The sequence below is a fragment of the Phasianus colchicus genome, chromosome 1, assembly GCF_987193195.1.
Source record: "Phasianus colchicus chromosome 1, bPhaCol1.hap1.1, whole genome shotgun sequence".
Lineage (NCBI taxonomy): Eukaryota > Metazoa > Chordata > Aves > Galliformes > Phasianidae > Phasianus > Phasianus colchicus.
In genome coordinates, this window is record NC_143436.1 from 136,471,416 (window position 1) to 136,538,238 (window position 66,823).

General features: G+C 42.0%; 1 long non-coding RNA gene across 2 annotated transcripts; it reads right to left on the bottom strand.

Moving 5' to 3' along the window:
* Nucleotides 1-10,297: 10,297 nt before the first annotated feature.
* Nucleotides 10,298-60,484, bottom strand: LOC149920057 (uncharacterized). Of its 2 annotated transcripts, none has more exons than XR_016464379.1 (3): nucleotides 60,396-60,484; nucleotides 41,601-41,714; nucleotides 10,298-10,888 (listed from the first exon to the last, which is right to left on the bottom strand). It is a non-coding gene; the product is annotated as an uncharacterized LOC149920057 (long non-coding RNA). The 2 variants fall into 2 exon arrangements; XR_016464369.1 differs by lacking the exon at nucleotides 10,298-10,888 and adding an exon at nucleotides 27,043-27,309.
* Nucleotides 60,485-66,823: the final 6,339 nt, after the last annotated feature.

Consider the following 66,823-nt stretch of genomic DNA (forward strand, 5'->3'; position numbering starts at 1 on the left):
AGAGGGAGGTAGATAGCTCACAGCAGGCAGCTAACTTCTGATGACTATAGCTCTGGGAAATGCTTTGCATGCAGTGTGAGATGTCCTTCTTGTAGTGTGACAAAAATGCCTATGCTGGGTCCAGACAATTTTCTTGCTTCCACCCAAATAGTTCTTTCTTGAGAACAGATATTTCCCAGAATTCACTACTGGTGAATTCCCCAGGTTTTGACCTGGGGACTACCTGAGACTGAAGCAAACTGTGTGTTCAATGACCTTGACAATTTGTTTTTTATGCTGAAAGAATTTCTGAGCTGATTTTGAACCCAAATGCTTGGGGAGTTTAAAACTTACCATGCCCAGACAGAGCAGCTCATACCCCACCAAAGTCAATGATGCAGATGAGCCTCAACTTGAAAATTCAGACACCCAACACCTCTAAATCCAAACTTTTCTTGGAAAAACCTCGTAACCTTCCTCTTTGTCCCTCCTCCATCCCCTTTCCCACTCACACCAAGATGGACTGATCCATCCTCAGTCTACACTGCTGCCTTCCTGCCCCTCTGGAATGGCCCTGTTTGAGGCTACACTTTGCACATCCAGTGACAACTGCCTCGAGTAAGGGGAGGACAGGACTGTGCCTCTTTAGACAGAGGGAGCTGTAGATGTACTTTCAGAGGGCAAACAAGGTTGAAAAAGAAGACCTCATTTCTTCATTACTCCTCCATTTATGTACCGAGCAAACGTTACAGCTTTCAAAAGGCCACTGCTCTTTGCAGCTGTTTCATGGCCCCCACGTCTGCCCTTTCCCATTTTGGCTGAAATAGTTCTTCACTCTGTGCTAGCTGCTGTTTTTGGATCACGCTAAGACTTCTTCAGTCCAAACTAAATCTACCCTCATAAGCCATCAACCTAAGTCCTAATAAATCTCAGCAGGTTTCACTTAACTACAGGCAGAGATATGACTATGTGTGGGTGGCAGGGACAAAATGATCCAAGGGATTACCTGAGTTCAGAGTGGATGGGGGAAGCAGGCCCAGTAACAGTGAATTTCCATGCCCTATTCGCAAACTCACCTGCCCGTCTGAATTAACATCTTTATCACCCTGCACCTCACTCTGCTAGTGAGTACAAGTACACAAGCAATAGAAACTTTCAGGACTCCTTTCAGGAGAGAGGCATTTTCCCATGAGATAACTGTTATCTGAGAGAAGTACAGCTTTGTGAAGCTAGCACTGAAAGTTGAGAATTGCCACAAGCAAATGAAGCAAGCGAGAGCCCTGTTTTACCTACTCTTGGTGCACGCTTGCATGTATGGATAAGGAATTTCAAGCTAAGCAGTTTTATTTTCGCATACAGAAGAGACTAAAGCAGACTTTTGTAATAGAAGATATGGATTGCCTTAAGCGTAGGTATAATCACCAGTGTGCTCCTAATAAGTAATAACAATCTCAGTTCTGTTATTAACTCACTGTGTGACCTTGGCCATGACACATCCATGTTATCAAAACTGGCAAGTGCACGCAGGTCCCACTGAAGGGCAGGGGAGCTGCAAGTGCTGAGCACTTTGAAAAATCATATTAAGTTCCCAGAGTCTCAGATTTCCCACTTCTAGGGGAAGCTATGAGTGATCGTTGCTGAGAACATGATCTGAAGAATACACTAAGATCTCAAGAAAGAAAGAAAGAAAAAAGCCCACCTTAGTGGGACCAAGAATTTTCCAGACCTTGAGGGCCATTAGAAGAAGAATCATAGAATATCCTGAGTTGGAGGGAACCCACAAGGATCACTGAGTCCGTCTCCTGGCCCCACACAGGACCACCCAACGTTCAAACTCTACATCTGGGAGAGGTACCCAAATGCTCCTTGAACTCAGGCAGGTTGGGGCCATGCCCACTGCCCTGGGCATTCCATTCCATGCCCACCGCCCTGTGGTGCAGCCCCTTTCCCTGACCCCCAGCTGCCCTCCCCTGACAGCTCCATGCCGTTCCCTCGGGCCCTGTCGCTGTCACACAGAGCAGAGCTCAGCGCTGCCCCTCCACTCCCTGTAAGGAGCTGCAGCCGCCATCAGGCCTCCCCTCAGCTCCTCTGCTCTGCGCTGAGCACAACGAAGGGCCTCAGCCGCTAATCGCACACCTCGCCCTTCGCAGTCTTTGTAGCCCTTCCATTATGAGCACATTTCCCAGCAAAAAGCTATTACTGGCTGTGATAGCCCCTTCTCTGCTTCTTCTGCCTCTGGGCACATGCTGGATGGGGGCCTGGATGTGTGCTATAGGGAAATAGCTCCCTTTTGCTCTTCTAAAGAAGTCTATAAGCTGCTTTGAAGTCTGTGGAGAGCTTGGCTGAACTGGCTCAAAGTTGGGTCTATGACTTTTTTTCTAATAACGTGGGGATTTTTCCAATTTCATTAACAGTTCTGCCCACCTCACCGCAAAACTGTTCCCTCTGCATGAACTACATCACAATCAATAGGCTGTTCTGAGAACATATTAGATAGGAATTCAGCTATAAAGTTAGTACAACTACTGTATTACCTTCAAAGATACTTTCCAAAAAAGTGCAAAAAAAAAAAAAAAAAAAAAAAAGAAACTGTGATGACACAGCTGGCAGTGGTGATAAATCCAAAATCTTCCACAAAGCGTGCAAGCCTTGTATCATCTCTGCACAGCAGGGAACAGGACAGGTGGCCTCCCTCTTTGGCATTGCCTTGGTGAAATTGGAAACAAGCACAGCAATGCTAACAAATTTTGTTTATAAACAGCAGGTGCTGGCTTTGTGGTATACAAGCTTCCCCTGGAGGCCTACCCAGCTGGGTAACTAGTAATTCAATCTTTGCTAGCTGTTCGTTGCAATCCTGATAGAAGCACAGCCCAGGGGGAACACATAACTTTAAGGCCACTTAGCACAATGCGAAAAATTTTGCTGGAGAGTCTTGATTAGTCTGGACGCATGTGCCAAAATGAGTATTAAACCTGACACTCACTGGTTCCCCTTCTCCAGATTGTGTGACCATAATAAGCCTCAAATACATGTTTTTGCTCTTTGTTGAGTCACCACTTTGCATCTTTTCTCACCCATCACACAGGAAGTTTTTAGCAGGTTATGTTAATACTTGAGCTGTTCCAGTGATGCCTTTTGTGACAACTCACAGAGCTGAAAGGAACTACGCATATTAAAATTGGCACCCTGTTTTTATGGCCAAGATTGTTTCTCAGGTTGCACAGAGAAGCTGACATTTAACTTGACGGCAGCATTTTATGCTCCTCAGTTGAACAGAACTACTCATATCGTGATCAGAGCTGCTCAGGTTTTTCAAAAGGGATTCAAATGTAAATAATTAGTTATATGGCCAAGCGTTAATTTACAGGCTTTGACAGACATGTTTAGCCATTAAGTGTCTCAGCACAGAAACCAGAAACCAAATGCAAAGTATGCTGAGCAGGGAAGTGACACATCTTTGCTATGTGTGCCCTGTCAGCTGAAACAGCTTAGTTGTTAGCTGCACATTGATCACAGCATGCAAAGAGTGCTCTGATTTTCTGATGGGGGAAAAAACACACTGTAGTGCCGTTTTTATATTGCAAAAAAAGATTTGCCTACATAAAATGTAGTGGGAGGATAGTGACATATATCCGTTCTGCAAATTCTGAGTTCTGTTTTTGCATGTATCCTGACTATTAATTTTGTGATCCTTTTCTAGTTGCCAGCTGTATGCTTCGCAGAATCATCATCCAATGCAATACTTAGCATTGCAGTTTTTGTTGTTGTTGTTGTTGTTGTTGTTTTTGCATTTTCTCAAGCTCTACCACCTTTTTTTATCTTAGCTTATCTTAGCTTATCCATGCCTGTCCTTCTTCTTGTCCTCTGCCCCGGGCACCAAGTCTGCCAGCCACCCCCTTCTGCTCAAGCCATGCAACACACAGCTCTGTGTCTTTAGTGCTCCCACACTACTTTCATCCCACCAGTTTTCCCCCTTAACCTCACCCTCACACTTCCCTGTTCAGCCTGGGCTCCCTAAGGTCCTCTTCATTTTTGGTGGATGAATGTTCTCGCTTCATTCCTTGTCCATGAAGCTGTGCACAACAGCATGTGTCTGGCACAGTTTTGCCAGGGGCTGCACACTGAGTAAAAAGCTGCAGCCATTGTTCCACAGCTGCTGGAGCATGGTTGTGCCCTGAAAGCAGAAGGCTTGAGGAAAGCAACTCTAATCAATAAATCAACCACCAGGTATGCCAGCGGCTGGAGAAAAGGGCAGCTGTCGAGCATAGCCCAAGCATCTCTTGGACAACTCTTCTGTAAACAAGCCTGCCATTTAACATTTGGGCACGGGCATTAAATATTCCACAGAGCACCCTGCCAGGATGGATTCCAGAGGTTCATGCCTCTCCTTGCTCTGTGCTTGCACTAAACTTGGCTTCTGCTCAGCTGACAGCAGTGCTTCTTTCTGGCTTTCAGAAAGAATGTGCTCCTGTGCATATAAAAAAGAAGATATTTTTCACAGTCCCTGTGCAAGCAGCAGGTATTGCTCATGATTTGCAGTTCATGGGCCTGAACATGTTTGATAGCTGCCAAACCTAGAGGAGTACAAAAAGAAAGGTCTCCTGGCATTGCAGAGCCTGGAAGCAAAGGGAGAGTGAGCAAGTAGAAAGAAGGAGAAGTTGTTATCTCTGCCTTGCACACCAAAGTGCTTGTAGGGAAAAGATAATGTTCAACTCTATGCATCGTCAAAGTAAATCCTAAAACAACATTAGATCCCAGTGCTGAAAGAGCTCTGTAGTTGGCTTTGCCTTCTGGAGACCAAAATTTTAGGGAAAAAAATAGACAATAATTTCATTAATCATGTCTAACAGAATGGGAGAAGTGATATCTTTAAAAAAGAAAAAAAAGAAGAAAAAAGTCTCAGTGCTGCAGAAAAGGTACTGAGAAGCACTGCTGAGGGTGAGGCTGCACCTGGAGCTCTGTGCCCAATGCTGGGCTCTCCAGGACATGGCATACTGGAGAGAGTCCAGCAAAGGGACACAAGGAGGATGAAAGGAGAGGCTGAGAGAGCTGGAACTGTTCAGCCTTGAGTAGAGGAAACCACCTTGTTTACTATGAAGACTACTCTCCTGTACAGCACTCACCAGCTAGCAGTTCTTGTACAAGAAAAGTAACCTATAGGTCAAAATCACTCTTCATAGGCATGAGATCTGGTTAAGGCCAAACAACCCATGATTATTCTTACTGAATAACTGCTGATATGGCAGTGGCAATATTAATCTTAAAAAAGAATTTTAAAATTTCCTGTGGTGTTAGTCATTAGTGATCTGTTCTGAAAACTGGCAAAGGACAGTAGTCACAATTGTCATGTGATCCAAACACATGCTAAGTGTTGTATAACGTGGATCCTGGATTTGGAAGAACATGAAAATAAAACTGTGATAATAGAATATGGAGTAAGATAAATGATTTTAAATTTTAAAAGTATTTTGGTTTATAAAAATGACTTCTAGATTTCCAGTACACTTTCATCTGGTATATCCATGCCTTTGAAGGCAATGCCATCACAGGGTATTGCAAGGATATTGCTCATGCCAAGCATGTTCATGTCATTGTCATCCTGAAATGATTTGGTTAACATTAATTCTTGTCTCAACTCAGTCCAGGTCTATTTAATTATATGCATTATCACTGTTCATATGTTTATGTTTACCATGATTGCTGTCTTATGCATATATATGAGCTAGTGTTCTGAGCACATAAACAACTGATGCAAGGAGACTTGAATTCTGTTCTGCCTTCAAGGTAGAGCTTTCCTTCACAGTCAGCACACATTAAAATGAGAACCACTATGGTGATACTTTTTCCCTGTCTGGGCAGGAGGAGATCCCACCTCCCCAGGAGGCATCAGGGCTTCTCAGGTTATGTGATGGCAGCAAATGCAAGAGGTATGAGGGGGCAAAAGAGATGTGCAAGGATCCCTTCAATGAAATACTTGCTCTGGATCAGGTCTTGCTTAAATATGTGTTTCTAGCAGAAAGTTGTGCAAGCATGATGAGAGCTTTTTAACTGGTTAAACAGAAAACAGAGAATAATCTGTCTGCAGCTGTAAGCAAAGTCCTCTTCTGTTTCTGTGCAGCTGCCTCTAAATAAGGAGATTGTACTGTTGATCTTTGGATTCCTGAATAAATTCATTCCTTACTTTATCTTCAAGCCTGTCTGGCTGGAGGATTGATTTAAGGATAACTGGCAAACCACCGTCATTCCATTCTCAAAGAGGCTATGATTCAGTAAAAATGCAAGTGTTGGACCATTCTGTAAGAGATTCAAAGCCAGAGGTAGCCAGATATTCTTCTGTGAGCTGCATGGGTCATTTTAAATGATGATAATGACGCTTCTGGAAGGGATAATTTTCAGGGTTAGAATATCTCTGGAAAGTGGTCTTTTCCATTAACTCATGTTTTATATTTTCCCAAGTCATATTGATCCCTCATTTCTCTTCTAGGCATCCTTTATTGAGACTCATACATTTCCACTGTCCTCTGAAAATCAGTAGGAAGTTTTATACAATCCTTAAATTCTCTGCCCCGTGCATAGCATACCAAGTCCTTTCTCCTGCTAGGCAGTATCTCCCTCTCAGTCAGCTTGCATGGCTATCTGACTAATTTGGGTGTCCTATTATGGGAGAGTTCACGATGGAAATGGTCTAATACATCCCCTTTGCAGGGAGCTACATATTCATTGGGCCCGATTTGCACTGGTTAGGTCACTAGAGTGTCGTCTGTCATTTAATCCTTGCCAGTCCTACTACTGGCTGTGGTTGAACTCTACTCACACAACATAATGCCCAGAAATAGTGCTCTTTGGTTGGCTAGTAAAAGCCATGGCCAAGCAGATCGAAGTTGCATGGATGCAGTCTAAACCTCTTACAGATCTTTCCTTAGCACAGAGGAAAAACCGTATTTCCAGGTCTCTTTGTATTCCTAAGAGAAGGTGATCACCCACAGGTGATCTTGATGGTTTTTATCCCGGAATGTCCAACTCAAAATTCATGAAAGGATAATGATTTTTAGGGGTTTCAGATGCTGATGAAATTCATTTCCCTGAAATCCTAATCTCCACATAGAGCATAGAATCATAGAATATCCTGAGTTGGAAGGGGCCCACAAAAATCAATAGAGTCTATTCCCTTCTCTGAAAGCACAAGTGCCAGATTTATCCTCCGATAATCCAGGAATTGAAATAACTTCGTCTGCCAAAATTTAATTAAACTATCAGTTTGAAATGTCTTTTTGTAGTATTGAGACTGTGTGGAAAATAGAAGCAGAGATAATTGTGTTAGCTGGGAATAATGAGCCAGCTTACAGTGTAAGACTAGAAAGGTCGATGTTCAGTGTGATCCATGCTGACATATCCTGAGGATATGGTATTAGGCTTATTCAGCTGAGGACTGCTGAAGGACCAAGACTCTGAATTTTCATTTTAAAATGGGCACCCAAGGGCATGCTCCAGATCATTTGCTGTTCCCTAGCGTGACTGTGTGTATTCCTCTAATATCCACTATTGATATTAGTCCTGCCAGTGCTTGATTCTGGATGAGCAAAGCCATTTGTTAGAGGCAGAGCACAAGAGCTGGGCTTACTGTTGGCAACATCTAGCTCATGGAGATGCTTAGAGACTGACCACAGCTAAAGAAGCATTGACTTTTCTTATTTGTACTCAGATGGCTTTTTTCTTTACTGACATCATGTTCATTGGCACATTGCTCTGCCTAAAGATCTCTCTTGTGAGAAAGAGGAGAGCTGTAAGGGAGCTTCATGACAGCTGCACCGTGATCTAAGAAGAGCCGCAGGCTTTATAAGCCCCCTGTATCCCAGGAGAATACAGATAATGGTTAGCAGCAGCAAATAAGCCTGTGACAGGGTGATAGTGACAGCCTTCTGCTCTGTCCTCCTAGCCCCTTCAGCACTGCTGTGGGGTATCCCCATCCCCAGCCTCTCCTGGCCAGTTGTTGACATAGGAGATCTGGTGTCCAGGGGGACACTGCTGGACTGGGGAGAAAGTGGGGAGAAAGCAGCTTCTTCATGCTTGCTTATCCCTTAATAATGTACTTTGAATAAAAGGCCATAATGAGGAGTGGTTTTATTGAGGCTCTGCCAAGAGTTTGGAAGTTGTGGTAGGTAATTAATTAAAAGGCCATTAAAAGGTTTCTTGTCATAAAAGTTACAAGGTGTAAAAACTCTTTTTGTTTGCCTAATTCCAGTTCCAAGACCAGATCATAAAACAGGACTGCTTAAGATAATCATTAAAAAATACAAATCCTGATTTTCCAACTTTTCTGAAGGTGTTATTTTTAGGACAGGTCCTGTTAAATGTATCTATGTGCTCCTAAGCCAAAAGGATGCAAAAAGAAACAAATGTGATGCTTATGAAACGTCAGCATCCTGGCTGGTAGGACTCTCACACCAAAAGCCAGCTCTCTTGGGTCTCTCAAAAACTGAGTGGCAAATTAATTCAGCCTGGACACAAACCAGAGCAATGAGACTGCCTTTGGACCAGAATCCAACCAGACAGCAGCGTGGCTTCTGTTAGCCAAAATCAGGAGCCACAAACCACTCTCTTTGTCTGAGCTTCCTCGTGAGCCACTGGGATAGTCCATGGGCCATGTGGAGTTTGCAACCTCTGCTATCAAACTTCTTCAACCATGAATGGCAGCATTTGTTCAGCAAAGACCTTGAACAGGGCTCTGTACTTTCCTTCCCTGATGACCCCTCCATTCTCCATCCTGCTGGGAGCATGGCTGCCAGCTGGGCTATGAGCTGCACTGGTCTACAGAAGATCCTGCTGCTGCGTTAATGATCTGTGGGTCCAACAGTCTGCAGGCTGTTCTTCTTGGAAATCACAACCAGGAGAAGAATGTAACATTAAAAATAATCCAGGCATGAGCTGCTGTGGAAAAACAAAACAAAACAAAAATGTGTTAAAAATCTCCCACACAACAATACAATGTCCTTCTCTCTGCCTGAGCTATTTTCCTGGATCTTTTCAGGAGGAAAAGTCTGTGTAACTTTTCCCCCTTCCAGGCTGCTGTGTAGATTGAAGGTGTGATCCAAACTCCACAAAGTTCAGTGAGAAAAGTTTTCAAGGTCTCCGAATCAGGATTTGAATGCAAGGTGGTGAAAAGTGTGAGCATTCTGCCTTATCCTCAGGGTGAAACTAGACATGTCCTAGTAGTGTTGTGTGTTACTGCTATGTATTTATTTAAGTATTTATTTCTTTTTCCCTGTTCCCCCAGCCCATGAGCAGCTTCCTCCAGTGCCACAATGGCTTTTCCTTTCTAAGGAGGTGCCAATCAGCAGAGAGGAGAATGAGTCAGGCTCTCTCCTAGCAATTAAATTATCATTTACCAGTAGAGCTGCATGTCACAGGAGTGGTCCTTCTCCTGGTCCTTAACTGTACAGCTTCACCCAGAGCCCTGAGGTTGGCAACCCTGCTTACAGCAGGATTTTGGGACGAGATGATCTTTAAGGTCCTTTCCAACCTAAGCCATTCTATGATTCTATTTTTGTCTATCACTTCTCTGATTGAGGTTTACCAAAGCCTATTACTGGGCTTTTTCACAAAGATGCTGACTCATTTAGCAAAAAATACATGCCACTGTTCTCAGCATCATTTTATAGTGAAAATAAATATCACAGAGCTGTAAGGAAACCCCCTCATGAAGCCAGTGCTTTTTGTAGTATCTTAATTTTTCTAAAAATGATGCCCCAGGCAAGTTTCAAGATTTAAATTTCTGATATTCTTTGCATTTTCCCAAAGCTTGCTATCATTAACTTTTTTTCCAGGATGTTATGTCTTTCTGAGAATTTTGTCATCTCTATGGCTTGTTCCAGCCTTCCTCATCTTGCCCATGGGACTCAGTGGTACTGAAGAGCCACAGGACTGAGTCCTTCACCCCCAGGCAAGATCAGCTCCTGACATCTCAGTTCTGACAGATGTTCTGACAAATTGCCAGCTTGTTCTTAAACACCTATAGCACCCATGCAATACTCATCAGTCTACCTGAAGTGTTTCTGTCTTTTTATTCAAGCCCATCGATAAGAACTCATGAGCCCTCTGGGGTCAGCTGTGTGATTGAGGGAAAGGCAGCACTTCAATAAGTACATTTTGGGTACCAAAAGAATCTTTAGAATAAAAATACTTTTTCAGCCTGCAGGTGTACTGAGGTGAGCGAGGATCCCTTGGGGAATGGGCTCTTTCTCCACAGGAAGCCATTGTCCTAAGCAGTGTCCCTGGCCTTGGTTAGGATCACTGCTGCGTGCCCAAGAAGAGGCTGTTGGTTTGGGTTGTCTGATTGGGATTATTTTTGTCACTATTTTTATTTCACTGTTTGGGCTGTACTTGTTTTCATAGCTTAAACAGAGCTTGCAGTGGATCTTAAAAATATGTACAGCTGTTTGTTTCTTTTTGTTTTGCTTTTATTATGCAGTCAGTGCTACGGATCATGCAGCACACAGCGTTGTAAAAGAGCAGATAAAGCCAGGGGGCCATCAGCCTGTTGCAGGCAACTTGCTTTGCACATCTTGCTTAAATACACCACATCTTGCTTGGATGTGGTAGCTCAGATTGATGTTATTACAATCAATACAATGGCAATAAACATAACACCTATTTAAGGACAGATTCTATCAGCAGCTTCCTTTCAGTGAAGCAAGGTCCTTGCAAAAACTGCTTCCTGCTGCAAAAGATTATTCTGAACCACTTCTTCCATCATGCTCACAACAGACACGTTCCAGATACTGTAACTCACCAGACACTCCTTGGAAACGTCAGATATGTCTTTTGTCAAGGACTTCTGTTTTCAACAATATATTAATATTTCAGGCAAATGCTTGGCAGGTCTTCAGATGTTGCCAGTGGGTCTTAGCATCTTTGGAAAAAAAGTGAGATTTATGAGCAGAGCTGCTGGGCGGAGAGGTGGACATCAGTGGTGTAAAAAGCATACCTTGTGGTTTTAGTGACGCGTGAAGTGTAATCGCAGATGGTAGTGGGTTGCATTCCAGTCACCGTGACAAAGATAAAAGGCAAAGCGAAGGTTTTCAATACTAATTATTTATGGGAGCCCCGTGTTCAGCTGTGTAGCACTGCCATGACTGGATTGCCTTTCAGAAAAGTGAGGTAATACTGGCTGCTTTGTAATATTAACTGAACTCAGGTTTTTTTGCATGGATGAATAGTGACATGCCAGAAGTACTGCTTCTTGTGTTGCTCTGACCTGGTCAACCCAAGGAGTTGCATCCTTTGCTCCCAGTGTAGGTCTTGTTTAACCCTAGATCCTCCATGGACCCCAGTGTCACCCTGGGAGAAACTGACCTTTTTTTTGTTCTCATTGATTCTGCCATGTTTTCTTTTTTCTATTTTTCTTTTTTTTTTTTCTTTCTTTTTATTTTTTTTTTCCACTTGGATCTGTGCTAGATCTGGCACAACAGCAATAGCATGGCCATGGAGAACAGGGAGACCTCCATGAACCACCAGGCCATGGGCCTGGGCACCCTGCTCTGGGTGGCCCCACTGGAGCAGGAGTTGGAGTAGGAGGATCCAGAGGGCCCCAGCAGCCTCAATCATCCTGTGGTTCTGAGAGGGGGTGACTTTATAAGAGAGGCCCAACAGGCAGGACTGCCACATGTGGAAAGCTACATGCAGAGCCTCTCTCTGCTGATTGAGAATTAGAAGCAGTGTAGCCCTGAAATATTTCAAATACAGATGTAGCCCCCAGCTTCAGCTTGAGGTTATTCCTGAGCTGCCAGACAGGAACGTGGAATTTTCATGGTGTAAATCTGGTTGCACAATGCAGTGCTTTTATTTCCTTTGCTGTAAAGTCAGATGTACAAAGGGGAAGGTACTATCTGAGTTCACGTAGACACTGCAGCCTGAATCTGCATCGGAGCGAGATCCTCAGGCGCCGTGCACAAAATGTGGAGCCCCAAGCACAATCCAGCTGACCCACAAGTATGAGGACATCCTCATTTGTTTAAAATTCACTTGTTTAAACATCCTCACTTGTTTAAACAGTGAACACCACTAAAATAAAACAAGACAAAACCCACCAGCTATTAACTGTAGGAACTAGTGAAGAACATGAGTTGCTCCAAGTCAACATCCAGTCCAAAATCTGCCCCAGTGCTCTTCCAAGTTATCTTCAGAAGTGTATTCAGCCAGGGAAAAGGATCCACAGATACCTTTTTCATCTGTTTTGTCACTCTGTGCTCTTCACACACAGAATAACCCCCCCTTACCTCCCACCGTTGGGGGCAATTAGTTATCTCAGCATTGCTTTTCTGTCCCTGTCCTTCAAACTTCTTGCAATCCAACTATGTTAAGCAGTGAACTCTTATTTGGCCATCATAATTTTCTTACTCAAATAGCTGTGCAGCACCAAAGAAATTACACAGCCTCCTGAAATGAAGCAAATAAGTGCACACAATGGGCTGGACAGACACAGGGTTGCAGAAGAAGGTTTTAAGTAGAGCTACTTAAAGAGTGCCAGTGGATGGCAGGTTATTTGCATGTCAGAAATCCGCCTGATGGAGACAAGCAATCATAAACACTGAGCGTTTACAAGCCTCCTCTCCTGCTCAAAGAAACCTGATGCTCAGCCATGTGGAGGAATCATTTATTTCCTCTCTGTAGCAGGAAGTTCACTGAAATGGAAAGCAGCTCTTACGGATGAGTGCTTGAATTGGAATTATGAACTGCATTTTAAGAACTGGCAAACTATATTCACTTTATCTCATATATTTTTTACTAAATCCACTAAACCATCTTTTGCAAGATTAGATTGGATTGGTCATGTTATAAGAACTACTCTTAATTAAAATGTTTACGTCTTGAAGTGGATTTAAATGTTGGGTTGTTTTTTTTTCCTATCACTTCAGGATCCTTATATAAAGGAGAATCAGGACCTTTATGTTTAAATATCCGTCCAGCTAAAATGGATTTTATTTGTGAATGTTGGTATGGCCTTTAATAGCCCACTCTTAATTTGAAGAATTGAAGCAGAACAGTAATCAAGACTGTATTCTAATGCCTGAAAATTCACTTTATAACATTAAAATATGTGATTTATCATGCTAAGTCAATACACTCTTAAAATAAGACACTAAAAGTAAAGGTTATATGCACATAGTTTACCTGAGCTGCTGGGATGAGTCCTTGTATATCACAAGCTTGCCTGGTTTGAGCCTTTAAGGATGAATTAATAGGTATTTAAGAGGCAAATGCTGCTACAGCCTCTCTGTAGGATAGTCTCCCACTGCTTCTGTGTCACTGCTGTCCTTGCAGATGGTGGTGACCTTGTTCCCCAGGAAACCACTCATTCAGATCTACATAGGTGCCCTTTGGAGGCCCATAGCTTCTCTTCTGGCCTCTAATGTAGGGAAGGTCTCAGCCAAATCTCGGGGGAAGGATGAGGCCTTGCAGCTGAGAAGCACAGACCTTGAGGCTGAGTCTGTATGGAGATCAGGCCCATCGTACTGTCCACCAACCTCCATGAGTGTCTCACTGTTCTTCACCTCATCTTTCTTCATCTATGAGTAGGCTTCATGTTGTGCAGCTGTGTGCAATGGGGTTTTGATAAACCAGCAATGTAGCTTTCAAATGGGCAGGCTGCCATGGGGATAGATACTTCCCCATGGAGACCACTGAGTCTATCTCATGATCTATCATCTTCTATATCATGAGTCTATCATCTTCTCCAACATCTCTCCAACGTTAGACTTACCTCTTTCTTCACTAAGGTGGGTAAGAGGTGCCAGGAATTGGCCCAGATGAGTGAAGGAGAGGGAAGAAAAATTCCCAGTACCTGAGCACATGTCCATCCCACACCCTACCTCTAAGGTAAGCTCCAAGCCTTGGATTTTGAGTCCACATCCTGAGGAAAACACCTGTGCTCAGTTCTGGGAAGTGAAGGTGCTAATGACTTATCTTGGATAGTATGGACAATAGTTTGAATGTTTTCCTGAACCAGGGGTCATAATCATGTGTTCAGTGATCTGTTCCAGGGAAATCAGGAAACTTCTTCCCTGCACAATTTGAATTCTCACTCTATCTGAGTTATCTGATGAGAACTCTCAGATACAAGTTTGGTGGGGGAGGTCCAAAACATGGAACTGTGGGGAACTGCTGAGGTTTTGGCACAGTCATTGCGCAGGGAACTGGCTGAACCCTTCTCCTTGGTAGCTCCTTTGCGTTCCCACAGTGTGAACAAGCATCATGGCTAGGTGAGCTTTCACGCAAATGCTGTCCAGCATGCTACAAGGAGAGAGAAGAGGCAGTAGGATTTTCACCCACATGCTTTCAGGAAGACTGATGTTCTCCATTTGTTTGTTTGTTAGTGAAACATTGGTTTGCTTGGGGAATTTCAGCTATGAAGCAACCCATATTTGGAGAATTAAGTGAGATTTCTTATAAATAGCTCTCGCTATTTTCTTCTTGCTCTTTTCTTTATCTCAAAGGACAAATCCACTAAGCAGACTGGAATAGGTGAGGGAGGTTTGGTGTTGGTTTTTGGTTGTTTTTCAATCCCTTTTGACCTGGAGATATAGTGTTCATATGAAGAGAATATGACCTGTATCACTTGAGGTGCACTCTCCAAAACCCTTAGTGCCCTCTCCAAAAACTGTTAGTTTCTGACTTTGTCCCCATGCCCTGCCTTCACCTGTTGTGGGCATGATTTGGGTAGATCCAGGTGGGAATTTTAGAATTTCAGTCCAAAAGGGTCATCCACAAAATACCCCAAAGTCCCTTCTCAGGGTCTGCCTTACATACATCTCCTTGTTCAACACACTTGCCCAGTACAGCTCTGCTTCTGCTTGCAGAGCCCCCCTATTTTCAAGGGCTCAGGTCTGCTGTTAGGGTCAGACATCTAGATGTGGCCTTGCAAATCTGTCACTAACAATAGCTAACCCTCTGTTCATGGCTCACTGCTGCTGCAAAAACTCATTTTGGTTCTACCTTATATCTTCTATGCAGAGACAGCACAAGAGATCAGAAAACCTAAGGAGCATGAGATGTATATGGGTCACAATGATTACAAATCTAAGAGCCTGCTTCAGAAATAGGAGCTGGGCATGTCAAGCAACCTATAAATAAGCAACTTTGCAGCCCAGGCTTCCAGACACATATATATGTCACAGAAACGCCTGTTACAGCTCTTCAGCACTTCAGAACTGAAGTTAAAGCTACACGCATGTGACCAGGAGCAAGAGTGCAAGGAAACCTGAGAAGTATACCAGGGCACATAAAGGATTTGTAAACTGCACTATAGCAGGTCCTTCCATGGGATACCTCCATAGGAAGGGTTTGCAGCATGCTACTTGTGGCCTTGAACAAAGCTGTCAGGTTGAATCTATCTTATCCATTGCTCATTCACAGGTTCCCTTCACTTCACTAAACAACATACACAAGTAATAAATTCAGAAAACCTCAATCCTTTCTTTTCCCTGCTATTTCCCTTAGTGTTCACTCCTGCTACCACAACCCTGAGCACAGCTGGATTGGTGGGCCTGCTACAGTTTTATGTGAGTCTGAAGTGGGAGAACCAAACCACCCCCAAAAAATACTCTTACGAAAGAAGAAAAAAGAATATAACTCAACCAGTTCTCCAGCTGGTTCAGTGTGTAGCCCTCACGAACAGTGGTAGCAGTACAAGAGAATTGGGAGCAGAAGCTCAACAGAAGTCTCCTGCTGCATTTGATCCTTATTTCACATGATAAGATGACATGAAGTCTGCCTGAGAGATTCAAATAACAGGAAGCATTTCATCTCATTAGTAAGGAGAGCAAAATATTGGGAATATCATCTGCATGGGGAGCACATTTTGAGCACATTTTCATCTGTATTTTGATCACAGCCTGGGAGAGTCCTTGTTCAGATGAATAGACCATTGGTCAGTATATAATGTTCGGATGAAGTATTGATCTGTACTTCTAGAGAGGCCTAGGCAGTGTGTATGGAAGGAGAACATCTCACACCAAGGAGAATTGTAGGAGTTTCTCCTCTGAAGTCATTCCCTCATAATTGTAACTGAGGTAAATAACAGGACATGTTTTTGAAGGCATGCACAACACAGGATTACTGCAGAGGGATGGTTATCCCCAGCTTAAATGTAGAGTGGGGTGGCACTTAACTGTGCAGTGGGACTGCAAGCAATCCTTTTTGTGTTGTTTTTGTACAGCACCTCACACAATTGAGTCATGACCCTCACTGGCTCTGTAGTGCTACAGTAATTAAAAATATTTATTTAAAAATAAATGTGGCCATTGCTTTTAAAAAGATTCTAGTTAGCATAGATTCTATCAGCATAGTCCCATGCTCTGCATAAAATAAAGGCTTTTTATGAGACCTGTTAATGAACTCGCGTTCACATCCTGTTAGCAAGTTAAAGGATGTTAATGCTCCATATTGGCACCTTCAATATCTCATGTTTTTGTACAACACAGAAGTATAGGGCTGCTATTAAATGGTAAAATGGCTTCATGAAGATCAGAATCTGCCATTCAGGACTTCTAGCACCAGGGACTTTTTACCCCTTTCCCCTCCTGATGAGTTCAGTCCAGGGAAACCTACTGCCTCAGGAGTAGACTGTCTTTCTAGCTGCCATGAAGATTTCTGAGTAGCCAGACATTATTTTTTCCTGAGATTGGGTTTTTTGAAGCCTTCCAGAGAATCAGAAATCCAGGTCTTCGCCTGCAAAATGTGGGGGAAAAAAAAAGTCCAGAATGCTGAATTCCCATTCAAAGCACCCCACAACCTGGGGGTCTCCAGCCACTGCAGTACCGTCCTGACTGCTGCTGCTGACCTCAGAGTTGCTCCTGCAGAGCCAAACTTTGCTGTCCTTCCCCAGGAGTGGAGTTTCTGAGAAAGCTCTCTCGTGCTTATCGAGCCCTCTTCAGAGGTGATGAATTGCTGCTGATAGTTCTCTTCATGTGAGTCAAATACACCATGAGGAACTGTGTGAAGCTTCAATGTTGATTAAGGCACTCTGTGGTTATCCACTGGCATGTGTCTGTTATTATCTGTTAATTAAGCTCAGTAAAAGACCAACACCGGCTTTAAGAGCCATCCCCAGGCATATTCTTACTGCATGTTTATATGTTAGCATCAGCAGAAAATGAGTTAGGTAGTTCTTTTCTGGCTGTATTTGCTCCTAATTTTAGACATTGTCATCTTGCTTCTGGCACGGCTGAAATTTTATGCCATGTCCAACTTAGAGTGAACTGCATACTGTCAGTCTACACCAGTGACGGCAACTCATGCTATCTATAAGCTCATCTGGGAGTATGAAAAAGATTTCCAGGAAAATTCTTGGTAGAATGATACAGTGCTTTATTGGAGTCAGTGTTGGCCGATATTGATGGCTCTGAACAAAACGCGTATTTTTGTCTGGTATGGGGCTTCCCCACAGTCACTGCTCCTCAGCCTTCCTGCTGCATTCCCCAGGCTGTGGGAACTCATTGGACATGCACAGGTACCCAAGTTGGCACTCAGAATTCTGGACCGATCCTTGCCCACTGTCTCCAGTTCCCAAGCTCAGAGGTGCCTATGATGATAGATATTGCCACATATGACAGCACTCAGCACTGCCTAGACATGCTTACCAGCCTGGTCTCATTCTAACCTCTGCTATTGCATGAGTTGGACAGTTGGTCTAGATGATCTTAAGGTCTTTTCCAACCTTAATGATTATATGATCATATAATCCTATGATTCTACAATTCTATGATAAGTGCCCATCCAACCCAGGGGCTGGAGGATGGCTGAGTCATTTTTGGAGGAACTACATCATTATATAGTCTATCTATGGCTTGTGTCCAGCCATGCAGATAGACAATTAGTCAGACCTCGCAGGGGATGTAGCTTTCTCAGGCTCTCTGATGTAGTGTTGGTGGGCTCTCTTCTGGCACCACCAATCATTACTTTCATGTCTAAGGATCCAGCTTGTCTTTTGGACCATGCCATTCCTTGTCAATTCTCACCAACGTCAAAGGCAGGCAGGGAGGAAGGAATCCCGGCCCCAGAAGCAGAAACATCTCCTGCAGTCTAAAGTTCAGAGAGCAGTCTCAACAAAATTTAGTTGAGTTCAGCGTGTCTTTTTGATAGATGCATTCTTGGAACATTCCAAATCCACAAATCTTGAAGAAAGCTTTATATGGATAAAAAATAACTGTTGATTGAAAATGTCAGTATGTATTAAAACAAGAGCTGCACTTCTCAGGAAGTAACTGAGAACAATGTCATTTCCTTAAAACTTTGTTATTCTGAAAGAGGATGCAGTCAGATCTACTTCTAACCAAATATCACAAAATATATCCTAATGACACCCAAAAAGAAAATTAATCATTTGATTAAGTTTCACATTTATATTCCTCATTATCTACTCTCATATCCTTTTCATATTAGTTACCCGATGTTTCTAGAAGCCAAAAAAGAAAAACTTCAAAAGACAATGTCATGATTTATACACACTATTATTCTTTATACCTTTGCAATCCACTTTACCTCGTCTATGTCTAAAAGTTATTTGATGTAGACAAAATTTTTTAGTTAAGAAAATGTTTTCAACATTGAACCTAATGAACATCTTCATTTCCAGTATCATGGTAAATTCAAGAAATCAGATCTTACAGGATAATAGATTTTGAATCAGTGGTACTCTGAAGATCCTTGAGTCTAGGATGTGAAACAAGTGGAACTAAAGCTTTCATCTGAAATGGATTTAGAGTAAAAAAGTAGTTACAGTTAAATTTTCTTAGACTACGCCTTCTCACCTCAAAAACAGTGTCCATTTTTCATCAAAGAGGTCTTCTCTATCTTTGGTCACCATGAAAGAAATTCAAGCCTTAGCCCAAACCATCATTGTATTTCTGTGGTTCTCCTATTTGAGGCTCACCAGATGGAATTGTGTTCATAAAGTCAAGTTTTTCCAAGTCTTGATAAGTCTCAGCAGTAAGTACAAGCAGTTCTGCAGCCTAAAATCTTGAAAATTGAAAGAGGCCTTTTCTGGTTTGCTTGGTAAATATGTGACGTTTTGATTTAATGTGTTTCTGACTATCCAACTGTGCAGTGTGTAACCACCACTCACCTCCTCAGTTTTGCCTAGCTGCTCCCTCCTAAACAATTCCTTATTAGAGTGCCTCGCAGCATGCCAGGCACTTTGCTCGCCACCAGCCCGAGCAGATGGAAATATGCGTGCCTCTAAGAAATGTGACCTTGTTAGGCTGCTCGTCCTTCATGTGTGAGTGAGAGAGATGTAGAGTGTTACGCCCACCGCCTCTCCAAGGGTGAGGAGCGTGTGTGCATGTTTCCTGGTAACACTGCCTTGATATGATCAACACTGCAGATACTGCTTTTCAGCATCGCCACATTGCTACAAAGCATATGCTTGCCCCCACCAATGCTTATTCTCTCTTACCTCCTGGAAATCACACCTGAGGGCTAAATGTAGTGCATCAGGGACTGCTGTGGTGAAGGGCAGAGTGTATGTAACTGCCCTTTTGGCAGTCATTAAAAGAGAAAATTGAGAGAGAAGCATGAAAAAAGAAAGCAAATGGTGTATGGAAAAAGAGGATAAATAGAGGTTTGTAAACAGTTTTGATCCGTGACTTGATCCTAAAAGAAAGTTCTAAAACATGGTGGGAGTCTATTTTGCCTGCACTGTGTTTTGCTACAGAATAAATGGGATTTGTCTCACTTAATACAATATACAACAAAGTTATGTCTAAAGTCTGTGGACATCACCAAAGAAGGGAAGAATGAACTTCTCTTCATCTGACATCCCTTAGATACTTACTAGTACTCTGGAGAAACCTATGCATCTCTGAAAAAAGAGGCCAAAGTAGTCACCTCTGCCCTCAGGGCTCCAGGCTGTTGCCCACACAGATTTGTCTAGTGCTGCTGGATATACCCTGGGGTTTCTAAGACACTCATATGGGTCAGACAAGAAGCTGTGGGTGCCCCACCCCTGGAGGCACTCAAGGCCAGGTTTGCTGGGGCCCTGGGCAACCTGAGCTGGTGGAGGGAGGGCAGCCCTGCCCATGTCAGGAGGTTGGATTTGGATAGTCCTTGAAATCCCTTCCAACCCCAGCAATTCTGTTTATCTATGGGTGATTCTGTAGTACAGGAGCTAGAGGTGACTGTATTGTTGTGGCTACCTGGGATACCCCCTGGCACCTCACACTGTGTGAGTCACTTCTGTTTGTGCAGTTGAATCAGCTCCCTGACTTGCAGGTCTCCATATCAGGGTTGGTGAATTTTCCCACCAACACCCTAAATAACCACACAGCTCATTTCCTTAATAAGAATAAAAAGTGTTCCTGTTATAACTGTGTGAACTTCAGGCAGCCAAGCCCAGCCTCTCTTCTGAAGTGTGCTGTAGGGGCAAATGGAGGGCACTGTTCCCAGATGAATCACAGCTGAAGGCAAAATTTTGATGCCCTAGAAGTCCCCTTCCCATTTAAAGCATCTCCTTAGTGGAGGATTGTTGCCAAGTTTGGGAGAGTTCAAGAGAAGGGCTGCAGGGACTCAGCCTGGGCAATGGTGGAAGCTCCTTGCTGGCCATCCTAAACCTTTTATCCACACCCCCAAACCTCCCTACAGCTTCCAGACCCTATTAATCTTCTGCTGGCATTTCTGAATTCTCCATATGAAGGAAGGAAGAAAATGTACTAAGATACTATCAGGCATAAATGGGAATTTTTGTCCCTATGTCACTATCATCATTTGAAATGAAATAAATCAGAGCCCTTTCAGCACATTTGAATGTTTAGGATTACCAAAGCCTGGCCTGAAAAGGGGAAGCAAAATAATTTGGCTTTAACCTTCTGCCCTTTATTACCAGAGGCACAATTCCACTGATTCAGCTGGATAAGGATTGAGCTATCAGAAACTTCATATATGATTTCCACATTGGGTGGTGTGGATGACTGATAGCAGCTCTTAAGAAGCATTAGCTCACCAAGCAGTTGTTAGCAGTAGGCAAGTAAGATCCAAAAGACAGATGGCCAGAAATCAGAAACAAGTTAGCACTCTGGACAACTTAAAAGCAAGCCCTGATACCCTATATCTCTCCTTTGTTCAGGGTGATGACGAGGTTGCCAACTAAAGCATGTCCTCTCCTTTTAGGGCTTAAATCCTTGCTGTTGGCAAATTGTTTTCGTGTTTGGTAAACTGGCCAACTTGTGACCTGTTAGTTGCTGACAAGTGAAGAGGGTGCTCTTCTATCCTTGGGACAGTAATAAAAAAATAATAGGTCAGATCCTCAAATCTGATCTGGCACTTCTGAGGAGCTCAGGAAGTGAAAAGAAGCTAGCAATCATCCTGCTGCAAATGGCCAGCCAGAAATTCCTCTCTTGGACACCCCACCTTGCAGGAAGGACAAAAATAAGAAGCAAGTGGAGATCTGCCCCATATGGAGCCCACCTTAACCCCAATTATCGTATCAATGTCATTTGGGAGTTTTAACCCATAGGTAGGATATACTCTACTGAGAAAAACCAGCTGTACTGATAGCTTCTTTTCTCTGGCTCATCAGATTGCTCTGAGTTCTGCCATCAACTGTCTGCCATCAGCATTTCCTGGGAGAAGAGAGCTTATCAGCAACATCTGAGCCAGATTTCTGTGGGAATGGAGAAGAAAAAGGAAAGGTGTTTGGAGTTCCTTGATTCTTTTCTCGTTGCTCTTCACCCAGACTGCTTGTTTTCTGTCCATCCTGCATGGAAGCCTCTCTGCTCCTGAGAGGGACATAAGATTTCCTTTGCTCAATTTAGCTGCTCTTCCTATGAGTGAGGAATGAGAGGCAGAGCCACAGGGGAAGGTTTCTCCAGGCCTTGATGGAGCTCCAGAGAAGAAACATCTTTCCTGGGAAGGAAAACATTGGCAGCATTGATTATTGTTAATGCCAACTGCTAACAAAAAGGTAAACAATGAGGCAGATTTCAACAAACTAGAGATTAAAAGCCTGTTTCTGGATTATGTTAATGGCCTCCTGGTGCTTCAGCTTGTGGTGCAGGGAAGGGCTGGAGCTTGATGGGAAGGGATGGACTAGTTGTTACCTTTAATGGCTTTCTTTATCTATCACAAGAATTGAAAGCATTGTTTTGAAAATTGAAAACTGATGTCTTACATAATCCTGTGTCTTCAGGACCTAGAGTAAAAGATTTAAAGATTATTTAACCACTGGATAAAATGGTAAATGAGCAACATTGTCAAAGTGCATGTAGCACATCTGGCTGCCTTCTCTTTAAGCCATCTGGGTTTCTGATGGATGTATCATACGGTAAACCTCTACCACAACAAAGAAGTGGGATAAGTATGCACTAATACAGGAAAAATTGTGTTTGCTTTTGTGATTTTGTGACTATGTAGATCCTTACTTCCTTTGCCCAGACACTGGGGATCACCAACCATCCATATAGGACTAATATGCTCTACATCCAGGTTAGAATTTATTTAAAAAAATGCCTTAAAAATTATTCTCTTTTTATGAATTTTAACTTTTTTTTTTTAAATTTTTTTTCTTCCCCACTGAGGCATTTGATTCTTGAAATGGATGTTTAGTTTCTTGGGAAAACAACTGGAATGAATGGAGGCTTTGACACTAGGACCTTGCCAGAGCTGTGGTTCAGCCAGCCCAGAGGCTGTTCTCTCTCATGTTGTTTCCTTACCCATACCACTGCATTCTGGGGAGCTGTGCTCCTCAGCAGCAAAGCAGCACAGCTGCAGGGAGTATCAACAGTTCTCATCAGCCATTTTGGAGGCTTTTCTAAAACACATTTGTTCTATTTTTTAATTATTATTTTTTAAATATTTTTTAACCAAAGTATAGAATCATAGAATGGCCTGGGTTGAAAAGGACCACAGTGACCATGCAGTTTCAACCCCCTGCTATGTGCAGGGTCACCAACCACCAGACCAGGCTGCCCAGAGCCACATCCAGCCTGGCCTTGAATGCCTCCAGGGATGGGGCATCCACAGCCTCCTTGGGCAACCTGTTCCAGTGTGTGTCACCACTCTCTGAGTGAAAAACTTCCTCTTAATAACATGGATGTTTCTATCACTTTTTTTTTTTCCTTTTATTTTTCTTTTTTTTCTTTAAAAAAAAAATTCCTTGCAAAGCAAGGGAGAAGTGCTGCTCAGCTGGTACAAACTATTTTTGCACTTGTGCCATTTGGCACTTGATGCAGTTATTATTTTTCTGTATTGCCATGGTGCCTGTGAGCCCCGATAGAGACCAGAAACATGCTTCTGTCGTGAAGGTAAGTAACAGATTTTAAGCTAACAACAAATCCTGACCTTTGTTTGACAGATCCCTTAGTACCTTTCAGACCCTGATAAAAATTAAAATATAGATGAGTTAAAATAAGGACATGTTGAGGTTTGTATTCTATAAGATACGAAATCTGAAAAAATGCCAGAATAAATGCGACATATGCACCAAATACAACAAGCAGAGACCTTTTAGCAGTTAAAAACAAGAATTAGGTCCTTCTACTCCCTCAAACATAAGATGGACAAGTATTTTTATATCTTTTTGTTGGGCTCAGCTATGTCAAATAACGCACAATTTTGAATTGCCACCTCCCCTTTGAGGCATATGAGTGCATTCTCTGACACCTAATGTGGTGACAACCTCAATCCTATGTGCTGCTCATTCTTTTTGTTTTCTAAGTAGCTGCTCTATCTTCTTGATTCTTGTAGGAAAGAAGAAAAAAAGCAACACAAAACCCACAGATATAAGAGTACTACCCCTCTTCCTATATAAAGTGATCAAAGGCTCTTAGTGCTTGTGTGATACACACACCCAGAATGACTATACAAAGGACATATACAGCAATGTAGCTAACAGCTGCTCACTCCTAAAACTCTTTCAGCATTCTGCAGAGTCCAGGGACCCAAAAAACTTACGAAACAGTCTCCTCTATATCAAATTAATTAGGAAATTTGTTTTAGAGGCATGTTTCCAATTTTGCCTTCATGTTAACGTTTCCAAACTTTCCCTGGAACCAGCTCTAGTGTTTTAAAGCAAGTGCCATGTGGGAGGAGAGCAATAGTGCTGAGCAAGAACAGAAGCAGCACAGGATGGCTGTCTGCCAGGTTCTGCCTCGTCATCCTGAAATCCAGTTCTGTGGGAGCTGTGAGTCACTTCCATGGATATAAAAGTAGAAAGTTTATACAAACCCAAGGAGAGCTGTGGAATTCTATTGCCAATGCCCTGCTGGCTCTAGCTCTAGAGTTTCTTGCCTGGTTCTCCATCTCACCCCTGGATTTTCAAAGTCCTCAATTGCTCAGTAATTTTCTACCTTATCTGTACAGCCATGCTAATTTTGTCACTCAGGAGCTGCAAGCAAAACAAGCACGCTGACCTCAGGAGGAGAAAAGGGAGGGTCGGTGGATCAGATCGTGCCTGTGCCAAGTTCATACCTGCACAGTGTCTGACCTGCCAAATGGAGTCAGGGTGTCTCCCTCTGGGGGCCTAGCCAGTCCCCACAGCTCCCAAGGAGAGGCTGTTATCTCTGAGGTGAGGTTAGGGGAGAGAGTGGGAGCAGCAGGAGAGGAGTCTTCAAGCAGAAGAGAAAACAAGATGAGAGACTGTCCTGTCTCTGGGATTAATGGCCTTCACTGGCAAACGTTAAGTCAAGTCCAGACAGGAATCCCACATCATGTTCAAGTGTTAAAAGACAGACTGAGAGACAGAAGGGAAAGCAAGAGGTAATTAATACAAAATGGTTGTCTCTGGTCCTTGTGTAAGAAAGAGTTAAGAGGATCAGGGCCACAGACATCAGTATGATCAAACACTCATCTGCATCAACAGACCCCATATTGCTGATCTGGTTGGACCATGGTAGAGCAAAAGACCTATCTACCCCTGAACTCAGTTCTGATCTTCCAGGATAAACTCAGTGCAGAAGGCAATGGAACCCACCCTCTCTGACATCAGAAAAAGTTGTTGTTTTGGCACTTACCCATTACTTTTTAAGATAATAGCATTTTTGATAGTCATTAAAAATAAATACATGAAAGGTTGCATGGACTACAAGTTAGGATATAACTTTGATCACTGTTCAGAGCTTTGCTGGGTCATGGAAGTGAATGGGTGAACTGCTGTTGGCCTTTTCTCTTTAAATTAATAATGGAGGACACCGATTTTTTTCTTCATTTGCAGAAGTGATTTAAATTAATATACTGGAAAAAAAAATCCAATTTAATGATGGCTTTACTGAACTACTGGGTTGTATGGTTTGTTTTCTGCTTTTATTGGATTTTCTTTCAGGTTACAAAGCGTGGTAAGTAAGCCGCTTTACTTCTTACATTTCTACTAATTCATCTTTTCCTTCTGTTTGCTTCTTCCATAAAGTCATAATCCAATACCCACACAACAATCATCTGCACCATCTCAGCTAATTACATCACAGTGCTTTGAGACTTTTGATGAGGATTAAATGACATGGTGACAGTTTTCTGCTTCAATATTTCTGCTGCCCGTTTTTACACCTTCACCAGTAAATCAGAGAGAATGCACAAAAAGGTCAACACGCAGTCCAGAAGGAAAGTGATCAATGTTCTGTACATTCATAGTTTTTGAATGGTCCATAGGACTGATTTTTAGTCTGAAATTTCCCTTGAGAAATGGCAGTTGGTTGCATATAAGCTAAATGGAGGCCTTAAAGATTTGTGCCATACCGTGGCTGTTCATTAGCCTGTGTGAAATAATTTGGTCCACCTGCAGTGTTATTTCTTATTGCAGGTTATCTACCTGGGAAAGGTATCAAGGGAACAAGGCTTCTAGACTACAAACATAATATCTGTCTAAACTATGGCACATTTGGAGAATAGAATTGTGAAATGATTCATAATCATGGCCTGTACATGTATGCTGCTATTTAGAAAATAATTTCCTTTTTGTGGGGAGGAAACTATAATGACATATGACCAAAAGTCCAATCATTTCAGTCACCTGTCTCCAAAAGTGGCTGAAAAGATATATGTCGCAATAAGAACAGGAATGCTTTTCTCAATCTCCAAAAATCACTATCATGATCTAGAGAAAGAAAAGTGTGGTATGCCTGATTGAGAAATTCTGGAAAATTATAAAAGGTCACAGGTAGCTAGGTTTGGACGTGCTATGCAGTATGAGTAGCAGAAAGAATGACAAGTTAGCAGGAAATAGCATTTTCATCTACATCTTTATACTTCTGGTTGCACATCTTAAGAAGCCAAAAAAAAAAAACACAAAACAACAAAACATGGGTTGGTTGGAGGAAACCCACTTGGGATTAGGTGCCTATAAGATCACCACAGGCACATCTCCCCTGCGGCCCCCTATCCTATAACTCACTTCAGCAATCAGAAGGTGATGCTCAAGCACCTGTTGAGTGCTGAACACTGAACATCTCTGCCTAAAGAGAGGCTAGTTTCAAGCCAGCAAGTACATTTCCAGGAAAAAACATCTTTAGTAATGTATCCACTGTCCTGTGGCCTCTTTTCTGAAGCTTGTTGCTGAGTTTTTCAAGAGCTGTAAACATCCAGATGTCTCCCATCTCAACAGAGAGGGCTTCCTGAGAAGCTTTCCTAGCTCGCACTTTTGTGGTTCATAGCTGTGACATGAAACATCTTTCATGATGGAAAAGAAAATCCCTTCATGTGACCATCAGGTCAACACTCTGTGGATCATTAGGCAGCCCAGCATAGGAGCACTGTTTTGAGGAACACAGTGGAGAGCACAGTAATGGACACTTCTGATCTGGCGTATCCTAAATACCGAACACTTGGGTAATTTATGCTTATGCAGACATTCCTTGGTGAGAGAACAAAACAAGATCTGATAATGTTTCTCTTAAGCAAGTCTCAACAAAATCATAGCTCTTGTTTGACATGCAATGAGGCTGCTGTTTATTCTTCTTTTTTGAAGGCTTCATATAAATTTTTGTAGTCTTGGGTTATTGCCCTGGGAAACGGAATATGATTTGAGTGACTGAACGCACTGTCTTTATTTTGACTTCGAGCAGGGTTGGGTCTAAAAAACAAAGAAGCTTCCACGTGAGCAGCCCAGACAAGGGTAGCCTTTTTCATCCAAGCAAATTGTGCAGCAGGAAGGAGATCTACAAACAACAATGAAAAACCCTGGTGATGACTGCAAGCTGCACATTCTTATTGTGCTGATGGTTTGTGTGCTTCTTTACTCTTTTCGTGTTTTCTCAGACAGTACAGAAACCCTGCCCTGTAGCAGAAAGGTCACACAAGTGAAGATGAGAAAGACGCTGAAGAGCTTCCGTGTGGGTGAGCCATCAGAGCAACCTATATGGAAGAGCAAAGGGCTGTGAAGGATAACAAGACACTGAGGCCACTACACATGAATTCCTCCACTGGAGGGGTGTGACAGAGACAGAGAGAGAGCTCAGTACATGTTGCAGTCACTTTGAGGGAGTGTTTCCCAACTTTCCTCCCCCAACTTCATATCAAGACCAGAAGACGCAGTATCCCAGTATCCTAGACCAAGCATCTTCAGCAATCTCATGGCTGCAGATACTTCTGGGACTGATGGCTGGTATGAACAATTATTTAGGAGATTAAAAAACCCCTCTGGTAGGAAAGGAAATATTTCTGTATTAACTTTGGTCAACACTAACAAACTTCAAGTTAATAAGTGCATTATCCCTGTTTTCTGCTTTAGTACTGGTCCAATTAGAGAATCTCATGGTGCAAAAACTACCATATAAGCAATGTGTTGATACATGAGAATTAATGGGTGGTTAAAGTTTAAAAAAAAAAAAAAAAAAAGGTAAAATAAACTGTAAGCAATATTCTGGTTCACAGAGATAAGAAAACCATGTCTATTCTATTTCATCTATTACACTTTTTCATCTTGATAATATCTCTTTGAAAACTACAACAACATTTGTAGCTGCCTGAGGATTCTGTGGGAAAACATCTACTTTTTAGCAGTGTTATCTTTTCCAACTGTTCCTATGATTTCTGTGTACTACTGTTGTGACAACAGATCAGTTACAGCTATTCTAGTTTCCAACTGAACTTGGATTAATGGGTCATTTTAAAGCCTTCTCTGAATCAACTGCATGCTCTACATAAGTTATATGTGAGTCAAGGTATTTTGTTTTCTAAAGAAGCAAAGAAAATGTTTTCTTGACCAATATATTGCTATATATTTTGCCCTACTTGTTTTTTTTCCAGTGGAAAATGGAAAAGAATGTAGTGCAGGATAACATGTAATTTTCTCTGTTTAGCTGTGTGATGTTAATATTTTATTTGAGTTATTTACAGTGTATAAACTTGGAGCTCAGTGAGGTAAATGGGGAAGCTGGAATTCACAAACATCACTGCAAATCCCATCAACAGTTAAAGACAACAGGTCTGAAATGCTCCTCAGTGTGCATGAAACCGACTGTGCAAACACTAAACAGTCACTCTGGGTAAAACGATATTTGCAACTTAGAGGTAAAAGTACTTACAGAAATTATTCCATTTGAGCAAATTCGTCTTTACCAGAAAGACCCAACTGAATCACTTGAAACTTCATATCTGACAAGGGAGAGGGAAAACCAGCTAAGAGCAGCCTGAAGCAACCAAGATCTTTGGTCAAGTGCAAGAGCTGGGTTGTGACAACAAAGGGGGCTGTTACGTGGCAACTGATGAGGAGCAGGAGCGTGTTTGGCTTACAGCAGCACTAAAGTAAACAGGTAAGAGTGCTGGGCTGGATGGAGATGTGTGTCTGTTCCACACTGCAGAGTGCGATCTGAGATATCTAAACAAATTTCCAGCACATGCTTTTATGGCCATCCCCCTCTCCCACACCTGGGTCGAATTTGGGCATATAAGCAACCTTACAGCAGCCACTGTGACACAGCTACCAGTTGGAAGAAATCCAGCCAATTATTTAAATGAGCTATTAATCCCAGGGACTCAGCAGTAGGCACTGCAGTGACATTTACTGGGCCTCACTATGTGGGTGGCTGTGACCCACGTTGTCTTTGTAGGAGCATGACCTCTGTTTCATCCTGATGTGTTGAAGCAACTTCTTGATGATAACTCACATCTCATCTGCTTCACAACTAAGGCCATAATCTATCGAGGAGGAGAGGAGAGGAGAGGAGAGGAGAGGAGAGGAGAGGAGAGGAGAGGAGAGGAGAGGAGAGGAGAGGAGAGGAGAGGAGAGGAGAGGAGAGGAGAGGAGAGGAGAGGAGAGGAGAGGAGAGGAGAGGAGAGGAGAGGAGAGGAGAGGAGAGGAGAGGAGAGGAGAGGAGAGGAGAGGAGAGGAGAGGTTACTCCAGAAAGATTTGCCCTTACTCAGAGACACATAATGATGGCAAGTACAGCGTTTTCCTCTGTTACTTGTTCCAGTAAGTAAGTCTCACAGCTGAAAATATCTGTCACTGTTTCTGATTTGATGATTTGAATTCACTTGGATTTAACCAAGTACTAAGACTCTCTCTTTTTTTTTCCTCACACAGGAAATTGCACACAGAATCTGACCCTCTCTTCAGCCTATTTTTTGAAGAATTAGAAGATTCTTCCTGTCTCTGAGCACAAGGCAGTTTTTCCTGCCTTCAGTTCATCTTGGCTACTCTTTGCTCTGCAGGCTCTGTACCCTTTCAAGTCCCTTTGAAAATCAGGACACCAGAATTACTTGCTGGTATCTATGTTGACAACAGAGCTAAATTTAATTCTCTGCTCCTCTGATTATATACCCAGGATCTAGGCTGCTGGCACTGCCCCAGGTAACTGCTGCTCCTTGTCTGGTGTCACCTCTTGAGCTGCCATAAGGGAGTTGTTATTCCTGAGAATCCTGTTGCCCACCCCATGACGATGGCCTGGTTTTTGTCTTGTTGTGGCTCTTTGATGTGCAACCCCATTTGGCCATGGCATCACAGCACATTTTGGCTGTAACCCCACACCTGATGGAGGGCACACCCAGAACTGCTCATGGATTCCCTAGTCTGGAGATAAGGGTTGAAGCCCAGATTCACTGAGTGATGGAAGTCGTTCTGCATCACTATCCTTTCCTCCTCACTGTGCATCTTTTCATCATTTATCCATGTTGCTAGGAATAATTTTTATATACTTCTCAACTGAGAAAGTTCAACTCTAATATAAATCCCTACAGAACAACACTAGAAATGACCCCTTGACAGTTTAATAGCTTAAGGCATTTAGTGTGTTGTATTGGTAGCGCTAGCCCATGTGTCATACAGGACTCCTTTAAGGAGAATCCAAGCATATTTATTCTTCTGTCAAGCTCCTTTATCACACAAACTGGTAATCTTGTCAAGAAAGGAAACCAGACCTTTTTTTACAAACAGATTGATTTTCCATAAAGCTATGTGGATCAGCATTAATTAAACTCTCTGACTCTGCTTCTTCTTCCATTTTTCAAGGCCTTTTATTATTTTTTATTCGCTAATGTCTAATATCAGGCTCAATAGCTGAAGTTAGGCTGCTGCTGACACGGAATCAGCATGTTCCCACGCTTCTGGGATTTGTATGGTGCTCTGAGATCTCTACAAAATTACTATCAGAAGAGGTCATTTTTCTTCTTTGCTAACACTAATACAAATTCTCACTCGTCTTGAATAGTTTGTCATTTCCCTCTAGCAATCGGATGGTATCGCAGATAGTATTTTGCTCCTGGTAGATGGAAAACAGGCTGTCCTTCTCAGCAGAGCCAGCCAGCACAGCAGCCTGTCACCAGCAGTGCATGAAAGCAATAGATGAGGAAAGCTGATAAGCACAGGTGAACAGCCCCAAATGCTCTGCCAATAGCCAGCCACTATTTTCTCTTGTTTTCCTACACAGTGTATTTTCTAATTTGTATTACTTGCCTTTACATTCCTTACATTCACTATTATGTATATGTCCATAGGTGTATACAATCTCACAAGCTTCTTCTATCATTATTAAAATCTTAAAGAATTACATACACATTAGTCAAAGCTCCCTTGATTGCAGAAGAGGCACTTTGTAGCCCTGGCTAAGAAAACTTTTAGATATGCCACTTCAGTACCTGTTGATGCATATTCCTTGTACTGACCTACCTAATGGAATGCAAATCTCAGTGAAGCACTACTGATTAGCTGTCTTCAGTTGTTGGCTTGCTCAGGGAACACATTTACACAAACTCCTTTTTTCTTCCCCATTGAATAGTTGTGAGTCCATAGAGTGATTTTTCAGCAGCTTTTTACATATATGCTTACAAATATTAGAATATGTATAAATATGATATATTACAAGATAGATCAATTAATGCCCTGACTATGCAGAAGCATCTGTAAAAGTAAGATATCTAGCAGATAACAAGAATACTGTTTACTTCAGTGCATTGCCATAATCTAATTAATCTTATCAATTATTATGTACTTATAGGCCAAACAGGCATGCTGTAGAGAGCAAAGGAGAGTGTCTTTAGATGGCTTTGCCAATTGGAGAGCGTACTGTATGAGAGCATGTGTCATTCATTTAATTTAATGTATGATTAACAACTCCTTAATGTGATTAGCACTCCTCTAATTGTGATTGACATGAGAAGTAGTTCGTCAGTCTTTCCACATATGCAGCTTCATTGATTGTTAAAATGGAAAAGCAAACACATTTGGCAGTCAGCAGTCCAGCATTTTGGAAAGTTCCAGGGGCTCTTCCAGCAACGTCCCAGTAATTACGTCTGACATGAATGGCTTTACCCGTATCCCTGTGTTTTTTTTTTAAAGCTGGCATTTGGCTCTCATGTTGAGATGGTCTCCAACAGGTGGCCTTTTGTTGGACAGCTACCAAGTGACATTGGTGACAGCAAAAATCTGCTTCTGCAGATGAAATACATGGGATATGACAGAGTCAAAAGGCAACATAAAGTGCAAGGGAAATGTATCCAGATAAGCTGTGGTCAGTTCTCTATTTTCCAGTTTTCTTTTTCTTTTTAAAGATCAGCTTATCTGACCTCTGCTCTTCTCTTAAAAAGCCCGGATTTACCCACTCACTGACTTCAGATTTAGTCCAAGGGCATTCAGGAGGCAAACACTGTGTTAATTCTTTCCACTCCATGTGCTGCAAGAAAAGTGTTTATTATAGAGTGCATTCTCTCTTTTAAAAAACAAACTCTTGCTCATCAAAATTTACTACTTCTTATAGGTATTTTTTAGTGCCACATGGTGAGGCCAATGCAGCTCTGTGGCTTAGCATCATTGTGTAGGTCCTTTCATTTAAGGTAACTCAATACTTCATAGGAGAAGTAGACTTCTTTCTTTCTGCTGGGTTGCATACAGTCTCAAGGATATCTCAGACACTGGCCTGACTCCCCAGGCAGTGAGGGAACCGCAGAGTCCTCAGCCTGCCTCCAGGCTGGGGCTATTTCCTCCTGTCAGAAGGTTTCAAAATTAAATCTTCTCACTCAGCCAAGTGGCTGTAAACTGGTCCCTGTGGTCTGAGCCTCTAAAATTGTACTGGGGGAAGGGAGATGTTGTAGGTGGCAGGTGGCATGGAAAACCCAAGTGCAAACCCTGCCTATTTTTCTTAATGTTTGCAAACACAGAGGTGAGGTTAGATAACCACAGTGATAATAACATAAAGACACATTTAACAGTGAGTGCTTATAATCTTTGGGCATTGCTTTAGCAGAATGAAAGACCATCCTTCGATGGCAGTGTCTGTTGAGACCAAAGCCCCATCTTTACTGCAGTGCTTTCTCTGTGGTACTCAGCTCCAGATGCAGGGGTGAATGTAAAGTTACAGGTGAACGGGGACTACCGAGTATGAAAGGAGAAGCAGATCTGCCCTCTTGTGTGCAAGGCATCTACTGCAATGAATCCGAAATGAATCTGAAATGAATTTACTCTTTGTACTAATAAATGAGGAAAACATATCAGTGTTTTAGCGTTAACATGAAATGAAAAATGGGAAAAAAAAGAATGAATGCTGGCATTCAAGATTTAAAGGTGATTTCTTTTGATGAATTAGTTTGTAAATCTGAAGGCAGTAGATTAATGAGAGTAGAATGGACAGGAGAAGCTGTTCTGAGTATCAAGACTATCAAACTTAAGGATAAGAAAGTATGAGTAGTACAAAAACCTCTAAATAAATCTAAGTGCCAGGGAAACTCAACCAGCTGCAAAATTATTACCCATAAAAGTAAGCCTTTTTTTTTCTTAAACTTTTAATGTGTGAACATAATAGCTTGAGCATTTTCACTGTACTCATTACAGCAGTAAAGGCTGTAAGAGATTTGGGCTAAGGTAAGCATATTTTGCTAGCCTTAATTAAGGCAGAAAGGGACACAGGGCAGCTGACTTCACAGGGCTGGTAAGGTCAGGCTGAGCTTACACATCTTCCACTCTCTCGCTGTTTCCTTCTGAAAATTCATGGCCAGCTCCCTTAGTCCCATACCTTCCCAAATGCCATATAGTAGAGACTTAAAAAATGATAACCATGGAAAGCTTGTCAACAAGATTAAAAGACAACGTTGTTGACAAAGAATCAATAGTGCAGCATGGACTGTTTTCAGGGTATAGCTTGGTCTTGCTCCACCCTAGTATGGCAGGCCCAGCAGTCGGTGGCCTTATAACTCACTGCTCACTTTTTGCAGCACTAAAGAAGAATCTGAGAGTAGATCATGAATTTACAGCCCAGTAAAGCAATTTGGTGTGAAATCTGCATGCACTTTTAGAACGTGGGCCACAGAAAAAGGTTTATTTGCAATTTGTCTCTACTGCTCCAACAGTACAGTAGAACTGATGGCATCCCTTTTTCTCTTTTTTGCAACAAGAAAACAATTATCGTTTTGGCCTGTAGATAAAGCAAGATGCAACAAAATGAATAAACTCTGCATCATATAAGAATTCCATCATACATAGAAGTGATATATGCTGGTTAGCTACTTTTTCCTGCAATTCTCACACTCTCATTTCATCAGAGTCTGTGTAAGTAGTGCAGTGAAAAAAGCAATCGAGCAATCTCACATTAACTGGACTACTTTTCTCTGCAGCAAAATTGCATCAGCAACAAATGTGATTCCATAGACCATAGGTACACATAGTGTCATTCCATTATAAAAAGCCCTGGCCACCTTCCCAAGGCCAAACATGAATACAAAAATGAACCAAGTAAATTTTCTGCCAATGAGATAAAAATTATTATTCCAGTTTCCTCTTTGTTAATGGTCATCTGACCCATGTTAAATTGATTATTGCAGACGTGGGGGACTGTGTCTTTTTATGCTTGTTTGTGTTATTAAATGGTGTAATTAACCTCTGTCTGACTTCTGAGGTTGCACTTTGAAGCAGCAATGATCTTGAAGTTCTGTTTCATCTGTGCTGAGTGGCCAGCATAGGGACAGTTTTACAGGCTGCAAAGGGACATATCTGGGAACACTGGGAGAAGGACAGATTAGATGTTCCCAATTAAACAGTTCTAATTAAAAGAAAGACCTAAATAATTACCTCATAAATGCACTTTATGAAAGCTATTTAAACATTCGGTTATCTGATACATTTATATATACATATATATGCATATGTATCTAAGAATGGGAATTGTAATGGTAAAAATACATCAGCCATACTGGATGGAAGGAGTGAACTTGTTTGCAACATAACACATTGTAACCACTGTGACTCTAGTGTTATTGTTTTCTTCAAGAGGGAGTCCCTGTCCAGCAGACAGCATTGCTTGCCATTAGTCTATTTCCCTCTTTTTCAAATTTTGGATGTTAATTCTCCCAGCTCTGTCCTAAGCCACCTCCTAGGCTCTCGCCCAAGATGCCCAATGAACTTCGGTCCTTGTCCTGATTGGGCCAACAACAGTCAAACCTCCCAAGTGTCTTCCATCCTCCCCTTGTTTCTTTCATTCCTGACAGGCTGAAACTCATGCACAGGCCAAGAAAAGCACACGGTTTTCCCCTTCTAGTTGTTTCTCAGGGCACTTTGCACTAGCAGGCATAGGACATGTATAAAGTCACCATAAGGATGGAGTCTAACTTGAATCTTGGACAACAGAAAGCATGAGTATGTGCCTTCTAGTCCTTCTTCCTCAGCAACTCCACAGCCCCAGGGATCACAGAGGAGCCAAGATATCCTCAGGAGATCTCTGTGCCATCACAGCACTGATGCTGCTGCTTGCTGTTGCCACAGAGATATCTGGCTGCCTTAATGTAATTAGATTGCAGATGCTTTTAGTGTAACTTTGAACTTGTGTATTTAAAAAATGGGAGAAATTTGCAATAGAGTCAGCACATGGCAATATCTGAATGACTAATAGCCAGCAGAGGTTAATGTCCCTTAGCTTCCTCACAGGCCATCAACCCCTAGAGCTGATAATTAATTGCCTGAAATAGCCTATGCCATTGTCGTTACTGCTTAATTATTCAGATGAAATGAATAATATCAATGCTAGGACTTCAGTCTTCATAAATGGAGAATTCTGTCTCTTTTTTTTTCCACATTCCACACATTATTTTCGTCACCACTTTAATAGATGATGCTTCATGCCTTTTGAGCTTTCATAAAGGTAAAGACATTTCTTATGTATGGGATAGCATATAGAACAGACAAATAACCAGCTTACATTCAGTTACTGTCGCGTGACTGAACGAATAACCACAGAAATCAATCATGGCAGGAAATAAATGAATGAAATGGAACTTATAGGAAGAGCTACATCCAAGCCACCAAGCAGACACAGCGTATGGCATGGCTCTGCCTTTCCAGACCCCTGCCATGGGGTGCTCTGAGGGGCACCTGAAGCCAGTCCAAGTATGACAGCTCACAGTCAGAGGTTCAGAGAGGTTTGGATACAAGGATTTGTACACTACCTCAAAGATCACTCTCCACTGTTGATTTTCATGTCCCAGTGCATGCTCAGATTTCTGAAGCTTGTTCTGATCACTTGTAGTTCAAGGTGTTGAAATTACGTGCAACCTGATTGTCTGTTATATTTTGCTTACATTCATTCAGTAGCAAACACGCGATAGCTCTTTATGCCTCTCATTGACAGCTCTTTTGCCAAATGCAGATTGGCAGACCAAGACCTTGGCTTAGGAAATCTTCCCATCTGAATAAAACGACGGTCATTGTCTCTTCAGCTGCTTCTTTTATGAACAATGTTTTGAATATGTGTCTCTGTTCCTATTCATGTATCTACATAAATGCATGGAAGCCATGAGTTAATGTGTGATATGTCATAGAGACTGTAGTCAAAGGATGCTTCTTTTTGGTCTTTTGGGGAAATAAATCTCGTGTGCATGAGAACACCTTCTTAGTCAGTCAAAGAGGAAGCTGCCATGCATGTGGTGTTCATGCATGTTGTGCAGACCTGCTTCTCAATATAGCATTTCCTTCAGACTCCCCTGGACACTGGTATGTGAGTGTCTCCATTCTGATATACAGCAAAATACTGTGTGAGTTTGTCAAGAAAAAGTCAAGATAAGGAAAAAAGATCCTGAGAAATGGCTGCAAGATAGTCATGTTTGCACTGGTAAATTAAACAGCAGCAGGCCATGGGCTTGAGCACTGTACTTCCAGGTCCCCATGCAGCTTATCGGTAGCATTTTCCATAAAGATGTTTGGCCAAGTCAATCCCCTCCACAGTGGCTGGACACAGTTTAGAGGTTGGAATGTGCAGGGACAATCCCAGAGGAAATGGGGACTTGGCAACACAGGGGATTTTTGAAAAGGCGAAGGTCGTGGTATTCAGCTGCCTGAATATGAACCTTTCTACTTTGCTTCCAAGCAGGAACCATTCCCTTCTCCATTTTGTGGTAAGTACAGACATAGCTTAAGGACCTAAAACTTTTGAGAGTTGTATTCCTAAGCCTTAGAGAGATATTTATTTATTTGTTTGTTTGTTTGTTTGTTTGTTTGTTTATATGATATACAGCTCATCACTGGGATTTCACTAATTGAGAACCTCATTTGCAGAAAGTTGTCTTCTTGTAACTGCACTGAACATTCTAAGAAAAAAAGCACAAAATTTTCGCTTGCTCTTCCGGTCTTAAAGATGTTAAAAGTAATTCAAGTCTGAAAGCTGTACATGCAGCATTTGATTTACTGGGTAATGAACGTAACAGCTTCCTGCAGGGTTCTCTAGCAAACCACAGCAACAGGCAGGGCTTGGATAAGGTGGCAGTGAAGGTAATTTCTCAGTATGGTCCAGACCAGTGAGGGAGAGGAACTAAGATCCAGGTGCTCAATTTCCCTGCTCCCTCCTTGCTACCAGAGACACCACAGCCATGGAGAATCCTTGTCCTAGTTTCTCACTCAATAACTTCTGTGCTATCACCAAGGAAGACCAAATCTTGACACTCTTGTTTGTTGGGTTTTTTTGTTTGTTTGTTTGTTTTTTTGCTCTGTTATTACTTTCATTTTAAGCCCTTCTTTGTGACAGAGATGAAGTCTCTGGTTCAAAGATTTCACTGAAAGAATGAAGAGGCAATACAGAAACTAGGAAGAAATGGGTGAATTGAGAGGAAGGAGAATGCCCCATAGCCCTATGGTTACATCCTCTTGACAGCTCTCCTGCATTCTTATGTACATCTGCCCATCACGGACATCTTTAAGACCTGGTATGTTATTACTACCATATTACTGCAATAGCTGTCAGGCCCATGACAGGTGTGAGCTTCATAGGGGAGAGGATAAGAATACAAAAAGCTTTTTCATGCATAGTGAGTTGCAAAATGGATGGCAGCAGAATGAGAGTGAGGAACAGAATTAAAAGATGCCAGTAGCTTTATTTGGATAAAGTGCTGGAAAGGGGAGACCAGAAGGGTATTTTCAGGAGCAGGACTGCACAGAGTCTTGATAGAGAAATGGAGATGTTTGATTTTTAAGCTGTGTGCTGGAGGGAACACAGGGTGGGAGCAAGAGGAGGCAGACGTGTGTTGCTTTCAGTCTAATGGAATCTATTCCTTCTCCAGAGTGGGGGTCAGCTACTGAGAAATTATTTTGATCCAAATGTGTGTGTTCCTTTCTTTCTATCAAATATGCTGCTGGGAAATCCCACTGTCTATGGGATTATTAAGATTTCCTTCTTGCAGCTTCATTTATATTTGCTGTAAGTCTCTGTCCCTGTTGCACAGTTCAGTCTCACACAACTAATTTCAGTGCTGCTCTAAAGAGAGCCAAAATAATGAATTTAAAGGTGAGATGACAGTGCTACAGCTTGTATTCTATTGTAAATAGGATACAATATGTAAATAGGATCCTGTCTGATCAGCCAAAAGGCTGCATCTACCATCATCCAGCATGCCATTTCACAGGATGGGACATGTCGGGCAGGCACATGTCATCTATGTTCTGATGGGTCCTGATAGGCAGCACACTGCCCTACAACAGCCCAGCATCCCACTTCTCTCTATGCCCTGGGACCTCTCATGTCAGATTTCTCTCCTAATCACGTGCTGTCCCTTGCAACAAGCAAAAAGAAAGTTGACAGCAGAGGAAACAGGAAAACTTTCAGGCTTCTACTTTCTCCACTGAATTAATCATCTCTGACAGTTTTGTGGCTTCCTATGACCCTTAAGTTTTACTGTCTGGTAGCACATCAGGCACAGATTTCCCTCTTTCTTTCCCCTACAGCAAAAATTACAATGATCTTTCTTAAAGCTGACAGGGACAGGGCTTATTTCCAGTAAAAGGGCACCATACTTAGCTACACAGGGTAAGTGAGGTTAGAGAAATAGGTACATGGGAATAATGACAGCACCGAGGGCAGCAGACTTTCAATTCACTTATACAGATAAATGTAACAAGTTCAGACACTGACATTTTTTTTTCATTGCTCAAAAGGAAAAAAAAAATAATAATTCACTACTTGCTCTGTTTTCTCTCTGTGAGCACTCTTCTATTCTTCTTAACCTGTGCGTTGCAGTGCAGATATGCTCCCAGCCCTAGGAAAGATCTGAGATAAGCAGAGAAGTGACATACAAATGGCAAGGAGGAGACAGTGATCTAATCGACTGGCCGCAAGCTTGGTACAGTGAGATGGGAAAAGCACACAGAGCAAAGGAAAACAGGTTTCCACTGGGAGACATGTACTGCTCTCCCCCTCCTTCTGTTCATCCTTGGCTTTTCACTCCCTTCTCCTCCGAGCTTTCTCTGTGCTTCCCAGGCTGAGATGGTGCTCAGGGATTGCTAACACAGGGCCTGTGCAGGTTTGGGCTGGTTTGCCTGCTTTCTTGTTCAGTTTGCTGCCTGTCTCTGCCTCTCCTTGAGGCCTCCAGCTTGGCACACAACGCTGGAACTGGTTCCCCTCCCGTTTTGCTGCCTGGTGAATACCTAACTTCTGATGATGGTCTTAGGATTTTGACATTTCTATATAGCTTCCATATTGCAAGCAAAGATGAAAAAAAATTGGCACTTTTTTCCCCCCTCCATCTTTCCTTTTCTCACCTCTAAAGCTCTTGCCAGGTGCCAAATCTGAACCCAGTAATACTAAAGCATTTACTGCACTCTCACCTCACTGCATTGCCCATCTGCATGTGGAGTGGGAGAAGGCAGAGTTAGGAGTACCTGCCCACACTAAAACACTTTGATTTCATATTTCAGATTCCAACCAGACCTCTGTTCTTCAAACTCCATTTTTTAAAAACAATGAAGTTGAAGAAGAAATCTGAGTATCTTTGTTTCAGGGCAAGGTGTTTCATACCATAATGGGAGAACTCTTTTCACAGCCCTCCTATTTGCCTGGAAAATGGTTTGGAGGGGCTGAAACAGCCTCGGGGCTACTTGCCTTTTTCCACTACTCCTGGTTAGCTAGAAATGAGGCCAAATCTGTCTGATGACACTATGCAGTCACAGCAGCAATGTGGCTTTGGAAGTGTGAGCCAGGCACTTGGCTGGGCATATCCACTCCTCTGAGCCCTATCTCCATATCCACTTCACACTGCCAGACCGGAGGAGAGCTGTCAGACTGCAGATCCCCACTTCACACCTCTCTGAGACAAGGTCTGGGACAAGGCACCGAGCTGCACGCCCATCCCTGGCTCCCACCCAGATCGCTGTGCATGGTTGGGTGAGTCCTCAGACCCTCCAGCACCCCACACAACACAGATCATGCCTCGTCTCTCAGGACTTCTCTGCAGCAGCTGTAAATCCTTCAGTCTGCATTCATCCTACTTAACTTCACGCATGTAACTGAAGTGGGTGGTGAATGGCTCATCCCTCTGAGCATCTCCATTTGTGGATCTGGGGCATGTATGGTACAAAAAGCAAAAAAATAATATTAATTCACATATAATAGCAACAGTGACTTCAGATTTGGACTGCCTTCAAGCAGATGTGAGAAATGTGGTGGTACTTCATATCCGTCTTCTTTAGGGCTTTTTATCCACAATGAAGCTCTTCCCAACCACAGTTTAATTGCAACAAACTGCATATTCTGTGAGTTCTCAAAGAAGAAAATGGATCTGTTTGTGGCTGTGCAGAGGTGCTTCTTGACACCACATTGCCCTAAAAGCGTTGTTTACCTTCTCAGGGCATGGATAATAAAGGATAAAGATTTGTAAAGCAACCTGTGAAGAGGCTGCTTCTAAACCATCCATTCTCATTAATTTAAATCCAGAAAGCTTGAAAAGGCCACTTTCACTGACCCAGCTTAAAAACCCTGAGATTTAAGCCAAGGAAAGATCCCATGGAGGTCAGTAGGCTTCAAACTGAGGCTGCTAAAAACAGGCCGAGGTGCTTTGGCAGGATGAAGCCCTGCTGCAAGGCCCAACCAGGTGACCTGATTCCTTTGCAGGTCTGTGCAGGGGAAATGCACACTCTTGCTGCTCACCCTCTCCCTTCCATTACATTAATTCCAGGGCTCCCATGTCAGCCTTCATAGGGAAAGGATTTTATCGCACTGCTGAGAGCTTAGGAAGCCAAACCTCAGAGCCTGGGCAGGAGCAGAGGAGCAGCCATGGCTGGTGCCAGGCAGTGAAGATCCTTGGTTGCTGCTTTTCCCAGACAGCTGGCTGAAGACAGGATTGCAGGAAACCTTGTCCTATACCCAGCTCTGGCTTTGTTATGCAAATGTGTGCACATTACCCGATTTCCATTCTCCACAACTTCCTCCTCTGTAATGTGCAGTTAATATTTATACATACTTAATGACTGCAGATTTTGTGTGTACACACTTTGCTGCAGTTCTGCAGATTAGTTAACCAAAGTATGGCCAGATTCTGCCGTGCCTACAGATGGGCATGGCCACAAATAGTGTCACAGCTTACCTGGTGAAAAGGGCTTAGGAAATGGAAATTAAACTGAATTTTTGAACAAAGTGCCACAGAAGTGTATAATCATGAATATGTTAATTCAGAGCGAGAGATTTGATAAAACAAAACATCATGGTAACATATAGAATGGACACATTCACAGCAGAGTGAGCACCCCAGAAGGGGATAAGCACAGGCACCCATGTCCCTGATGTGTGCCTGACCATCACTCTGTTGGCATGACTGTGTTTGTTCAGTGAACGGAATGTCGTGTAAGGATGCACTTAGGGCAAATTCAGTGCTGGGTAAACATCCACCCCCCAGCCAAGATACCGTCTAACTCCTAACGGGAAATGATCAGTTCTTAGTAGGAAATAGAAAATAAAGAAATGCCTACCTTTCCATGAGCCTTATTTCTGGCAGGGCCATGCAGAGCTCCCTTTGACCACCAGAGGTCAGAAGCAAAACATCTCAGCTACACCCCTGAGCCCTCATTTCCTTAATCGCTGTCCTGGAGAGGGAGAAGCGGAGGAAAATCAGCAGAAATACAGCTTCATTCACAGTGAGGAGGATGGAGACAGTAACATGAAGGACCGCAGGCGATGGAGGCGGAAGGTGGCAATGTTAGCGATGCGGCCAGCAGCCTGTGGGCGTGGGAACTGGGAGGAGTGAGGGAAGATGTGCCCTTCATACTTCACTGAATATAACGCGGGTTTGTTGACATTTGCTGCCCTTTTGTATTTGCTTATTCATGAACACAAACGTAGGAAACTTTCCGTGTTTTTCAGGAATGCAGACAGAACCTAAAAGCCCCCCATCAAAACCTGTGTGGATATTCAAAAAAGGCACTTTCAGCTTTCCTGAAATCGTGCTTTTATTTTTTGCAAACACATTTCTGGAATACTAAAAAAGCATCTGAGCATAATAAGCAACCAACAGAGCGAATTTTCCCAACCATAAAGCCTGGATCAGCTCATGGGTGAGAAATAAGCCCACATGATCTCACTGACCAGCCATAAGGCAGGAAAATTGGAAAGGCTGCAGAAATCTCAGGGTGGAAATCGGCTCAGATTTATCCACACTGTAAATCTTTAAACAGTTGTTTAAGCCATGAGCTGTAAACTCTGCGCAGACCATTTGTAGAAGGAAATGTGCTTTATCAGACAAATTACTCATGGCATAACTTGACCTCCTCTCTTTGCCTCTTGGAGCACAGTTGTGGGCTTTGTATGTTAGAAAAGAAAGGACTGGGGATGGCAAAACAGAATGATCTTTTTTTTTTTTTTAATAATTCAGAAAGTATCAAACCAAGCAACTGTGCTGCAGAGAAAGCACCCTGGCTCTGCTGCAAAGCACCAACGTGTTCTGGCTGGAGCTCTGTGCACTGTCACTTACTGGTGGCCAGGATTAGTCATCTCCTGTGAGGAACACACGAGAAATGGTGTTAGACAAAAAAAGAATGACACTAATGAGCCAGAATGTCCCAATTCCCTCTGCAGTTTTACAGCCCTATAACACACATGCTTTCACTATGAGTATAGAGGAGTAATTATAATCATGTTTTGCAGAAACAGTTGCTCTAAGAAAGTTCCATAGTCTGTTTTTACTAAGACATAAGGCTCTTGAATAAAATTATGTTTATTTCTCAAAATTGGTAAAACATGTTTCTGAGCAATGACTAAAAGTGTGCTTCATCTTGCAGTGAGCTATTACATACCTCTCTGAAAGAGAAGTTTATTATTGAGATCCTGACAGCTCATTAACTACCTTACTGTGCTATAATAAAACTCCCATCACTCTATCTTCACAGCAAAAGAAAGGATAAAATGAACAGACTGTTTACATATTGCATTTGATCAACAATTGCAGAAACAAAGGCCCCCAAGGCTCAGGTCACTGCCGCAGTGGGGTTGAGATGGGACCTGGGAAATGAATGCCTTCTGCAGAGGAAGGTCGCCCCACCAGGGTTCCTCCTTGTCTGCCTTGCTGAGGCATAGATGCTAGGGTTAGCTTTAGAGCTTCAGCTATTATTATTCATATTATCTGACCTTCGTGGAAGGTGCAAAACAAGGAGCAGTTCTTGAAAACATCAGGCTTGATCCTTGTAGTGCTCAGCTGCCTCTATCAAGGTCTACCTAACCACCACCATCAGTTAGGATTTCTCCCCACGTTAGGGGCTGATGGGCTAAGCAGGGATTTCTGAGATAGATGTTTTTAGAAGCTCTCCAGAGGAGCTGGAAAAGACCTTCAGGATCATCAAGTCCAACAACCAACCGGACCTACTGAGACAGACAGCTTCCATCTTTCCCTTTTGTTGATCCCATTCCTAAAAATCTCAGGTAAAAGGGACTTGGAATTTTCTAGGATTTAAATGCATCTCCAATGATGCAAATCAGGCCAATTATTTTGCATCCTGTCATAGCAGACAAAGGGGAGTTTGATCTCTCATTTCTATTATAACCCTTGATGAACTGGTGACTGATTCCTGTCCTTTCCTCACCCCTACCCTCCAGTCTTTCCCAGAGTAAGTACAGCAAAATCCTAGAATTTAAGCACAAGTAACATTTTGTAATTCTCCTATCATACTTCATTTTTTCCTCAGTTCTCTTTGCAGCTTGTCATATCTGTCTCTAAAGTGTGGCTATCAGCCCTGGGTAGAGTAACACTCTAGCAGAGGCCTTATCATTATGGATCAGAGCATGTTAAATACTCCTGATGCCTTGCACATGACACTCCTGCCAGAAAATCCAAGAATGGGAGTTGCCTTTTCTGCAGCACCATCACACACGCATTTTTTCATTTGTGAATCACAGTAATTGCCAAATTCTTTTCCACTTTACTGGTGATTTGCTGTTAGTTCTTTATTGTGTATTTCTGTATTTAAATCTTATGACTAAAGAAAGCATTTTGCATTTCTCCCTACAGACCTTGAGTCACTTCTCTAGCCTGTCAAGATCATTTTAAATGCTATCCCTGTCCTTTGAAATACTTGCATCCTTTTCCAGCTTGCTGTCATCTATGAATATCAGAAAAAAAATTTTTTATTCTATCTTGCAAATTGCCTAACATGAGTAAATCTAAGACAAATCCACACCAAGCATTATTTGAAACAGAACCCAGACTGACAAAAAAAAAGCCCAATTCCGCAAATGTTTTCCCTTCAGTGTATGTGTCCTCTTACAAGCTAGATGTCTAAGATGCTGTCACAATAGGTGGAGGCAGAAGAGCTATGTTGCTCATCTGCAAGTAACCACACTGTGATCAGGTGTATTTATCTCCAGGCTCTCTTGGTTGCATGGGCTAATGGCTCTGCTCAGCTGTTCTGAGGTAGGCACACAGCGATGCCCTCGGGGCAGACTTACAGGGCTGGCAGGTCTGACACAGGAGGTCCACTTCACTTTGAAGTTGTTGCTGGAGGTCAGCCAGGAGGCATTACAGGTGGTACTAGCACCTTTATGTGGACAACATCATTAAGCCCTAGATCTCACTACAAAGGAAACTGAGAGAGCTAGGTTATGTGTGGACACCTACAAGGTAAACAGGAAAAATATCTCTGCATGAATCACAAATCTGAAGCTGAATATTGTCATACCTATCTTCATTTTTGTTTCAGGAAATGCCACATAGAATAGTGTGAAAAGCCATATGAAAGTCAAAGCAAAGCAAGTTTGTTGTTATCCCCAGGGCCAATTATTTGGTCAAAGACTGAAATTAGACTGGTTTGATCTGATTCTTTTTGATAATCCTACCATCCCTGGTTTTCTGTCATTATACTATCCTTTAGGTTCTCCTGCGGTGTTTTATTAATAATTCACTCTAAGCCACAAATTTACATTCCCTGAGCTCTGGTTTTCAGACTCTTCTGTACCTTTAAAAAAAAAAAAAAAAAAAGCCATACTTGATATTCTGCAGTTCTCTGAGGTGTCCCATAATTTCTTGAAGATAATTGTTGGAGAATCAAAACTTGCTTCATTTAGCCTTGAAGTTTTTCCAGTGTGTTTTTGGCTGGGTGCCACCAAAATGAATCTCTCTGTTTACCTGAATGCTGTTTAGCTTCTTTTGCAAGTTCATTCTGCATTTATTTTCTATTACTGAAATTCACTGTGCTAAGTATCAAGTCCTAGATATTCTCTTCCCATGATGGCTGAGACTGATGAATACTTTGACTATTGTTGTTCTTCTCCCTAATGAGCTGTTGAAACTGTGCTCTCTTTTCTTCTTGTTTTCCTGTATTCCTCAGTGCTTCTTACTTTTCGTAACACGTTTTACAACTTGGTCATTCTGAGTTTACTATTACATACTATGGATGTCATTACTAGTGGAGAAGGATTGTTGTTCTTTCCTGAAGAGCAGATGCTGGAGTCAGTTACTATCAATATTATCTGACAACAGTATGAAAACCAATGATGTGGGTTTTTATCTTTAGTGTTATATTACTGCTTGATTACTTCAGCAATATACATGAAATGGTGTATGAATGTTCTTTCTGCAAGATGTGCTGAAGAAGTCTTTACGTGGCAATGGACTATATGAGGCAAAATTGAAGGATACGGGCAATACCCCGGATATAATCATCTTTAGTCTTGCCTCTTTGCTTCCAGCATCTGCTTTCAGGTCATTGAGATCATTTTTGTCATCGCATTTTCCCTTGTACTCACCTCAAATAGCAATCCAGACACTAAAGATAGCTATTAAACAAGGTCATGTTGGAAAAATTATTATTCATTTATTTATTTAATTCTGGTTAACTCCAAATATTTATTCAAATTATAGAATTTCTGAGAGTGTCCAGCAGTAAAGGACAGATGTATTTGCAAAAGGCAAGTAGCCAGTCATTCAGCATGGTTGTGATTAAAGCTCAAAATGGTCTTGGATGCAATCTTTTGAACTCCAAATCATGGCTCACATGATAGATTGATGCAGAAAATGTTTACACTTCATTATGTTGAAAGATGATGGATAAGTTTGCAACTGCATTTGATCAGTGAAGTGTAGGAACAGGTCAGATGAAGTAGCAGAGAGAACAGCTGGAGAAATGAGGACTGAAAGTTAATTGTAGCCGAGATTAATTTCCTTTATTTGGCTGTGTGGGAGAAGGGTTTGAAATTGTTTGGAAGGTGTTTTTAGTTTCAGAAAGCAATAATAGTATTTAGCATCACACATGACATTAGGCACATAATTTTAATCTATACATTTCAGTGCATTTTCCAAACACTGTTGTTAATCTTCTTGCTAGGCTTTGGAAAGGGAGGCTCTGACAATTTAGTGAACTGTTACTTTGCCCCTACTTTCCGCACCAGTCCGCAGCGTAAAATCATGGAATTATTAAGGTTGGAAAATACCTCTCAGATCATCCAGTCCAACCACAGCCCACTCCCACCATGCCCACTGACCACCTCCTCAGTGCCACATCGACATGGTTCTGGAACACCTCCAGGGACGGTGACTGCACCACCTCCCTGGGCAGCCTGTGCCACTGCATCACCACTCCTTCTGAGAAGAAATATTTGCTAATGCCCAACCTGAACCTCCCCTGGTTGTTACCTCTTCATCAGTTCAACTGAAGTAAGCAATGTAGTTAACATTTATTGCTATTATTCCACACACCATCCTCAGATGTGGCTTCTGGTGATTAATACAACTTATTTCCTTGTATTTTTGGTGGGTTTTTTTGTAACAATTAGTTGTCCTATCACTGTTACCTGGGAGAAGAAGCTGACCCCCACCTTGCTACAACCTCTTTGAGATAGTTGAAGAGAGTGATGAGGCCTCCATGAGCCTCCTCTTCTCCAGACTGAACAATCCCAGTTCCTTCTGCCAGGGCCCCAAACCGAATACGTTACTGAAGGTGTGAGCAGATCCAGTGCAGAGGCCTGCTGTCCTCACTCAGCACTTCTTCAGAGCTCAGAACCAGAAAGCCCACTCCCCTGTAAATATCACTGGAGAAAACTGTAAATGGGTTCTGTTCTTCCTGGAGAATTATTTTGCAGTCCAAGAGACAAGGCAGCATTACAGCCTGTCTTGGATAAGCATTAGTTAACTGGCAATTTGCTTAGACTGTAGGACTCTGAACATGTAGTCTGCTTGCAAATTGTTCAAATATTAGAGAAGTCTGGTCACAACCAGATAGAGGCACACTGGAGTATCTCTCACCACTTCTTAGCACAGTGTGAGGATGAGACCCTGCTACGTAACTCCTCTCCCTTCAGTTTTCATGGTGAGGAAGCCTGGGTGAGCAGGCCTTGATGGCACCTTCCACCCACATCCCCAGCCTGGTGAGCTGTGACCTTGGAGCATGCACTAACACCTGCCATGCAATTCCACTGTGCATCTGCTGTGTGCAGAGCATACAGGCATTTGCACATGAACATAATGGGGAAAAAAAAGAATAAAATTATTTCCTATCAGGTATGTGCAAAGTGGAAAATGTCTGTGCTTTTTGGCTCAGTAATGTGTTGCTTTCTCCTTGCTTTTAGGCATTACAAAACTACATCATTAGAGATTTTCATGCTCTATTCCATAAGTGCACATAAAATGTCTGGTCAACTAGAGCATAGTATCCACTTTGTATCCTCTGTATCCCTTAGAAAACATGGGTTAATTTCTCACCCACTGAAAGCAAAGGCAAAATTCCTGTAGACTTCAATGAAGCCAACACTTTCTTCTTGTGACTTTGCCATCATTAAGCAGAAGCCATTTGGCTTTAGATACTGAGTGTCTCATCATTCTGAACAAGCTGCCAAGACAGGAAAAAAAAGAACACTTTTTCAATCACTTTCATTCGTTAGGAAATCTTGAGCTGTACACAAACCTTTCAGTTTTTTCAATATGTGTTCTGTCAGTTTGTCTCCTCTGAGAGAGCCGAATTATGCATGTGCTGCAGCCACATTTTAGAACAGTCATTCCACAAAATAACCAATTTCACATTGTGGTTGCAACATATTAAAAATACCATTTGCAGTATTTACAAATACTGACTATTAACAGGGGCAATCACAGAGCAGATGAGCATCTTTTCAATTACTGTTTGCCAGTTTGGGGTACTTCTCTGGAGAAGGGATTTTGTAGAGGGTTGGGTAGCTGATGTTAAGTAGGACAATGAATTTTCTTGAGTAACACAGTCAGATGTAGTCCTTATCAGGATAATTAAATAGCACATCTCTCAGCATCCAGTAATGGTGTAAAAATTGCAAATAATATTTATCACATCAAAGTGACTGGAGCTAGCATGGAGCACAGATCCTGCTCGTGCAACACAGGCAAAATAGCAAGAAAGTAAACAGGAATTTTGGCTGAATTGTGCCACCTTCATCATATGGCCTTGAAATCTGAAAACTTAAGGCTTAAGAGCAATCATTTTCACTCATACTCTGAATGGACATACATGTAAATGATGACATCTCATATAATTCTGACGTTTCTGTACATTTAGTTCTGTGCATTTAAATAAAAAAAGTGCAAAAAATATTCAGAGCATTACTGCACCTAAGAAGCCCAACCATTGAAAAATTATTGAAATAAGGTATTGCTATTTTAATAAAACCCTATAAAAGGAATATGTAGTTCTTCTATAATTCTTTTCACTTAGTGGTATCAGCATGCCTTACAAAGAAGAGCAGTATTAGTACTGCTATTATAATTACCATTATCATTGGCCAACAAGAAACATGTGTGTCTGCATAGTGCAGATGAACCCAATCAATGCATGTGTACAGAGCAGAAATACCTATAAATATTCATCTGAGATATTATTTCAGTAATATATCACATATCAACAGAATTGAAGTGATTTTTGTAAGGGGTGAGGGGAAATTATTTTCTTCCAGTTTATTCACTCAATACAGATGACTGGTGATAAAGGACAATGGCCTTGAAATCAGCATTAATCTTCACAAATGATTGATCATTTAATTGTAGAAGCTTTTCTTGTATCTAAATAATCACTGCTTGATACAGAATTGTACTTGAAATTTACAGGGTAAACACCCATCACATTTTAGACATCACAGAATAGCCAAAGATATAATTATCTGTTCATCATTGGTATTGTTAAGCATATCACGTAGACACTGAAAATAAATCCCCAAATACCAAAACCTCAAGCAGCATCCTAATTGAAATAAAACAACCTTCCTACACAGGTTACCAAGTAACTTAAAGTTAATATATTTAGCCACAAATGTTGCTCTGTGTTTAAAAATAGAAGCATGATCTGATGTTTTGGGGTAAACTATTATGTTGCTGTGAAGAAAAGCTGTCAAGATGGGAGGAAACAAAGAGACAAACTTCAGTAGTGGTATTGCTAGACTATATTATTATTTTTGGATTAGGTGTGAGTGATGGGTTTAACATTTACGCTAGAGATCAGTGTGGAAGGGTTTCATCCAATTCTTTGCAATCAAAAAATAGCCCCTTTTATGACCTCTGTAAAGAGTGATATGTGGACAAGTTACGGCTAAATTGTGTGATGCTGCTAAAGCTATTGGAAGATAACAAAGGTTGTTGGCAAAGACAAGTTGCAGCATTCAGTAGAGAAATCTTCCTTTTTCAAATTTTGCCACCATAGGAAAAAAAAAAAAATAGTAGAAAAAACTTCAGAGAAATAGGAAATATGTTTGGGAGTAGAGCAAGTGATTACCTTGTTCAGCCAAAATCTTGCCCAGAATGCAGTTGGTAACCATCTGCCTTTGTACTATTTGTCTGTGGCTCTGGCTGTGCCTGACCTACATGTGACTCTTAGGAGCAGATGTGTACCAGGATACAGCAGATGAGAGAACTTAAGCCTCTGCCAAAAGGACTCCACACATATTGGGAGGGATGAATACCAATAAATCAGGATCAGATGGGATTCATTGTGTGGCTCTTTTGGAGCAGAGAAACAGTTGAATACTTTTATCTATTAAATGAAACAATACAAGATTTAATAGTAATATGTCTTCCTGCTGTATTTGCCTTAAGCCATAGCACAATGCTTATGTCCACACAGGACCTTTTATTTTCAGGGCATTAAAACCTGAATCATAGGTCTGATGCCTGCAAATCAAGATCCACCAAAATGACATTAATTCCATCCTATTACCTCCCACTTACCTTGTGTTTATACTTCATTTAACTTGTATGAATGAGTGACTGAGGCATAATGTCAGAGTTCTCAGGCTCAAAGTATATATTTAAGATATTTCAGGAACTGGATAAGGGAGGGGAAGGTGATAATTGGAAGGATTGAACAGAGAAGTGCTGCACGCACAGTGTTGGGAGGGGGACTCAGGATGTACATGGAAGGTACATGACAGAAAAAACAGGGGAAGAAATGCTGTGCTGTCAGCCAGCATTACATAGAAATGAAGATAACCACATGTTGAGCTGTTATCCCATGTCTCTGTGATGCAAAGCTGTTAAAATTGCAGGTGATGGCTTTCTGTGTTAGGTAGTTGTAGCTTGGTCAGCCAAAGAGGGCCTGTACCGAGGGGTTTTAGAAGGACAAGTGTTAAGAATGAAAGTTAGGGCTGTATATGGGACTGAAACTTCAATTTCAATGTCTTTCTAGTATTAGGTTTACGGTCCTATACAATTATTTTAAATGTAGTGTGGTTTCAATTGTTACAGCAGCTTCTAACAAAGCTTCATCTAAGGGTCTCCGTTCATCTGGCTACGTCTCATTAGAATCATAGAATCCCCCAGGTCGGAAGGCACCCACAAGGAGTCCAACTCCCGGCTCCACACAAGACCACACAAAAATCAGAGCATGTGTCTGAGAGAGCACTGTCCAAATGCTTCTTGAACTCCGGCAGCTTGGGGCAGTGACCACTGCCCTGAGGACCCCGTGCCAAGGCCTGAACACTGTCTGGTGAAGAACCTTTTCCCAACACCCAGCCTGACCCTCCCCTGACACAGCTTCATGCCATCCCCTCGGGTCCTGTTGCTGTCACCAGAGAGAGGAAATCAGTGCCTGCCCTTCCACTCCCCTCTTGAGGAAATTGTGGTCTGCAGTGAGGTCTGAGGTCTCCCTTCAGCCTGTTTATGCAAAGAAATATCTTTCTCTCATCTAACATCACCAGTTAATTTATCACGGGCAATTCATATGCATTTGTATCGGCTGGATACATGATGCAGTTAGCTACAAGATTTTAAATAGGAACGCCAGAATTTTTCTTAAGGAAAACACGTGGGGAAAAAAACAGAAGCAAAATTGATGAGAAAATAGAATACATTTGATTTAATAATGCATGCATCTTTGCAAAGGCAGATGAATAAATTTAGAACAGAGGGATTTGTTTCCTTTTTGTGTTACTGTGATTATTAGTAGCAATAGTATTAATTTAGCTCTGTTATTTTAATCCCAATATGTTTTCAGAATCAGAGATAAGTGTTTGATGTCCTTGAATGCAAATGAAAGCTGTAACACTTAGTAAAAAAAAAATAATTCCCTAACACTGATTTCTTCCCCGCATTAATGTGCTGTAACAAATTCCTGAATTCCCTCCTCTCAGTTCAGTTTTGCACCTACTGCAGAATTGACTGAGATCCCCAAATCTACATGATATTATCCAAGTGGCGAGCTATCCAGCAAATTATGTTACTCTGTACTCAGCTGAACAAGGCTCTCCCCGGGGCTCTCAACTCCTGGTTTCTGGGCTCCCAGCTTTGTTTGCATGCTTATGACCCTTTCCCAGAGATGCACAGGAGCTGAGGAGCGATGCTAATCTCTCTGCACAGGTTTGAGGAGCAGAAGAGAGCTTTCCAGTTGTGCTGTTTGGATTACACTTTCTCAGTTTCTCTGAGTGCTGGTGGTCACGTGGTTTTGGTTTATCCCTTTCTGTTGCCTGATGGTTAATATGCAGCTAATACTTGAGTAATGCTTCTGGTACCTGCCCTCGGTTGGTTAAGTGGCTGTTTCCTAGGGGCTCAGCTCATTTGAAACGTGAGGTAAGAGGAACTGTAGTGTCTCTTTCAGAAAGCCCAGCCATTTTGCAGCTGAGAGAAGACCTCCAGCAATATTTTAATCCTGCATTTTTTCACAAGGACTACAAGGCCTTCTAGTTAACCTGATATTTAAAGTAAGTAGCAGCAATTTGTAGAACTCTCTGATAAAATTATATCAAAATGACAGTCTCCTTGGCAGAACAAGGAAAAATTGTAATGCTTTATTCTGCACTACTGATTCAAGAAGTATAAGTAGACTTTCAGAAATGAGGTTACAGAAATTAACTGTGTGGTTTTTATTTGCATTATATTCTTGTAGGTTTCAATACCACCTTTATGCTTCAAAATTTCCATTAAATCACAAGACAATACATCAACTGCAGCACTGAGGAAGCAATCCTTTTTTTTTTTGCCTGAAAGTTTGTTTAGTGGGCTAACTCTTTTGCTGAGGGTGACACAGCCAGAGAAAGCATAGCCTTATCTGTGCCAGAACATTTTTGACTGAACCCCACCAACCTCGACCAAACCATTTAAAAGGGTTCAGCAAAGTTGGTGGTGCTTGATGTTTTATGGAATTTGGGCCAGACACTAATTTCTGTTCTTTCTGAAAGAGAGGTTGCAATTCACCTCACCTAAATGCAGGCAGCTACAAAGGAGATGTCTCTGTCAGAGTCATTTTCCTACCCACTCTTTTCTTATCAGCAGAGAGAAATGAGCCCTTCTCACTTGTGATTCATCTTGTCCTAAGGTAATCACTCAAACCAGATCAGATGAATCATGAGCTAGAAATGCATGTTTCTAGCCATTAGTCTAGGAAGGGAACCCTAGTTTAGCTTAGGTGGAGATATCTACATGGCAAGTGCCTCAGGTTAGGTGAGATGAATGCTCTCAAGTGTCTCTGCAGCATTTCTACGTCCTTGGTAGAGTAGACAGGGATGATTTGCCATAATAGAGGAAGTCTGCATTCAGAACAGGATCTTTCCATGTCATAGTTTGCTACAGGGCACAGTCCCTTTCTTTCTGGAAGTCAGAACAGAAATAGGGCAGCTTCGCCTGCGGTGATAAAACATAAAAGACAGAAGCGCTCTCCATAAAAATTTAGGGATGCAATGAAATTGCACCCTGCTTCTCTAGCAAAGAATTCATTTTCTGTATTCCTGGAAGGAATAAAAAGAAAACATTGTGGTGATTTAGAACAAAGACCCTTTGTACCTCTCCGCCGTGTGCTTATTTTGGGGTTGTTTTTTATTTTCTTGGTCAGGAATTTATTTTATCTGGGAATGAGGAATAAAAACAACAACAAAATATTTTAAATGAATTGATAAAATCCAGATGCATCTTTGAAGGATAATAAAACTCTCAATTTCCTTTTGCTTACAACATGTATCCTATACAAAAATCTAACCGACGAGAAAAACAGAGCTCACCTCCATACTTCTGCATTTCTGGAAATGTGTCTGTATTTATTACTGGCATCTGCTGCTGGTGACAGGTCTTGAGTACAATCCAAAAGTCCTGAATAACACTTGGCTTTCTTTATTGTGGTAAAAAATTGCATTTGCAGGCTCACAGCAATTAGCAGAAAGACTGTATTTTGTTCTGTGTGCCCTTTACTTGCAGTAATCCAATATTGAATTGCCTCAGAGGGTCTCAGCAATAACTGGGTCAAACTCTCTCATAACTCTTTCTGCTTGACCTGGAAAATTGTCACTACCATCAGAGTGTGCGATATATATGCATAGCATCCAAACACCATGTGTATTTCAATCTAGCACTCAGTTCTCTATTTATTCACCCTCCTTTTATGATTTATTTGAAGTTTGCCTATACCTCAATTTTTCTAAACCTATTTAGCCTCTCGATAAAGACCACTTAGCTGCTAGCAGAGGCAAAATTCATCTTCACGCAGCATTTATAGTGAGCATGTTCTAATTAAGTCAGTTAAAGTAGCTATCTGCAATTCAGCATGTCTGAACAGCTCTTCATTCATTAGTGATCTCCTGTAAACATTTAGGACATCTTGACCTTGACTGGCTGTGAATGTAGAAAATGCAATATGACAGAGATTCATGGGCTTCTTCTTGGCAGTAGGGTGACAGTGTTTTAAGCTGCTGCTCCAAGTTGTTCCCTATCACTACTGCAAAGACAGCTAATGGAGGCAACATGGAGACCTCCTGGCAGGAACTAGGAGGTAGGAGTGGGGGATCTCTGTAGAATTGGAGATGTGAGGTGTTACAATGTGGAGTCGCTATCTAAAACTTGGTAAACCTGATTTTGCTATTTTAAAAATAGACCCAGATTCAACTGGTGAAATCTTCCTCCACGCCTCTACACCTGGTTTTGATTTTTTTTAGTTCTACTTTTATACTGATTCTTAAGTTCTCAAAAGTTAGTGGATATACAACCAAAGTTTCTTCATTATCACAGTTTGAATGTTTTCCTACTTCTGTGTGCAACATTTTCCATTTTGGTCATAAAGAAAGTAAACATTTTAGTAAATGTTAATATCTAGGCTTCTGAACTAGCAGAACAGGTTAAACTGAATAATGGGTTGTTTGTATGCATGAAACCAGGTGGACAGGGAAGGAAGTATTGCTTCACATGTTCCCATGTTTTGCCCAATGTCCAGAGATTAAAGCGATCCCTAGAATATGTGAAATCCAGAATTCATTCCTGCAACAACAAGAATGGATTTGAACCTACATTTACTCCCAGGAGTTCCTAAACACCAGGCTGAATAATGAAAGGATACTGCTCTTAATGCAGATCTTCTTCATACCTGAAAAGCTACTGGCATCCTGGTCTTACAAGTCCCAGATGAACTCCCTGACCTCCGCTCTATCCATTTTTCTCTGCCACAGGCAGAATTTATATTTAACCCACGAGTTTTTGTACAAAGCAAGCACTACATTCTTCACTTCTTTCTCTGTGTTTTGAATGATGTCTGTATTTTGTGCTTCATTTCATGAGGGATTAAAATCTTGAAATAGATTTGCTATGTTTTCCATCAGCCTGAAGTGATAGTTGTTATCATTTGCTTCTACAAGGGAAATTTTTTAAGTTTCAATCTTGGCTCATGTTTTATAGCTGTTGTTTTTAAATTTTTCACTTTGAAGGATGAACTTGAGAATCAGTTCTTTAAAAAATCCTAATTTCTCTTTGCTCTGTTCATTATACAATCTGCTGTCAACTGCCTTGAGGTTTGGTAAGGTTTCAGACACTGAATGTCCTTGCCAGTTGAGACTAAGCTTAATAATTTAACAGCACTTCCAGTGTTCAAAGCCAGGAGAGTTTGAGCTCTTAAGCTTGCTAGCTGTACTTGAATGAAGTCCTATAGTATAAAGGAGAGTATGAAATGCTCGTAATTTCCAATCCACCAAGGCAGCCTCTTTGCATTCTGCTCTTATTCCCTAATGTTAAAAACTGCTAATTAAGCAAAATGAGCTCAGCTACAGCTTTATTAAAAGGAATTTAGCTTAAATTTTTCAGAAAGCAATCCAGACAAAAACTTTGAAAGTGAGGTGAATTAAGATAAATTTACTCAAAAGGAAAAGGACATCTCATCCCACCAGCAAGAGACAGTTGAAGAGAGGTGGATTTTACAATCCTATCCGTACACAACTCCACAAAAGCTAAGGATCACAATGAACGAAACATATTTTTCATGCAGAGAAATCACAGTTAGATATTTCCTCCAGCAGCATATTTTCCCTCGCAGTGATTGGCTAAGGATACATCTCCCTCTGAAGGGTTGAAGTTAGGAAACAATGGGGATCCAGAGAGAGGTAGCTGCCTCAGGCTTTTCTACAAAGAAGTCCTGATGAACATCCTGTGCTTTCCTATTTTTATCTCCATTGTGCTCAAAAAAATTCATAAAACTTCCTATTAAACTAAAGTATAAGAGCAGCTATAGGCAGGAAATGAAGGTTTGATGATATTAGGTTAAAGTTATGACCAGCCTTTTGAGGTCTGTGGATAGTGCGATGAAAAGTAAGACTTACATGCACTTGTAAAAAAGAAACAAACACACACATATAAACAAAAATACAATAAAATAAAATTTTAAAATGCCCTCACTGAAAACTATTTGCGTGAGGTTGTTTTGGTTTTTTTTCCCAACAAGAAAGAAGCAATCTGATTATGGTTTTGATCCCATTGTCAAGTAAAAGCTCTGGCTAGCATCCCATAAATGCAGTAAATTAACAGCAAAATAAATGAAGATTTGGAGCATGGTGCTACACAGAAATCTTGCTTGTGAAGGTGATATTTTCTATGGCCTGAGTGGGTGAGGCTACTGAGGAGTCAGTGTCTTAGCCCACATGTAAAAGCCTTTCACCATTTGTGAAGCCCTGGTATCTCCCATCCTGCCTCCATCAGCTGCTCCAAAAGAACAGAGCTCTTCAGAAGCCCAGTGTTACATCCACCAGCATCACATGCTCTACCCATCCACAAACTTCAAACAGTATTGGACACTTGTGTTTAGTAATAGGCTTCCAGAGACACTGGGGTACCACTGACTCTAATGGTACCCAAGATACTTTGCATGTCATCAGCCACCTAGATGGAAGCTCCAAAATGCTGAGGTCTTCACCAAGAGTCCAAGCCTACATTAATCCTCTAGCAATTCTGATGAAGCTAATAAAGAACAGCAAGATGTTAAGGAAGCTAATACTGATTATAAAATTAAAGGGAATCCTATTTGACAACTAAATCCTATTAAAGTAAGCAGGTGGATTACAAACAGCCCGGCTGATGATGGAAAAGACATGTAGAAAATGTTCTGTAGGCCAAAAACAAGTGAACACAGAAAAACTCAGGGTGAGTGTTAAGACTTGTTAATAGGTGAGTTACCATGGTGGTTGGGACTGTACACGGGCAGATGAATCAACTATCCCTTGTATGTCTTAGTTATTTTGTAGTGGTAGGAATTTACCTATTAGTTACATTCTGACATCATACTGAAGACACCGACACCTGTATATGACTTTCTCATCCTACATTAGAAACCAACACAAAAGGACACAAGCCACTGGAACTTGTTTTGGATGTTCCCTTGATGGGATGGGAAAGATGGGAGAAGCCCTACAAGTATCTATTCTTCCTCAGAAGCCACCAGAAGGTGGTCTGCTGAAGTAGGCATGGATGTTCAACCCAGAGCCACCAAATCTGATAGAGCTGGAGAATTTATTTCTCATGCTAAAAGGAGGGATGTCACAAAACGTTCAGGTTGTTGTCTGAATATTTCAGACTCTTTGCTTTGAAGTACTGCCCATCCTAAGGAAGCAGGTTTCTTGAAGTTTGCTGGACCTGCATTGACATAACAAGCTGTGGTTTGGTGTGGTACCATGACCACTGAATTTCATTTCACTGGGAGGGAGACCATCCTTGTTCAGGTGCAGTGACTTTTAGGGCTGGCTGCTCAGGTGCTCTGACTTGTGGCATGCCGGTATCACAAACAGCACACCATCTGCCACAAACTATGTGACATCCCCGAGTAAAAATCACATGCCACCTCTAAGTCATCAGAAAACAACAACAACAAAACCCACCCCAAATCCTGACATTCTTACAACATTCCTGCTTTAGAGTGCGCAGCAGTAAATGAAAGGCAGGCTCAGGTTTTCAAGTGAAGGGGCACTTGAAATGCTGTGGGAAAGGAAGACAGATGGGATGTCTCACTGTGAAAGCACTCTGTTATGACAATGCCCAGCCATTTCATTGAGATAGGCAGCAATAGATATGAGATGCTGGGGAGGGTGAGGTACAGTCAGCAAAAGGGAGTAACTGAACACACTAGAAGATATTAATTATAATGTTTTCTCATCCTGTATGTGCAAAAAGCAATGTTATGGGGAAAATTTATTCTTGCAGATTATCTACTTTCCAAACCAACAGAGATTCAACAAAGATGGAAATAAATCTATAATGTGTGTACTATCTATCTACGTCCCAAATCAATATTAGAGATAGGCTACCAGTGTGAAAAGCCAGAGATCCAGGCCAGAGATGCATGCAGTATTATTGGGGCAGTGAGAAATCTATACCTTCAGTGTATTTATCTGCATTCAAAGCCAATATTAAAGCTAGTTTACTCATGTGAAAAATAAGTGCTACATAGTTCAGAGGGTGAGAACACATCGATATCTGCAGTGTGGAGATGTGTGCTAAATACCAAGGACTACCCTCATGCCATGCCTATCTACTGCATCGCAGTTGTGCAAAGAAATTCTAGGCCCCTAAAGCAGTTAAGTTGGGCAGTTGTTTTTGAAAGAATATTTATGCTTTCCATTCATATTCTTACAAACTTTATTGGGAGCTGATGAAAATCACTATCTTGGTGCTCTCTCCTGCTTCTTGCAGCGTCCATCAGGGTGGCACACGTCCTCACTGCCTGAGGACAGTGGAACCAGTGTGCCACTTGCCTGCCTTCCCCATGACCAGCAGTGGCTTCTTCCCCACACTTTGCTGCTTGCCCTGCCCTCATTTCATGTTACTCTTAACTGCTGAACCTGATCTTTTCTGCAAGTGAACTCTGCCCCATCATATCCAATACTCTCAGGTTTGTTTGTTTGATAGCAATACCTGCTTCTTTGGCCAGCAGCCACAGCAGCAGAACTGGCACACTACTGGCACCGGGAAAAAAGTTCTCTTTGCACAAGGCTTGCCCAGACCCAGGTTTCCCTGCTGGCCCTCACACTCCTCATGCACACTGGCACTTTATTGTCCCCATGCACAAAAGCTGCCTCCTGTTTGCCTGCAAGCGCAAAGCTTCACAAGCTGCCCTGCCCTGCTGTTCTCCTTTATGCCTCCTCTGCCTCTGAAAGCGTTTTTCTTCTTAGCTTATCAGCACCAGGAGGGGCTGACAGAGCTGAGCCCTTACTGTTTTCTGTGGCTGCAGACTCACCCCCCTTCAGCACCTGTCTCCTTGTTAAATTAATTCAAAATCAATCAATAACCCAATCAGATAAGCCATGTCCCTCGCTTTGCACACACATTTATCTTGCTCTGGTTAATATCCCAACAATGAGTCACCAGCCGTTTAGCCTAATTTTGGGAACTCTCACAATGGACCAGTCTGTTCAGAAGCTCACCCTTTATTTTCAATGTCAACAAAAGAGACGTTTCCTTAGAAAAGGAAAATGTCCCACTCAATATATTCAGGTGCTGTTGAATATTTATCCCTAAACACACATCAGAATGATTTTTCATAAGAGCAGTTGAGTGCTGCTTACAAGAGCAACTTGCAATCTTGAGCAATATCAGTAAAGCACAGCAAATCTATAAGGAAAAGACATATTCCCTTATGCAGCCCTAGGAACGCTCTATGTAAATGTTGCTGACTACCTGAGCTGGGTTTAATCCTGAACTTGAACCTGATAAAACAAACGCTTGTTAAAGATTCAGGTAGAGTTCTCTCCTCTTTGTCTCTCAGAAAATTCTTTGCATATATCCAAATGAAGGTAATCAAAGAGCACTGTGTGCTTGGCCCCTCTAAATACTTTTTACGATTCTTTTTTTCCAGAAAAGATCGTCAGATCATTTGGCTGATTAAGTTGCTGCTGTGAAGCCAGAATTCTTGGGGAGGAGACTGTTTTCATGGCTGTGGGAAGACACAATGATCTTCCTCAAGAGCTGCGTGTAACTTGCAGGTAGCAGCTAATGTTTTCTGCCAAGGGCACTACAGGTAATGACAGAGTGCAGTTTGCAGGTTCTTATATTGCAACACTGGAAATGTGACCATGGAGAGAACGTGCACCATTTAATGTAGGCAATGTCCTAACCAAGTAGGTTTTGTCTTATCTACCTGCTATGAGTGTACGTTTCTAACACTACAGCTGACTTTTAGTTTCATTCAGAATGTGCGCAGTAGCTTCGTACATAGCGCTGAGTCCTACGTTCCTGGAGAACAATTCAATGCCAAGTTCACATACTTGGTTCCTCTGTGGCTTTGGGTGAGTCTGATTCTACAAGGTGCTTGGCATTGTGCAAGATCAAGGTCCCAGCCCACCAAAGCTCTTAAATGTATGATTAATTTTTAGTCCCTTTGACTTGACTAAACTGCTTAGCTGGATTCACTCCCTGGCACTTAATCTTCCTGTTCGAATTTCAACATTAGCAAAATGAGGATAATTCTTTCTTTAATATAGAAGGATATGGTGAGCATTAATTAGCTAATATATGTGGAGTGCTTTGGAGATATAAAGGCTATCTAGATGTTAATTTATGCAGATAGTGGAAGACGTAGAGGAAAATAATTGCTATCTCTCACCTGTGTGCAGTTTCAGAGCAGCGTTCATTCCCTCACCCACTGAAGAACAGAAACTCAGCACTGAGACGAGCCCACGCTTAGGAGACACTCAGAACGCTCTTATCAGATTTAACACACATTTCCATTTAAGGGAATGCAATCAGCTTTGTATTTGCATTTCCCTTGCAAATGAGCTTCACTGACTCCTCACAGTGCTTTGCACTATCTGCTTCCCATTTTTCAGTGCTGTGATAGCAAACTGTCTCAGCACTGTAGCACACTTTCATCTACCGTGCATCTATATTTAATTATGAACCTGGCAAGGAGACTCCAACGTTGGTGACTGGCAGATTCTCACAGGTTCCTGTTTTTGAGACACTGAACTGGGGCTGCTCAAGATTTTGTTTTGGGCCAAGTGCTTATCTCGGATCTAGAGATAAATAAACAAAGCACATAAAAGGAACTGTTTTATCTCACTTCACTTGAAGTTGTTAACGCAAGGTTTGTGTTAGAACAAGCACTGTAAAATGGCTTCGGTGAAGACGTCCCTGCAATTGGCTTGGAAGGCCCGTAGCAGTGGTGTTACCTCTATGAAATGGGATGTGTTGGAATTGGAAAGACACGACTGCCACCAGATTGCTTTCTCACATGACAGAAATAACAAAACACTGTATATCACAGAGCTGGGCGTCTCCCCTTTCCAGGCAGGGAAAAGCCAAACAGTGTGGTTTTGGGGGCTCCTGGGACATCTGCCCACCATTTCCAGCCCACCCGCTCTGGCTGAGCCATGGATTTAAGGCCTACTGCTGAGAAAGGCTCTGCCCATCTGAAAATGGAGAGCAAACATTTAAAATAGTGCTTTACAGCAAGCTCTCCCAGTTTGTGTGGGTCTAAGTATAGCAGGAAGAGATCTAAGCAGGGCTAAAAATGAGAATAAAGGCAAAAAGACTCTGGACAAATCTCACAGAGTTCAAAACGTTGACAAACTGTTTCCAATCCAGGTAAGCCTGAAAGGGCCTGGTGCTTTTCAGATGGGAAATGGCTTGAAAACATTTTGGGCAGGTTTTGCCTACTGACCTGTCAGGGTAGCATTACTGAGCAGGGATGAGCAGCAATGAGCACTGAGGAAGGCACAAAACATAGAGGAGACCATGAGGTGCAGCTCTGCATGCCACAGCTTTGCTCTTTGGCTTGGACCTGCCCATATGTCTCCAAGCAGAAGTGGCAGCTCTACCCAGTGGCCTACATGATGAGAAAATTCATCTTAAATGGAGCTGCTACTGCCTGGAAAACACTATAGGTATGTCTGAGCAATAGTGAATAAAATCTCAGTGACAACTGAGTATACGTTGTGTAAAACCTTGTAAAACCTGTATACGTTGATTTACATTCTCTTTTTCCCTAATGAAAAAGCATCAAGCTTTATTGCTAGTGAGGTTGGTGTTAATAAAAAACAAACGCTCTGGAGGAAAATGAAGTTTTTATAATTTTTATCTTTGTTTACCAACTTACGTTAGATTCCGGGTTAATTTTTTCCATTCTTAAGGTGAACTGCTGCTATCTAGAGGGATGAATTACATCGCTAATGCAGCAACTGCATGAACCTTCTGACTGATACGTTGTGACTTTATGGAAATTTGCTTCTTGCCAGCAACAGGGATATCACCAGTGAGGTAATTGGAGCCCAGTTCATGGAGATAACAGCCATATGTCAGGGATTACTGCTAACACCAGAATTTCACCTGTGGAAGGCTCTGCTGACTGTTTGCAAAATTAAGTTTACAGTCCCTGAGCATAGAACTATGTTCAAATATTTAACTGCAACAGACAGAGCTTACAACATTAAAAGCATTATGTAAAAATCCATACAGTAACACCATAAGAACCTGCCAGTTAGTGTCTGCATTAGAGCAAACCAATTACGCTGTTACAATAAGCCAATCTTTTTTAGAATTTACTACTGGCTCATCAGAAGCAGAACATTTCAGAATTGATTTTTTTAAATAAAGAACCTTTCAAAAGCTCAGCTGTTGCTTTGTTTGTGTTGTGGTATCACCTACAGGCTCTGCTTGAGGTTGCTAGATATAGTACAAACAAAAGAAAAAATTCAAATCGAGAACGATTGTATCAAAACAAAGATAAATCAGAAATGAGAAGCAGTCTGCACCTCAGAGAGCTCACAGTCTCAGGGGGTGAGACAGACACAGGAGAGAGAAAGAGAAGCAGTGTGGTGAGGTGGGAATCCATGTAGCGGCGGAGGAGCTGTGGCACAGAGAGATTTCATGACTTTGGCCAAGGTTATACAAGAAGCCTGAGCAGAGCTGGGAAATCAGGCCAGAACTCCTGAGACCCTTAACCACAAAGCAATCCTTCCTACTCCGCACATCTTTGCGCTCTTCTTCCCTTTTTCAGGCAGAAAAATGTTTCAACTCAACAGCTTCGGTTCCCAAAATTCCTTCTATTATTTCTCACTCTGGGATTTTAAACCTTGGCAGCCCCCTTTTCATTTGGACTCACCCTCACATAGTCTCTGTTTTTGACAGGTTTATTTTCAGATGCTGCCTTGATAATAGCCATCACCAATGAGCTTCTCAGAGCAGGGATGAGAGAGGCAGTGACAATTTGCATGACTCAGTTTCCCTGCCTGAGGGAAATATCGTTACTGCATATGTAGGAAGGAACTGGGTAGTCTCCCATGACGTAGCACAGAAGAGCCCTTGATAGACATAGTCATGTGTTTTGCAGTCCTATGGCTGCTGGAGTCCAGTATGGACACTCATCACTGGGAGAAGCAATTGGTATTTTGGGTGGTGGAAAAAGCACCTTCCAGTACAGGGGAACACCCCCAGCCCTGTTCAGTTCTGCGGTCTCACTCAATCTTATGAGTTGCAGGAAAGGCACAGATGAGCAGTTGGTGCCAGAGCACAGGCGTCCTGTTCTTGTCACCCTATTATTGTCACCCAGTTTTTATCACCTCATTCTGGCCAAGAAGCTGGATGGGGCCAGGTGAGTGAGGCTGGTGCTGTCTTGGAGGGATCTGGCACCATCACCTGATGCATGACAGCGATATGGGAGCAAGATGTCATCCTATCCAAACCATCTTTCAGGTAGCTTCTCAGCTTAGCTAAGCACTTTGAAGAGAGCAATACAGTAACATAATTACAGAGATTCTGCGATCAAAGCTGCTTTGCACCACTGAAACGTACCAGCTGGTAGCCTAGAGAGTTCTAGCATGGTACCACATGCACTGCACAGAGCAATCCTTGCCTTGTGGAAATGCATATGCATGCATATATAATAGATACTGCTAAGGAGCAAAGCAAAGCCTTGCAAGTATACCATCCAGGTAGCCAACACAGTTCTCTGGCTCTCAAGCCATCCAGGTGGTGTGGTCATGTTGCAACATACACTTTGGGGATAATTAAAGGCACCAGACATTCAGGCAACTTGCAAGTGACTGTGTAAGACTTCAGCATTCATGTTACTCATCTATCCTAAATACTGAGGGTAGTGGAGGATCAGTTCAACTAGAAAAGCAATGTCTTCCCAAGTGGGGAAAAAAGAGAAAATGTAGTTTTAATAGATAAAATGCAGGAGCAGAAACATTGTTGTTATGTCAGTCAACAACCTAAAATCATGCCGAGGAGGGAAGCAAGAAAATGAGCTTACTCCTGACTGCCACATCAGCAAACCCCTGCGATGAGTGTTGTGTGCAGGTTTGTTATTGGTATTTGCTGTGTAGATGCTGAGGAATGTCACAGCAAGGACACCAGCTGATCCAGGACAGAAAACCAGTGGAAACGAGGACCACAGAGTGAGAACAGTGCTTGCCTTGAACAGCTTTTGAAATTCATCCCCTGCCAGGGGCATTCAGTGATATCTTGGCCACCAGTATGTACTTTTGCATGGGAAAGGTACTTCATGGGAAGGCATTAAACGAACTCAGCCAGAAAGAAAAATACAATTTCTTTGGAGTGTAGATGTTCCTTTGTCTCACCATGGTGTAGACCTGTTGTTACACAGTTGTCTGTGTTTAGTAAACATCGTGGCTTAGCTCTCACTTTGTCAGTAACACCCTTGCCAGAAAGCTGAACTCAGGGGAGCCTCAAGCCATCAGAAGTCCTTGCACAAAACAACCATCAGCAAGGAGAGGAAGGGACTGCAAACTTGACTTGGACAAGGTGGTTTATGCCCCCTCAGCACATTGCCTACATGTTCGCAGCTTTGCAATCAAACTGTAATTCTAGCAAAATCTTACACTGGATGTTCAATGGCAGCCCCAGGAGACAGTGGTATACAGGGCTATCAGCATTACTGACATTTTGACTGAAAGGTAAGAAGTTGACTTGCTAGGTCATGGCTTTAGAACGACATCACGAGACTGGCGAGCTGAATGCACAGTGTTTGTGTGTGCACTTGGACTGAATCAACAGCCCTAGCCCAGCAGTCTGTTTCAGAGTGCTGCCTAACTTTCATAACTGCTCTTCTTCAATGAGCTACATGCAACTTCTCAAACATCTGTTCAGCATAGAAGGGATTATTTTGAGACCAAATTTCAAGCTTCAAAACCCAGGATGTGTTTACACAAACAGGTGCAGACGAGTGCCTTCACTTTGCATAGTCTGAAATGCAGGTGGAAGAGGAGCACACCTGCCTGCACCCAGCTGGGCGACATGTTCTTAGATGATGTTCAAACCATTGCCTTTTGCCTTTCCCCTCCAAAGAAGAGTGAGAGAACCACACACAGTGAATGTTAGGGAAGTGGTTTGCTCACTTTACTTATTCTTCTACCCTTTTTAACCTCAAAAATAGAAAAGCCTTTTTTTTTTTTTTTTTTCTAAAGCCTTCCCAAACTCAAAATTCATTTTCAGATCAGTTTTCATGCGTTGAAGGGAACATAGCTGCAGCTGTTACGTGTGCAAAAATAGGAAGTTATCTGGTCATTTTTTTTTGGCAGCCTTAACTTTTTTGTTGTGAATCAGAGTAAATACCGAGACAGCTGGTGCACCACAGGAATCTGTGGCTGACAAAACTTCAGTGTAAGAAGCCTTATTAAGTGGTACACGTGGCAGTCCTGATCTAGAGGGTGGTTGAAGCATAGCAGCAGGCTCAGCTGGAGCATCAGCCTCCGATCAATGGTAATAGAGCAGCCCTTTCTGCACTTGTTATTGTACTGTATCACATGAGTAATATAGCTGGGGCACCATGAAAGGGCTGTTTGGTTTCTTTTGTCAGATAAATTTTCAGGGAAATTATGGTCATTTTCAATTAGATAGATATGAGCACTCTATCATACACTAACTAGTCTTATCCTATCCTTCAAGCCAATTTCATGTTAATGCTTAAAAGGCGAGACAGCTTCTATTAACAAACTTGAGTGCCAGGAAAAGATGGTTAAAGGCAGAAAAACATCATGATTGAGAGCAGTGCAATAGATGGTGCTTTCTAACAGCTTGCAGTTTTACAACTGCCTGCTCTGTGAGGTCTTTAGTTCAGACTGCCCACACACATGAAAGACTACAAAGCATGATCTGCCTCAGACAAACAGGTATGATGAGAAAAGGTGAAAATCCCAAGGGCAACGTGATTTTGCTGCAGAGTTGCTTTTACTTTGCTCTCTGAAAGAAAGACAGAGTAGTGAAAAGCAGTTCTGCCGTTTGTGATCTCCTTTGCAGGACAAACAACCCAATGCACAACAGGCTGGTTTCTCCTGCTTTACTTAACCCTGTGCAGGTGGCAGCCTCTTAAGCATGAAAAGCTCAGCTTAGAAGTGACTGCTTCGCTTGAACAAGAGAAGCAGGATGGAATTCAGGGGGAATAATTTCTTACTTCAGAGTCAGCCTGCTTTTCGCTCTGAGTACCTCAAAGTAGACCAGGTTATGCCACCTTCTCTGAGCCATTACTACAACAAATCAAATGGGTTCTCCTTGAACTGCTCAAATACTGCTCAGTCTAGACAAAATCCAAACCATTTACACTGCCTCTTTCTGAGCTGGATAGTTTGGTACATTCCCAAAATGAAAAAAAAAAAGAAAAAAAGAAAAAAAAAGACCATATAAAATCAGTCAGATTTCATTATGAACAGCATTTTTAATTTAGGGAAATGAGACTATTTTTGAAAACTTTCCATATTAATATAATATCTCCATGCCAAATTCATAAATGTGTAAGAGCAGTGATTTAGAAATAAATTATCGTATTCAGCAAGAGTGTAGCCTACCATGCTTCCAATTAGTAAAGGTAGGAAAAATTCAGGAACCCTGTGAGAAGGCAAAACTAACAAAACTATGACCAAAGAAATACTTGCAAGGAGCTGAAGCAAAATCTGCAGCCATGAACTGAGCAGACAATAGTTCTGGGGCTGCCACATGGCACCAGCTGCCAGCTGCACTCTTACCCTGCTAATGCAGCCACAGCAGTGCCTTTAAGGGATTAAACCAGCAAATTAA